We start from the raw sequence: 72,089 nt of genomic DNA, 5'->3' as shown, positions 1-72,089 counted from the left end.
TATGTACAAATTTGGAAGCGGAGGAGCCAATTTATTTAGATAGTTTCTTCCGGGATTCATGACTCTCTCTTTCTTCACCCTCATCTACCAATCCAGTGGTGTTATGACATAGGACTGGGGAAAATCTCCCAAGGCTGGAGGGTTGAGGTTAAAAAGCAACAATTGCATGATGACAGTGGTTCTTTCCTTGTCTTGTTCCTCCATGACTACATCTCAGGAGGTAAGTCTAGGCAGCAAAATGCCATTTGTATGATAAGACTGTTTTAGGATGGAGTGAGTGAAGAATGCCAGAGAAACTGGTTACATTCTCATGCAGTAGGCATGTTGCTTGAACTTGGGTGCCCTTACCCCTGAGAATATACAAAGATGTAGAACAAACATGGCATCTTCTTGAAGCACCAATTTTGTCTGGTAATTTTGAGGAAAAATGATTTTCTATTAAGCCAACCAGATGCTTCACTGAGTAGAATACAAAATTTGCAAAAATTTTAAAAATTGCAACATGTGATTTCAGAGAAATTTTATGCTTATGGCCAGCTGCTGTGAGTTACATTTCCTTCCTTGGGGTTGAGTGCATACCCTCTTCTGTAATTAAAGATATTTAAGTGGAAAAGTTTGAGAGCTCTAGTGAAGATCATTTTCAGGTAAGTGGTTTGGTTTCTATACTCAAATATTTTGTTGATTTGCTGTCTGTCTCTGGGCAATACACCTGTTCTCTCTTTACCTGTGCCTTCTCATCTACAAAGCTGAAATAAAGTTGTATTTGTTTAAAATCTCCAGGCTGAAACAAAATGATCTCTGTAACACTTCTGAGCTGCTGGCTCTTTAATTTTCACTGGACTTGAGAAAAGTAGGTAGCTCTTGTGACATCTATGTTGTGTCCATCTTCTATCCTATTCCATTGAGTATTCTAATTGCCCTGTATCTCTAGGTCATAGCCTCTGAGAACCATCTCTGGAATGCCCTAAAAGATGCAGGATTTCAACGTTGATGCAGAATGTTCCTCTATCCCTTTATCATTGGGAAGAGTGATTGCAGCCATCTAGCAGGTGACAAGCTCCTATCAGCCTAGTGGGGGTAGCTGTGGAAGCACACGCCTTATTAAACACAACCCATGACAGATTGAAGTGATGGGAACACTTGCTATATGGTTTGGCAAAGACAGAGATCTTTTGGCCAAGTAAAGTCTGGAAATTACACATCTCAAATCCATTACAGAATAGCTTTATACTGAGGCCATAGTGATTTGGATATTCTAAAAAGTATCATGCCATTGACAGATTCTTCCAACATTTGTACAGAAAATCCCAAGGCACGTTTGTTTTGAGCAAATCAAATTTGAGTGAAAATTTAGTAAAATGTAATGAAGACACATTTGCATTGTTTGGGATAATCTGGTTGTAAATGCAGCTGGTAGTTTCTTCCTGAATGGTAGAAATGCAGGAGACCCAAAGGGATCCAGTTTAAAGGCTCCTGTCTTCAGGGACAAATAAAGGTGGGATACTGACTTTTCATCTGGAGCTGTTCTATTGGAGTATTTTACCCTAGGATGGTGACTTAAAGGTTCCAGCCTTCCTGAAAAACTCAACACTCATCGCTTTTCTGTATCCTGGGACAAGTCATTATATAGCACTGGGTCCAATAACAAGCATTGTCATCAGTGACATAAAGAGACTGCTTTTGCCTTGATGCCTGTAAAGTTATTCATTTACTTACCCAATAAACATTTTTGAATACTTACTATATGTTAGACATAATAGGATTTGATAACTGAATTATTTCCATTTATTTCTAAAAGAAAATTTAACCAAACCTATTGGCATCTATTGGTTTGAGTGCCAGGAAGTGTTCACTTCTTGTTTCTGTTTTCCCACCCAACAGTCTTGAACAATGAATCTCCTTATAGTCTAACAACTGGGCCAGACCAGCTATCTCAGTGTTCCAGTTATTTGTGGCAACACAAAATGGCAGCCTGAGGCTGGAACCTTTTGCTTCTCCTGACTGTAGTCTACTATATCCCAAGTTTAGTTGCACCAGAACCCTTAAGTAAACTCTGGAATTTTGTACAGCCAGAAGACTAGTAAGTGTTTCCCAGTAGACTACAAGCTTCAGGAGGGCAATTATGATACTCTGTCCTTCCTCTGCAATGACACTTATCATACATTACTGTAGCTTCTTATTGAGCTACCTCTTACCCCTTTTTGACTGGAAACTCAGAGGACAGTGGTGGTGTTTCCCTTCATTGCTGCTGTATTGCCAAAGTTTATAGACATATCGAGGTACCTAGAAAGTACCCAACAAATGTTTATTGGTTGAAAAATAAATACTTTATTGCCTTTGACCTTCTGCTAAATTCTAGCAAAGGGAAGGCGAATTCTCCCACAACACTCATCCCATCTTCCTTGATTTCCCAATATTTTATGGACTCATTGTAAAAGTCAGAGGGCAGGATATCAAGTTAGATCCATTGACAATGTATATTTGGCTACTACACAGTATGAGATGTAATTTCAGCGAACTAATTTTACTTCAAATGACAGTGAGACATAAAACAAATACAATTTAGAAATGTGTTGTTTATAAGCTCAGTAAATAATCCAAAGCCTTTAATGTTTTAGTGAAATAACACCATTTCCAAGAAAGTTAGAATCATTAATCAAATTCTAGAGTAAAGGTCAAATTTCTTTTGCTGTTTCTTTTTCATTTTCACACCTTTCATTCAGATGATAGTAGATTTGGTAGGCTGAAAAGAAATAACAAACATACAAAACAACAATTTTGTTCTAAGAAATTCTTACTTAGGCTTGTGGTCTGTTCTAGAATAAAATCGTATCATCATCTTCCTGTGAAAAAATGGAAATGTCTGGTCAAAACAACCAACTTTGCCTTTAGCAAATTCTTGTAGTCTCATGAAAACATAAACAATGCCATTTAGACAGTTTTATCTATAAATACTGACTCGTTAGAAGCCAAATAAATAGCACATACGTTTTAATGGGTGATTCTGTGACAATTGTGATTGTTTGAAAAGCATAGCTGAATTTGGGAAAATCATGAAAATTGTGGAACTTGAGGAGGTGTTTGTGAACCATTCCACACTTGTCTAATGATTATTGAAACCCTTCCTCCCTTCCTCTATACACAAGGCCTCATGGATGTAACATTGAATAGATAACCATGCCTTTCAGGACATTGTCTCAGTGGGACATACACATTTATGTCTGGAATTACAGTGTCTTGTGCTCTGAGAGTTCTGAGCAGAGCACTGAGAAAGCAGAGAGAAGAGAACTGGACTTATATAATAGTTGACGTCTGAGCTAAATCTTCAAACTGATTGGGAAGTCTCCTGCTACAGAGGACAGGCTTTTTTAAGCAAGAGGAAAAATAATGCAGATATGAAGTCATCAAAGAGCTTGGTGTGTGGAGAAATGTTCAGGAGAGTATTGTGGTTGGAGAGGATGGGTGAGCTCAGGAAAATATGAACAATGCAGTTTACACAGGAGATGGTGGATGAGGAGAGAAGGGTGGTTTGCTCTGCTGTGGGAGGAGCCTGAGTGGCAAGGTGGGAAGTGTGATGGTGAACAGAGCGATGGGGGCCATCATGTGTGTAAGGCTAAGGAACTACAGCAATTCCAATTCAGAAAATAATACTTTTATAATGTCGAGATAGTTTATGCTAAGGGCAGGGGAAAGCTATCCCAACTTAGAGGTCAGGAAATGCTTTCTGGAGGGATTGATATCTGAAGGGTAAGTAGGAGAAATCAGGGAAAGTGGAGAGGGAAAAAATCATTCTGAGGATAAGGACCGTCTTGTAGAAACATGAATGAGAGAGGGGAGCGGATGGAAAGGAATGGTGGATGGAAAGGAAAGAGCGGATGGAAAGGAATAGAAGGGAAGTGGGGAACAGAAAGGAGGGGAGGCAAATGGCAGGGAAGACACATTCTAAGAACTGTAAGTATTTGAGTATGACGGGAGGATTGGAACAGAAGTTAATAAATGAGTGTTGAAGAGATGAGACTTGAGATGAAAGCAATGGTTAGATCAGGCAGGTCCTTGTAAGCAATCAGGATGGGGGAACCTCTGAAGTGTTTAAAGTGGGGAGGTGATGTGGTCAGCTTTGCAGTTAAAAAAGATCACTCTAGAGACTTGAGTGGATAATCCATGGGAAGCCAGGAAATCAATTGATAAGCTGCCTCATTCGTCTAGAAAGAGGTGATGGTAGCCCAAATTTGCCAATATGTATTGGCAAGAAAGTTGAGGACATTAGTAAGAAAGGGACTGAGTGAGGACCACAGAGTTTAAACTCATTGGAGAAGAAAGTGCAGACAGGAGTGCATTTTCAAAGACCAAGAGGTGGTTCTGTGGAAGGTTCTGTGTGCAGAAGGTTGACTGTGGGAGATGTGGGAGGGATCATGCTAAGAGAGTGTACTCAGAAGGCAATGTCTGAATTTGTTGTGGTTGGTGTTTCAGAAATAGAGTGGTTGTTGGTGAAAACAAGTTCTCCCATGATGCAAACAGAGGAAAGAGAAACAGAAAAGAATTTGCTTAGGTGAGGAGGACTGGGCCGAGTGAGTGCAATGTTGGAAGTCTGGGCTCCAGGGCTCTGGGTCAAGAAGAGAGTTGTGGGACAGCTGCCGCAGGCTTTTTTGATGGAGATGTGCTATGGGACTGGAAACATGATGATGAGGAGGGGCGGGAAAATGGCCCATAAGCAGAATGACACAAACTTGGAAGAAACAGGGTAACTTTTACAGGAAAACCGTGGGAAATCTTCTAGAAATAACATTGAGCAGCTATCAGAGGATGTGTAAGAATGATCTGTCTCAAGATGTAAGGGAAGCACAGGGGCTTCCCCAGGAGAAAGCCACATTTGAGGTAAGGCAAGAAGGTGAGAGGAACTTTTGTTGAAAAGACCTAGACCATGTGGGACCTAGTTTGGGTTCTGGAGGACACAGATTTAGGAAGAAAAGAGAGAGATGCAGGCTGGATGATAAAGTGAACCTGGATATGAGGCACGTGAGTTTTGATGGCCGTAGATTTCCAAAATGCTGGAGGGAGATGGCTGCTCAAGCTTTTAGAGAGGATTAGTGATGCACGCTTTTATTAAACGTGAAAATAATAAGCTACCGTTTCCCCTAAGTGGACTTTGTGTATTTACAACTGGAGCTGTAGCTTTGTGGTACTGCCAGTTGGCCTATTTCTGATCACAGTAGAAGGATGCAAACCCATAGGGCATCTCTGGAGATCTCTGTCCTGGACACAAGCCATTGGCTGCATTACTGACCCCTCAAATTGGTAATGATGAGATATCTGGATATGCTGTTGCAGTAGCCAAGAAAAAATAGTTCACTAAAAGATTTTTATCTCCAGCTCATTTTCAGAGACTTCCTCAGGAAAGACATGCTTTCTCTTTTTGTGTATTTAAAGAAATAAGCTCTAACCTTGAGGGAAGACAGAATCAAAGATCTGGCAACCACATTTGTCATAAATAATGAATGAGAAAACATTTTAAAATTAATTGGGAAAAATTAAGTATCAGTGTAGTACTTGTGCAAATTGGCTCATGGGAGTTGTGGTAGGTTCACCTCACTGATGAGCTGCCTATATGAAATCTTCTTCTGTGGCATTCTTAAAGCATTGCCTAGGTTCTTCTCCCCTCTCACCATTAGCTCCTTCCATTCTTCATAAGTGGGTGTTCCTCAAACCTCCACTCTCAAGCTTCTGTTCTCCAATTGTCTATTCTTTGGATTCCACTGATATGTGATCAGTCCCTAATTCCATTTTCTTTCTCCACATCTATCCTGTTCACAAAGTCCATCTTCTCAAAGCAGTGATTTATTTTTCTTTACTCCGTTTAAAAAATATCTATAGATCATTCTCTCCATGGCTCTCTGTTACCTCAGTCCTACATTCCAAGACCCAGCCCCAGTGCGCCTTCTCCAAGGAACACGTTTTTCATCAAAACCTTCATCTTTCCTTGTTGACATCTGCTTCCAAAGAGCTCAACCTATGAAAATTGGTACTGGACATGGTCTAAGAAAAGCAGGTGATTAAATAGGGCTTTATATGTCTAGATATCAGATTGACAATAAGTGATTAGCCTGTGTACCAATCACCGGTATGTAGACAGCGCTTGGCCAAAGATAACATTCCTCTTGCCAAAACTTTCACTAGTGATGAAATTAGATGGTGAACTGGGGGAAGGAAATGTTCTAGCATGCAGGATATATCAGGTTTTTGAGATAAATGTATGAAATGAGTAAATAGTATCTATAAGTGTGGTAGGATTGGATGGCTATTATAAATTCCACTGATGCTTTACAGTGAGATAATGAAGAGTTGAAGGTGAGTAAATGCAATAGAAAACCAGAGGGCATCATTGGTTTCATACAAAGAAGCTCTCATCTCAAAATCAAGAACCAAGCTAAGACTTAATAGTGATAGTGGCTGATGTTTAAAGTGATAGTGGTTAAATGCCCAACCACAGTAGGTTTGTTTTGTTGGAGTTCAACCAGAACTAAGAATATTGCCCAGAGGGGTGGTTAAGTCCCTAGGAAGAAGGACCATGGCAACATCATGGCATACACGTGCAGTAACATTTCCCAAGTCCTTCTACAAAGACACTTAAGGTCATTTACATGAGTAACTGCACCGAGGAAAGGGGATCACCAAGGCATTCCAAAGACTATTGAGCATAGATTTGAGTGATATTGATACCTGAAGACCCAAACTATATGATGCTACTGTTGAAGGGCAGGCATATGAAGTCCTGTACGAAGTCAGGTGGTCATTTTCCCAGTCTTTAATATACATTTGGGCTTGACATACTTTGCAGTTGGTGCAAGCACCATATTGGGGCATTAGTCTGTGTGGTCAGACCTACTATAGAGGAAAGAAGGAAGACTAGGATCTTCCCCTTCCCCATCATATCCCTGTAGTCAAGATAGTGAATCAAAACCAAAATCACATCATAGAGGGGATGATTGAGATTAGTGTCATACTTAAAGGATCTAAACGATGCAGAAGTAGTGGTCTCCATCATAACTCCATTTATTTCATAAATCTGGTCCTTTCAAAAACTGGATGGAACTTGGAGGATGATGGTAAATTCCCATCATATTTCCATTTATTTCATAAATCTGGTCCTGGCAAAGCTGGATGGAACTTGGAGGATGATGGTAGATTACTGCAAGCTCAACTATGTAGTAGTCCCAATAATAGTTGCCTTGTCAAATGTGTTATGTTTTCTAGAGCAGATTAATACAGCCTATGGTAAGGTATATGGTAAGCAGTCATTGATTGGCGATTGGATCTTTTCTATTGCAATCACAAAAATGGTTTAGAAACAGTTTACATTCACATCATATGGAATAGATAAACTCATGCATTTACATTTTTATTCCAGGTCTATGCTGTCTTGCCCTGTATCACAATATAGTATGGGGAGTTCCAGATCAGTGCTGTCCAATAGAAATAAAATATGAGCCACATATATAATTTAAATTTTCTAGTAATCAAATTAAAAAAGAAAGCGAATAGAAAATATTAATTTAAAAATATACTTTATTTAACACAATGCTTCCAAAATAACATTACTTCAACATGAAACCAACATAAAAATATTAGTGAGTTTTTTTTTTTGGTACAATGTCTTCCATGTTTCTGATGTGTTTTACACTTAAAGCATATCTCAGTTCTGATGCTAAATGTTCATGGACTATACATGATCTCATAACATTTATCTTTGAAAAAGTAGATTCACATGCCCAATTGTTTCAAAAATACTTTAAAAATACCTGATAATCGAATCAATTACCAAAAAGAATAATTTTTTCTTTAATACTTGCATCCACATTGACACAATGAATGTATCTTATGTATCTTTTTTAAAGAGTTGATTTGACTTTGAAGCAAATGTGTATCTGTTTCAAATTTAAGGCTGCTAAAATTAATGAAATTCATTAGCTCTTTTGTCAACTCAGTATTATTAAAATGGAATGCAAAGGGTTAGTGCACAAATTGAAAAGCAGCCCTAAATTTATCAATATCAAAAAGTGTTCACCAAGTTTTTCTCATAGTTTTTGTAATCAGTTTATTTAATACTATTGATTACACTTAAAATCTTCTCCATATTGGTTCATGTTGGAAAAATACATGAAAATTCTTACTGATTTGTATTATGAAAACTTTTAATTTTAGCATAAATTTGCATATATGTGTACCTAAGTCACAAATACACTTTTGCTTTCCATAGAGCTTCAAAGTTAGCTTATTCCTATGCAGTGTAACATCAGTGAGAAAATGTAGATTGCATTGCCATTTGTTGCCTTTAATTATTGGAAATTTGGCAAGCATTCTTTTTGTTTTGAGAAGTTTGCAGTTTATTGGATTTGGAGATTGTAGTTCAGGAATTTTCTGTACAATTCTTCCATTACTCATCTGAAATAAGATTATTAATTTTATTGTTTTTTAGTTATTTCAAACGTTCTATAACCTGGTGACAATTCATAGCTTTTGCACATATACACTGCATAGTGTATATGTTCAAACTATATCACTATATCAACTATATCAATGATGAATTTCCTAGAGTTTGCTTCAGAAAATTAAACATGAATATTTCAAGTATGTATCAGATAGTGGGACAAATCAATAAGGGAAACATCAGTGTCTTGTTTTAAAATTCCGGTAACTTAACAGTACTGTTAACTCAAACTTGGATTAGTGATGGAAATGAATTTTTCATATTTAGGTGAAAATATTTTTTGAGAGTTACAAAACATTTTAAAAGTCTATGTGATGAGTCTGAATTTTTAGGTTGCAAATTGACATTTGTTTATACATTTGGAAATCAAAATGAGACAAAATACACCAATGTATTAATTGGGCTGTGTCTCTTAATATTGTGTGATTTATCTAAAGCTAAATAAAAGTACTCGTAATTTTTCAAATTTGAATCAATTTATTTTTGATAGTGTTAGAAAGGTCTAGTATTCTAATGATACTTGTTTTATTGCTTAATTGATGATCTTTTACTATTTATAAAACATTTTTTTGTATTTTTCTCATAATTTTAAAATTCTTTATTTAATGACAAATTTTTATTTTGGAGATGGAGTCTTACTCTGTTGCCCAGACTGGACTCAAACTCCTGGGCTGAAGTGATTCTCCAGCATCAGCCTCCAGAGTAGCTGGGACTGCAGGTGAGCAGCACCATGCCTGGCTTCTCATAATTTTTAAATAAACTTTCTGTAACTGGAATAGTAATTCCTGTACCATCTCTAAATTCAGAAATCATTTTCTATTTTGTGTAAGAATCCAAGATATTTTATAGCTGACCAAAGTTACAAGCTCAGATCCCATTAAGACTCTTCCAAAATTGTTGTTGGATATTTAATACTAATTCAGATAACTAGATTTATTGATTGCCTTTTTTACACTTGGGAGAAACCTCATCAAATTCATTATATATTGGCTGAAAATGTCTCCATATTTTTTACTTTGTTATCTTGAAAAACTTGTTACACAACAAACCACATTATTATTATTATTATTTTTGGTTTGCTTGACTGCAACAAATTGCAATCACCATTGCAATCACCATGAAACATGTGACATACTTTCTTCCAGTCTCATTTTTTTCTTTACCTTTCCAATTATAGTACTAGCTTTTGCATTTTCATTCAATTCTGCATCAATAATATGCCTTCATTTTGATGTTAAAAATTATCCTATTCATTTCTTTAAACTAGAAAAATGGTTTAGTTACATTATAATAAAAACAAGAATAAATATTTTAATTTAATTACCAATTACATTTTATATCGGTATTATTGGGATATTTACCAATTGCAAAAAATATTTTTAAAAACGCAATATTACACTTATACCTGGAAAAAAAAATGTAGCGAATTGTTGACATCTGCTCAATTGGTGGTGCATTTATATGTAATACTAGAAATAATGCATGCCCCTCATATGCGCTTTATATATAGTAATATTATTCCATGAAATGGTTAACATGCTGTGTAATCATACAAAAAAGGTGAAGTTATGTGTAACAAAAAAAATTTACACTGTTTCAGTCTTTAAATTTAAATTCATTAAAATTAGTTTAAATTAAATATTCAGTTTCTCAGTTGCACTAGTCACATTTTATATGCTCAACAGCTACCATGATTTTAGTGGCTACCATAATGGATGACACAGATCTAAGACTTCTGGACGTCTTGCAGAACATCACATTTATCCATTACATCAATGATATCATGTTGACTGGGCTAGAAGAAGAAGAGGTAGGTGGCATACTGAAAGCTATGGCAAGACTCATGGGGAGCAGAAGAGGAATTCTGTAAATATTCGGAAACCTATTATATTCATAAAATTATTAGGAATCCAGTGGTCAGAAGCATGATACGACATCCCTCTGAAAGGAAAAGAGAAATTATTGCATCCTGCACCTTCTGTCTTGAAGAAGGGAGCACAACAGTGCTGGTAGGACTTTTCGGTTCCATTGGTAGTATATTCTACACATAGAGATATTGCTCTGGCCCACACACAAGTATCACAAAATCCTGCCAGCTTTGAGAAGGCCCAGAACAGGTGAAGTTTCTGCAGTCCTACCACTTCACCCATATGGTCCAGTAGACTCTGTGGTGTTGGAGGCATCGGTGGTGGCAAGAGATGCCACCTAGGGGTTGTGACAAGCTCCAGTGATGGAATCCCAAAGCAGGCCCATGAGGTTCTGGAGAAAAGCCATGCTAATTGCGATGGAGAATTGTGGTTCTTTGTTTGTGTGTTTTTTGTTTTTTGTTTAAAAAAGAGCAAAAATCAGCTCCTAGTGTACTACTGAGCCCTGATAGTGACAGAATGCCTGACAGTGGGGCAACGGGTGACCATGTGGCTGGAACTCTCCATCATCATTTGAGTCCTGTCAGGCCTTCCAAGTCATAGGTTGGGTAGACCCACAACAGTCCATTGCAAGGTGGAAGTGGTGCATCCTGGGTTGGGCATGAAGAGGACCAGAGGAAACAAGCAAGTACGTGAGAGGTAGCCCAGATCCCAGTGGCACCCACTACTATTGCATTAGTGATTATCCCTTGGGTCATGCCTAGGAATGTGTGGGGGATCTCATGCAAGCAGTTGAGGAAAGAGGAAAAAGGCCGATGGTCAACTTGTTATGTGGGTAAAAACCAAAAATGGACAGCCACCTCACTACAGCCTGGGGGTATTCTTGAAAAACAGCAGTGGGAGAAAATTATCTTAATTGTAAGAGCTTTGGATAATGTACTTGGCCATCTATTTTGTATGAGAAAAGAAAAGGTTCAGTACATATGGCCTCATGGGCAGTAGCAAATAGAAACAGATTGGAAGATCAGTAACAAAGAAGTCTGGGTTGATAATACGTGCATGGACAAATGCGAATTGTCATGAGGAGTGAAGATTTTTATAGTACATGTTGTATATCACCAAAAGAAGAGGCACTAAACAACCAAATAGGCAAAATGACTCAGCTGGATGATGGCAGCCATCCTCTGTCATCAGTCACTTCAGTGCTGGCTGGAGGGATACACGAACAGAGTGGCCATTATGGCAGAGATGATTGCTACACATGGGTTCAGCAACATGGATTCTGAGTGACCAAGGCTAATCTATTTACTCCCACCACCACCGTCCAGCCTGCCAGCAACAGAGGCCAGTGCTAAACACCCAAATGGCACCATTCCTTGAAAATATAAAGTGGCCACTGGTGGCAAGATAATAACACTGGACCCCTTTCATCCTGGGAGGTGAGCAGTTTGCTTTCACAGGAATAAACACATAGAACTTGTGTAGGTATAAGATTTTCCTGCTTACAGGGCCCAGCCAGCACCACTATTAAAGAGTTTATGTAGTGTTACATTCAACAACATTGGATACAACTGGAAAGGGAAAGAGGGAGGGTGGGATGGAGCCGGGGGTAGGGGAGAGAGACAGCAAGAGAGCTGCATTCCCAGAATGAAAGGGGTTCAGATGCCTAGAAAGGTATCAGTAAAGGGGAGTGGGAGACAGAAAGTTGGAAGGTTTTTCAAGGGATGGATCATGGAAAGGCCTTGTAAGCCATGCTAACAAGTTTGAGCCATATGGATAGAGGTAATCAATGAAGGATTTTTTTTTTTTTTTTTTTTTTGAGACAGAGTGTCACTCTGTGGCCCAGGCTGGAGTGCAGTGGTGCAATCTTGGCTCAGTGAAACCCCTGCCACCTGGATTCAAGAGATTCTCATGCCTTAGCCACCCACGTAGCTGGGATTGCAGGCGTGCCCCACCATGCCTGGCTAATTTTTGTATTTTTAGTAGAGATGGGTTTTGCCATGTTGGCCTAGCTGGTCCTTGAACTTCTGGCCTCCAGAGATCCTCCTACTTTGGCCTCCCAAAGTGCTAGAATTATAGGCGTGAGCCACCGTGCCAGATCCCACTGAAGGATTTTAGAAAGGTGGGTGGCGTGATTAGATTCACCATGAACTCCTTATTATCTTGGACTTTAGTTCTTACTTTATTTGTTGAGAAGAAGAGAGATGTGAAATTTGGAACTAAATTTATAATCCATGTGAGCCAGGCCTCTGTCCTATTTATCTCAGAAGAATGCCCTCTCATTTTTATAATGAGACAATCACCAAGATTATACTTTTTTAAAGTAGCGAAAACATACAAAAAGAGTAAAGGGGATCTTTGCCTGCTCATATTTGTGAAAACCAAGAACAGAATATAGAAATGCCCAAAGAGCATGTTTGAATACATCTCTTTGTAAAACATGACAGAAAGGAGTGATTATTTAAATTGGACAGGACTTTGCATTCCTGGCTCCTTGGTGGCAGTGCCTTTTGTCTGAACTCTCTTACTAGAAAAATGTCACAAAGGATGAAAAATGGGTCCAATAAGTTTTATTCAATTTCAGAGTCTATTATATATTCTGTTTTACACAAAGCATATAATTTTAAATTTCATAGATAGGCACACTGAACATACACTTGGTAGATATACAGCTATTTGTATGAGTGAAATTGAAACCCTCCAGGGAGGGTACATTAATAATTCCTTACTTGTAAGACAGAACAGCCATCTCATATTCCAAACAAAGCCCGGCCAGCACAGAAGTGATTCATGGTCATTTATGAAAACTGATTACCAATCACCAGATCTTAAAGCCATGGCAACATTTATTTTTCAATCTCATAAACAATAAAGCTCCTTTTTGTTAAACACATGAGGGACCTCTTTCCCACGGAGGAGTTAATAAATGCAAAAGCTAATTTTCCACATCTGACAGCATGCATGAAAGCTGATGAATACATGTATGATAAACACATATTTCAGAAGAAAGAAAAATTAATGTGTATATACCTACATAACGTTTTCTTTCACTGGGGTGTTGATCTAAGAGTAGCAGTCGGGGGAACCCGAATCTTTTTTTTAGTGCCTCAAAGGCAAACATTTTCCTAATTGAACAGTTTAAAATATTCAGTTCATTAATCCTAGATAAAAGCCATATTCATATTTAGCTTAAATGGTTCTTTTCAACAAGATATATTAAAATTGTAGTTTCTGTATTTAATAATGAGAAACAAGAGATCACAATAATGCCTGATTTATAGCTTATTCTCAATATTTGGTAAAGACATTAGACAAACCATATATGAATTTTCTATGAACGAAGTGTCCTAAGATACCACCAGGAAGAACCAGCATGGTTTTGTGACCCACAGATCCTGCTGGGGCTGCTTTTTCCTATTCCGATGGTTGAATGCCAGGCCAAGTGGACATAACAAGTAGCAAGGTCATTCTCTGCTTGGCCTTCACTTGTTGTGTCAGTGTCTTTTATGTGTCCCAGGAAGACGGTAACTTCTCCAATGTCAGCTTGAAAGCCTGGAAGTCTTCTCCCCAATCCTGTAACCAAAAGTGGTGGTGAAGGGATATGAAATCCAACACTGAGTAAAGGGGTAGGCAGAGGGTGGGGGGATGGAGGAACACAGGCAAATCAATTTCGCATGATGTGCATAATAGGTCTTACATTTGGAAGTGCTTAAAACATGTTCATTCGAGTGGGCTGAAGAAGTTTAAGAAATAAGCAGTCCTAAATCAGATGATAGGTTGGGCCATTTTCAAGGATAATGTGGCTGGAGCTGAGCAAGTTGAAATTTTCCTGGCAGAAGTCCATTGGTATCTTTGGACCCCTGTATGAAGAATAGGTAAATGTAGAAGCAATGTGGCTTCTCCTGATCTAACTCTTGAGTTTGACTTCGAAGCACTGGACCTGGATGTAGTCTTTCCAGAGTCTTAGGACCCCCATGTCTAGGTATTCATTAGAAGAGGCGAATCCATGTCCAGTCTTTGGCCCCTGCCTTGTTACATCTCTTCCTTGTCCTTTGGCCAAGCTCTGCTCCAGGCTTGAGCCTTTTTTATTTCTAGAACACAATTTGATTCACTCTTGTTGAAAATCTTGACTGGTGGCATCATTAATAATACATTCATTACCTCAGTCAAATATGGCCAGCTTCCTGCCTTCTTATCTACTTCCTTGAGCATGTTATTGCCAAACCATGAAAAGAAGTGGAGTTGTGGGGGCAAAAGTAGTTCAAAAATTCCAGTCCAGTTCCGGCCACAGGAACAATCTTTAATTCTTGTTTTGCACCAAATATACAATCCCTCCTGGGTCTGTTCTAAGCTGTGTAAGCAGATAATTTCCCGTTTTTCAATGGCATTTTTAATAGTTACCTTCTGGAATTCAACTTTCAAGGGATTTCCTGATAAGAGCTATGTAATCAGGATGGAATCTCTTATTAAAAGGATTTTCCTTTTCCAAATCTTGAAAAAAGTCTGTTTCTGTCTTCTCAAATTATCAGGCTATCTATCAATAATTGAAGGTGAGATTGAAACTATGACCTTGGCAGGTAGTGCAGAAGATTTGCTGAAGTTGTTCAATAGTGTGAGCTATTTTTTAGATTACGGAGTGTTTTTAAACTATATTAAAAGTAAACTTCTTTTCACACTCTTCAGGGGCCTGGGAACAGGTTCATTTGTTCAACAAACATTTCACTTATTCAGCAATCAGTACTATGAAAGTAGAGGAAAAGAGTGAATTGAGGAAGTTTCCAGTTGCCCTTCACACTGACTCTCCTTGGCACTTTGCTGCTGATGGGTCCATCATTGGCCTACTTACCATGGTGTCCCACAGTTATCAAGATAATTCTAAGTCTGTCTCTGGATAAATGATGCACTGGGCCCTAGTGCATACAGACCTTCACCTGAATCATGGGGGGATATGTTAAAATGGCTGCAAGCCACATATACAGTCAGTATCTAAATGGAAGGACTGGGAATCTGTGTTTCCACAAGTGAATCCCCAGGTGATTCTCAGGCAAACTAAAGTCTGAGAATTAAAGCATCAGAAATTGTGCCTAGAAACCTGCCTTCATAAGTTAATAGAATGATCTTGGACAATCTATTTAACCCCTCAGTGCCTCAGTTTCCTTATCTGTAAAATGGCAGATAATAACAGTGTCTACCTCGTGGGAGTAGTTTTAAGGATTATGTAGTTAATACATGTAATTAAAACACGTTCAATGCTTAGACCAGTGCTTAGAAGTGCTATGTAACTGTTTTCAGTTGTTATCGCCATTAGTTCTAGGATTGCTAATAGCAGGAGACTCAGCCTGTACGGTTTTCCCTATGGACCTTCAGCTGTGCCCAGTTTCAGGGCTCAGCAGGGTGTCTGGAGGCAAGGTCTCTTGTCTTGTGCTTAATTGGGAGGGGATGAGCAGGGGGCATAATGTGAAACTAGGGGGCTGAGAGAGCTCTGGGCAGTAGATGGTGGTGGAGGTAGTTTAAGTCTCAATACTGCCCCCTAGTGGCAATATAAACTGAGGCCGGAACCTATTTCCTTTACCTGTTAAACGGAAGTGAATAAATTAATGGCTACTCCCTTTCATCTCTTCAGTTTTACCTTTTTAAACGAATGGTTAAAATAGGGACATTTCCTGTTAACTTGACTTTGGTGTTGTGTTCTCTAACCCAAAACTGGGAAACCATGCTAAAGAGTGATTGACAATGAGCTGGTCAATCTTGGCTATCACCTTCCTCCAAGTTATATTGTGGGAGGCTAAGGAAAGAATTAGGAAAGAATGGAGAGGCAGAGAGTTCGTTGGAGATAAGAGTGTTAGTGTGCAGAACGTTCCCTCCTGTCCTGTCTTCTGCCCCCTCCTCCTCTCAAAGCCGAGTGGGAAGGGGCTTCAGACAAAGATCAGGAAAGCTTGACGTATGGCTAATGAACTTTAGGAGGGAGAGGTGCTGGGATGTGGCTCAACCTGAGAAAGTCTCAACCTGAGCAGCTGGCTGGAGTTCCTTGTGGTGGCAGAACAGAGACAGGACTACCGTAGAGTGAGCTGCCCTCCCGCCACTGTGGGGCAAAGGTGCTTGTTTTCTGTGGGCCAGATGTAGAGTCTGGTGGACAGAGGAGGCCTTGCACCATCTTGCAAAAGAGCCTTGGCCACGAGGCATCCTGCTTGGGGGTGAGGTGGGCTCTGCAGAAGGTTTGCACTATTAGCTGTAGAAGCCATGGAGCATCCTTGGAGGGGGTTAGCTAGAGATTGTGCTAAGGAACTGCAGTCAGAGAATGGGGAATGGGAGGAGAATTTCTAAATACCCACAAAAGCAACCTGAGAGAGAAAGGATCAAGTCCTACATATGGACAATTACTACACTCAAGGTACCAACACTGGATTACAACTCTGCCTGACAAGAGAGGCCTTTTCTTTCCTTCCTTATCTCTTCTCCCTTCCTTTCACCTGACTATGGAGAAGCCAGAAGTGGTCATGGGGGAGGAGGAGGTGAAGCAAACCAAATCTGAAATTGTTCGTGCCCCTCCAACTCTGCCGATGTAGGATGTAGGTTTCTGAGCTTGGGACAAACCAAAGCTTGGCAACAGGATAGATTTTATATTGAATGAGGGTTTGAAAGTTTAATATTAAACTTGACTGGGGTTTTCCAAATCATGAAGTAACTGAAAATGCTGTAGGAACTGTCCAGGATTTTATGTGACAGGGAAGACTGGTTCTGTGAAGCAGGTGTAAAGGGACAGCAGTGAGATAGAAGAAAGTTACCTTTGGCTTGCACGCTGCCAAGTCCAGCTGGTTCACTAAACTAGGTAGCCTTGTAATGTTGTAAGATTCAAAGGAGCTAATGTGTGGGAAAGTATTGTGAATATTATAAGGTGATGTACATATTTTGAAATTATTTTTATATATAAGTGTAGTTGAAAAAAATAAGACAGAAAAGACCTATTAAGCAAAGTTGACCTTAATTTCAGTGTTTAGAGGATGCAGGAACAAAATATGACATTGTTCCTGCCCGCGGGGAGCTTATTGTCTCTAAAGAGGGACAGTTGCAAACCCCACCATTTCCTTATCCTCTTTTCTGCCAGGTCAAATGAAGTCAGACAGCAAAGCTGATTGAATTTGCAATCTTGAAAATACATCATGGAACCTGATTTTCCAAAGAAGTGATTCAAACTAAAAAGCAAGGTAGCTTACCTTATTGCTGCCTGTCTCAGACCTCAAGCTCACACTTCTCTTATCTTCAAATACTCGCCTGTTTCTAAGAATCTGCCCACTGCTCTGGGTCCCGATGCCACGATGCTCCATCTTGCTGCCCCAGTACTCTCTTTATTCTCAGGGAGAAGAATCCCCTCCTTGTGCCACTAGAATGTGGAACAGAGAAGAAGGAAGAACTGGCATAATACAGACCAAACATTTTAAAAACAAGCAAACAAACAAACAAACAAAACCACATCCAGTTCCATCAGCCACACCTGGCAGTAAAGCACTCAGTGGCCAACTCAGCAGTACCACTTTGGTTCTTCTTAGATGGCAGCATCTTCTTAGATAATGCTGTGCCTGATGCACAGTAGAAGCTTAATAAATACTATGACAAATTAATGCCTTTACTGATTATATATAGTTTTCTGGGTGAGAGCAATTAAGATAATCCTATGTCTTCCTTAATCCAGGCAACAGACAGCTTTCTGTTTAAAATCTGTGTTCTGGATAATCAGGGTATACAGAATGCTGATGTATTACCATAGTATCAAACTACAATATGGCAGTTAATCTAGAAGTATATATAATGAGAATATTGGCTACAACAGAAAAACAGGGGCCTGTCTGGTCTGTATCTCTCAAGTGTGAGGAAACAGTTTAGTCAAACAAGTTGAAAAATAAAACAAAATTTAAAAAGGATTAAAAAAAAAAAAACCCTGGTTCTTTGTTTTCCGGTGGAGACCATCTCTATGCTGAACTAAATTTAACTTCCCCATTGTGTATGATCGCCCTCCAGTGTGGGGCTACTCTGCCCTAGAGGGACGACTTCCCCTTGATGAGGATTAATCCCACTCTTGACCCACACAGATGGTTTTAGTGACTGTATCTTTTGTGCAGCTCCATTTCTTCTCAAAATATGCAGATGAGATGTTTCTTCCAGCCTCTGGAGATTGAGGTGTCTGGGATACCTGAGCGAGAGAAGAAAGGAGCACCAAGAAGTGGCAGCTGAAGCCAGATTGCACAAGCGAGACAGGAAGACCATCAAAGGCAGACAGAAAAACTCAGAAGAGAGCAGCCGTCTGGGGCTATTTATCATGTAAACAAAGTCAGAAGCCTTTCAGTCTTCCTCCTATATTACATCAGCGTTCATTTTAAAAAGATACGCAACTTCGTGATCACAAGTTATTAAAAAAAAAGTAGAAGAGATGGAAGTGTGGGTGTCATGCATTGTGAAAAATTGTCCATTTAAAATGGATAGAAAACGGAGGCATAATTTTATCTTATGACAGTAAACTTATCTAGAATGCTGCATTCCCAGAGCCTATCAGCTGAGAATTAGTTGATTGAACACCTTCTGCTTGTCTTTGTCAGGCCCACAGATACGTGAAGACTGGTCTCTGTCCTCAATTTGCTTACAGTTTGCAGGTGCTACACCAGTGAGAATTATGTATATCTCACATAGGGCGAGTATTGATGGTTGCTCCGCCAAGCCTTTTAGTGACTCTTACCTTGCTCTTCATGCAAAGAATATATCATGTACTCTGTGCCACCCAGGGCCATTCTATCACAAATTAGAGCTCCATGATCCTGATCCTCAGAGTTGTAGAATGAATTCCATCCTAGGATCCAGAAAGGAATTTTGCAGGGGTGGGGTTTGGAAAGGGTGTGAGAATAACCCGCAACCTAGGGAAGCAGGCTGCATCACAAAGCCTGAATAACCAGGCCCCACAGTGGTTCCTGGAGCTCTAAGCAGAATCTGCCTGCCCAGAGGCAGCATGTGGTTGGAGGGGAAAGAGCCTACCTGGTAGGAGATGACCTAGCTATCAGTCATCCTTTTAAAGCTACAGGCTTTGGGGGCAACATTTTTCTTTTGGAACCTCAGTTTTATCATCTGAAAACCAAGAGGTCTGACCTCACACCCTCTGTAAAATTCTTCCTGAGCTGACTTTCTGATTAGGCCATTTCCTCTTGCTGTGCTATTGTCGTTCACAGCTGGATCTGTTTCACTGACATTTGGATTAAGCCCAGTGAGGCAGTAAATAAACAGCACAAAGTTCTTTATATGATAATAGGGTGGACCCTGGCTGGCTGAAGGCCCTGTGCACCCAGGCACAATGGCCCCAGAATTCTGCATCTGACTCGGTGGTTCCCACATTATGTGCAATAGACTTTGGTGAGGACCAAAGAGAGGCATTGAGGAACCATGTCCACCCTCACATCCTTGATCTTGAATGTAACCTTCACATTGCTGGTTTGTTCATTGGCGCGTTTTGGAAGACTTCTTAGCCAAGGTCCAGTTGCCAGAATGGCCAACTCTTCATATCTGAACTAGCCTTTGTGTTTTCCCATAGGTCACATGCTACCTGATTTGAGAAATTAGGACACATTAAAGATTGTATTAATTCCCAGTCATTCCTTCAAAACAACAACAACAAAAAATGACTGAACAAATAGTCATAAGTTTATTTAATTTCTATTTCCTCAGGCTAGACATCGTAAGATACCCTTAAGCCTCCTCTTACCTTGGGACTAATATGTAATCGGTAATGGAGCCTTTTGTTGTTTCTCCATGCTGCTGTTCCTCTCTGTGTCTATGTCTACCACCCTAATTTAGGATCATCTCACAGTTTATCTTGACTACTACAGTATTTTCCAGAATGGCCACCATGCCTCATCTTTCAACATTTCCAAATCCCATTTGTCATATGTGTATATCTACATTAGTTTGATACATCTTAAACCTTGGCCATGGTCTTCTCTTAGACAGAAACATCAGTGTTTTCTATTGGTCCAGAAACAAGTCCAAATTTCTCAGCTTCATATTTAGTGCCCTCCACCCTCCCTCTCCATCCTCTTGTTTATCCTCATCCTGACATAGTCCAACACAAAACCTAAGTCTCGTCATCACGAAATTTTTAGCAAATCTCCAGATAACTTCCATTTCCTTCCATTACACATCATGTACGTACCTTAAGCCCTCCACCATGCTGTAAGCACTTTAGGGGTAATATTAAAGCTGACTTCCTCTATCTCCCATAATAGCTAGCCAGGAGTGTGACACAGACTTCATTTTAGTTCTTATAGAACAAATCAGTGATTGTCCCCCACAAAGCCAATGCCATTTCTACCTTCAAGTCTTTCTCAAACAATGCCCTCTTCTTGGAATGCTCTCTTCTGCTCACCTTACATTTTTTGATAACTTCGGTGAGTTAAAGTTAATTTTCATCTAAAGTTTCCCTTTTCTTGGCATAAAGCTCCTGATAATCTGTTCTTATCATATTAGTTTTGGTGGCATTGGTAATTAAATTCCCCTTTTTGTTCCTAATATTGTTTATTCATGTGTTCTGTACCTTTTATCTTGATCAATCTTGCAAGACGTTTGTTAATTTTATTACTTTTCACAAGGAGCCAACTTCTAGCTTTTGTTTTACCCTCTCTATTGTATATTGCTTTTCTATTTTATTAATCTGCTTTTATCTTTATTGTATGTTTCTACTTGCTTTGGGTTTAATTTGCTGTTCTTTTTATAACTTTCTAAGACAGCTGCTTAGTTCAATACTTCTCAACTTTTTTTCTTTTTCCAACATAAGCATTTGAGATTCTGGTCTTGCTATCACGATTGTTTTAATTGCATTTCATAATGCAGGAAATTGCTACATAGCATTACTATTTAGCTCTAGATATTTTTGAATTTGTTATACGATTTTGTCTTTGATGTGTGTATGGTTTAGGAGGGGGTGCTTATATTTCCAAACGTGAAGTTTTCCTAGTTATCTTTTAGCTACTATTTCTTACCTAATTGCTTTGTGAATTTAGCACGAAACCAAATCCTTTCTAATGTGTTGAGATTTTCTTTATGGTCCAATATATTGTTGATTTTGGTTGAAAAGATTTCATCATCTTAATTGTTGGGTGGAATGTTCTAGAAATGTCCATTGTGCACGGCAGCTAATAGTATGGTTTCAGTTGATATTCTTAATGGTTTTATCCTCTGCCTACGCTAATAGCTACCAAGATAGTTGTTTAACAAAATCTTTAACGTGGTAGTTTGTGTATTTTTCTGTATAGGTATAGAACTATTTGCTTTAAATATTTTCAGGATATATATTAAGTACATATGTACCATGAATGATTATAACTTTCTGATAAACTGAAACTGTTAACATTATGTAGTGACCTTTTTTCTCTTTCTATTTTCCCTGAGTCAATTTTGTCTGATATTGATACAGTATTCTTTAATATTTATCTGGTATATATATATCTTTTCATTATTTTACTTTCAATCTTGTGGTATCCTATGTCTTAGATATGTAGGACATATCTAACACAAAACTGAATTTAAATAACACAAAACTGAATTTATTTTTATCATCTTCACTCTTTGTTTTTTAACTATAATATTTTATGCATCAATATTTTTCATAATTACTGATATTCATACACAATATATTGATTTCTATGTATATATTCATACTTAACATATTTATTTGTGTTTTCTATTTATAGCATCTTTTTTTTTTGAGACAGGGTCTTGCTGCCAAGGTAAGCTGTGACACAGTCCTAAATTAGGGTGGTAGAGATAGACACAGACAGGAACAGTAGCATGGAGAAGCATCAAAAGGTTTCATTATTGATTACATATTAGACCCAAGGTAAGGGGAGGCTTAAGGGTGTCCTAAGCAAATATTCACCTCAACTAGAGTGCAGTGGTGGGATCAGAGGTTACTGTAGCCTGGAACTCCCAGGCTCAAGCGATCCTCTCCCTTCAGCCTCCTAGGTAGCTGAGGCTACAGGTGCATGTCATCACACCTGGCTAATTTTTTAAAAATACATTTTTCTAGAGAAGAGGTGTCGCTATATTGCCCAGGGTGGTCTGGAACCCCTGGGCTCAAGGGATCCTCCTGCCTTGGACACCCAGAATGTTGAGATTACAGGCATGAGCCACTGCACTTGGCTGTATAGCATCTACTTTTTTTCTATTTCTTTTGTCTGTTCTATATTTTCCCCTTTCTTGTCTTACTCTTGAGTGATTTTATGTTTTATTATTACATTTCTCATCTTAGAAGCTATACACTCTATTTTTCTTCTTTTAGTGAGTGTCCTAGAAATTTTAACAAGCAAACATAACTTGAATTCTAGAGTTAATAAATATTTTGAACATTAGCCTCAACAATGACTCTATAAACCACTGTCTTTATCCCTCTTGCACCTCTCCTATTTGTTCACAGCTTTGAGATATAATTTGCATGCAATTTGCTCGTGTAGAATGAACAATTCAATGATTTGTAGTGTATTCAGAGTTGTGCAACCATTGCCACTATCTAATTTCATAACATTTTCATTACCTGCAAAAGATGCCCATACCCAGTATCAGTTACTCCCCATTTCCCCCCCTCTAGCTCCTGTCAACCACGAATTTATTTCCTGTGACTATGGATTTCCCTATTCTGGAAAATTCATATAAATTGATTATACAGTATGTAATCTTTTATGATTGGCTTTTTTCACTTACCATAATGTTTTCAAGATTCATCTATGTTGTGACATATATCATTACTCCATTTTTTGTGGTAAAATAATATTCCATTGTATTGATAGGTGTTCTAAATATTTTTAAAACTAAAGTTGGCTTCAATGATTATTTTAAATCTGAAGGCCCCTTCTTTATTTATTCCCTGATTTGGAATTATTTACTTTGTTGACTCTTCCTGCTGAGTCAAGACATTAAATTTAGCTTTTTTAGTTCTTTGTAGCAGGTAGTTGAGTCAGGGAGCTCCACTGGGGGACAAAGTAACCATCCAAAGGCCTTCTTTTCTGTCATTTGACTCTCCTGCCCATCATTCTCCACAGATCAAACCGTCTTCACTAGGGAGCCAGCATATTGAGGTCTCCCTCTCCTCATATTCCTTTGGCACAATTTTAAGCCCTAAGTATGTCCCTCTTGACAGAGATGGCCTTGTATTCAGTTACCACTGACTGTGGTGAGAAGCCCTGGGTAGACATGAATGATCCCTGCTGTTTCTCTCCATCTTTAGAAAGGCAGTCGACTTAGGTATCTTTTGAAAGGCCCTCAGGGAGAGGGTAGGTACTCAAGAAACAACTATTGAACAAATAAATGATCAGAGTCTTTGACTTCTATTTTGTTCCATGATGATTGACTTCTCTGAGCTAAATTTCATGTATCTGATTCCTGATGCCTGGATAAAGTGAGCTGAGATCAAGGTGCTAATAATGCACCACTCTGGGCACCTTCCCTGAGCCTGGCTTCTTGATCTCAGTGGCATGGAAGGGGTCCAAAGAGCAAGCTCTTATTATTTACAGCATCCATAGGGGTTGCAGTGGATACAGAACAAATCATCTTCCTCAGCCTGGCTCCATTGATGCCTCAGACTTCTGAGGACTGGAAGGAATTTGTTACAATTTTGATTTCCCTAGTTCAGAGGGGGCTTAGATATATGTCTATCTTAAGCTCCTTATTGTCTTTCTGCATATTGTGTGGCAAAAGCAAGGTCTCAATGGAGCATATTCAAAAGGGAGATCCAGAGAGGAATTTGGATCAGATCTGATTAAACCATAATCCCCTTATTATTACCACCTTGGAAAGCAAGCACTGCCTAGCACCAGTGTTGGGGCATATTTTAGAGTTGCTTATATGGCTTGTTCTGATAGGCAGGACACAGTGACCCAGGAGGCCTTGTACTGACCTCATAGGTGGGGAAGTTGTCTTTGAATTTGCATTTTTAAGCCAAGCTGGGAATGGAGAGCAGTGAGGTTGAACAGATGGGGCTGTGGCGACTTCACTTTGGGGTAATGAGAAATCAGCATTCCCAGATAGCGAAGGGCTCAGGAGAGACACGATCTAGCAGCTTAGGACAGTTTAGAGAAGGATTAGGGAGGCAGTGAAGAATCATAACTGCAGAGCTTTCTGCAGCTTCATGAAACCAACACCTTGCCCTTATTCTTTCTTTCTGAAATAGAAGTTGGTTCATCAGGGATGTCTGATCTTAATACAGTTGAGAGAATGTATATCTCTTTTTTAAAAGAGCGAATAAGTGGAACAAAAATGAAAATACGGTGTTGCAGCCTAGCAATAACGGGGGAAGATTTCACATAAACCAAATCTAATTTATAGTTGGCGCTTGCGAAGGGTTGTGGAGCCTTACACATAATAGAGGCTTAATGGGTATTTGTTGAATTTAATGATTTGAATCATTTGTGGCAAAACAAATTCCACTTTGTCTGAATTGCTCAGATCGGTTTCCTCCTCGCTCCATTTAGCGCAGCAGGCAGGTGAGAGTTTCCATGTGCAGCAGAACCACAGGATGATGGGACCCTTGCCCATCCACACACCATCCCCTCAGCCACAGAAGCATGTGACAGTTGTGCTGAAACAAAAAGACTTTGGCCTAAGTCCTGGCTTTCTAATTTACCTGTTAGTAAAAATACAGTACTTGTCAATGAGAAATAACATTTATAATGAAACAACACAATGTCTGGCACAGGCTGGCCCTCAATAAACTTTTGTTACAAAAATAAATTGTGATTTCCCCCACAAGGTAGTGTTTATAAAAGTTGATGACTCCAGCCTGTAATCCCAGCACTTTGGGAGGCCGAGGTGGGTGGATCACCTGAGGTCAGGAGTTCAAGACCAGCCTGGCCAACATGGAGAAACCCCGTCTCTACTAAAAATACAAAAATTAGCCTGGCATGGTGGTACGTGCCTGTAATCCCAGCTACTCGGGAGGCTGAGGCAGGAGAATCACTTGAACCCAGGAGGCGGAGATTGCAATGAGCCGAGATCAAGCCACTGCACTCTAGCCTGGGTGACAGTAAGACTCTGTCTCAAAAAATAAATAAAAAAATAAATAAATAAAAATAAAAAGTTGGTGACTCAGTCTCAGGACTTCCCACTAAAATATTCATGCATTCTGAGAAAAGCATGGAAAAGCCTAATAGCCAAAAAGTGTGAATTAACTTGTGATGATGTCTGAGATGCCTTTGGATTAATTGTGATAAGATCTGTAGTTGATTGGAAATCCTGAGCATGGGCTGGGGCTGATGCCTTTATTTTTGGAAAGACAAGCAGCACACCCACCCTGAAGCAAAATTAGGAGAAGGCTACACTAAATGGAGAACTCATAGAAAAATCTACTTTCAAATGAAATAGAGAATGTTTTAGTCCACCCAATTACTACTTACTTTTCTTTATTGCTCAGAGAATATAAACCCCATTTAATATATGGGTTCGGGGCAGAATCAGATCACTTGAGGGGCTGTTTTTAGTAGTAAAATTAGAGGAAGGTGTTGTGGCAAAAAGAAAGCACTCCAGGAGTGCGAGTTTTCATCTGCAGTTAAATGAAAATGTCTGGAAGTGGGCCCTCAAGGCTCAGGAGTCAGTTCAAGCTCTCCAGATGATTCTCATATGTAGCTAGGGTTGCAGTCCTCTAGAGAGATAATAATCAAAAGAGGTGTTTCTCAAATTATGTGTTAAAATACAGATAAGCGACCCTCCCCAAGACATGCCAAATCAGAATTTGGGAAGGAAGGGCTGGGTCTTGGGGTTCTGCCTTTTTTAACAAACTCTTCAGCTGAGTTTTATACTTACTTAAGTCTGAAAACTGATGACAGTGGATTGCAAACTTAGCTACACATTAGAATTGTTTGGGGAGCTTTTTTAAAAAAGAAAAACCTGATGCAGAGGCCCCAGGGATCAACCAGTTTAAAAGCTCCCCAGCGAGTTCAGTGTACTGCAAGGATTAAGAAGCACTGAACTAGAGGCTGTGTATGTTAATAAACCAGTAAGCTTAAAATATGAGAGAAAAATTCCTATGGCAACAATATGGACAGAGAATCCATTCCTTTTGCTTATTGGTTACACAGATTTCCAGTTCTGAGATTATTAAGCTAATGAGACAAATATGGAGCAATGGGAAGAGCTGCAATCTGTGGCCAACCAGCCTTTACTAGCAGAGTTAAGGATTAAATACTAGATGCACTCCTTTTAAAACAGGAACATGATAAGCATGTTCATGATCATTAAAATTTGTTCTGGAAGTTTTCACTAATGAAATAAGACAGGACAGAAAAATGCAAGTGGAACTTGCATTTTGATCCCCCTCATCCCTCTCCTATTTTTCATAGCTTTGAGATATAATTTGCATGCAATTTGCTCATGTAAAGTGAACAATTCAATGATTTGTAGTATATGCAGAATACTGAAAATGTGTTAAACAGGTTAGCAAAATAATATTTATTGTTGATGTTAGGGTCTCTTGCCTAGGACACCTGATGTATAACTAATAAGGATGCTTAGCAAGTTGATAAGATATGAAAGCAAACATTTAAAAAGCACTCACTTTCCCATAATTTAACATTAACCAATTAAAAAAAAATAGATGATGATGTCATTCACATGAGCAAGGAAAATAAATCTGATGTCTTTTTTTCTTTTCTTTCCTTTTTTTGAGACAGGGTTTCACTCTGTCACCCACACTGGAGTGCAGTGGTGAGATCATGGCTTATGGCAGCCTCCACCCACCTGGGCTCAGGTGATCCTCTCACCTCAGCCTCCCAAGTACTTGGGACTACAGGTGGGTGCTACCACACGTGGCTAATTTTTGTATTTTTTAAAAGTGGAGATGGGTTTTTGCCATGTTGTTCAGGCTGGTCTTGAACTCCTGGGCTCAAGCTATCCACCAGCCTCAGCCTCCCAAAGTGCTGGGATTAGAGGCATGAGCACCATGCCCAGCCCTAAGAGAAATCTTAATTAAAAAGGATAAGACATATAAGGAAACCACTTAACACTAAGGAGCAACATAAAAGATGTCTTATATAAATGGAGAGATTCACCTTATGCATAGATAGGAAAGACTGATCTGTAACCATGTCAACTTTCTGCAAATGAATTTATAGTTTTAACAGAATTTCAAATAAAGTCACAGTGTTTCCTTATTTAAAAATTGATACGATTATTCTAAAGTTTACCTAGGAGAATGAGTGAAGATTGTTTAAGAAAATTGTGTAAAAGACATACATGTCACTTGCCCTACTGTTTATGACAATGTACAAAACTGAAAAATCCAGTGATGCCTTTCAAGAGGAAAAAGTATTGTAAAAGATGGAATAGAAAAATAAATGAAATTAAAAAAACTTGTTAAAACATCCCTAAAATACATATACATTCATGTGATTTGACAGTGTTTCAGATCCTTGGAAAAATTAATTATTCAACAATTAGAACCAGAACAATTGATTTACCTTTGAAAAAAATACTGAAGTTAGATTTCTACGTCATGTAACAAAATTAATTCCAATTCAGTTAAATGCCCTTTTATAAATCAACATAAAAGTGACTACCTTAGTAGAAAATATACAAAGTTTATAAACCATTTTTAAACGAAGAAATGTAAGTGACCAACAAGAATGTGAATTTAAAAGAATATATTTTTCATTTATTTACTTTGCAAAGAGAAAAGCTGTGAAGAGGTTGTGGTAAATTGGCTTCTCCTACTCTACTATTGAGGGTGTAATTTCGCATAATCATTTTTGGAGGGTAATTTGGAAGCATGTATTAAGTCTTACGAATATGTATTCTTGGCTGGGCGCGGTGGCTCAAGCCTGTAATCCCAGCACTTTGGGAGGCCGAGACGGGTGGATCACGAGGTCAGGAGATCGAGACCATCCTGGCTAACACAGTGAAACTGGGTCTCTACTAAAAAATACAAAAAAACTAGCCGGGCGAGGTGGCGGGTGCCTGTAGTCCCAACTACTCGGGAGGCTGAGGCAGGAGAATGGCGTAAACCCGGGAGGCGGAGCTTGCAGTGAGCTGAGATCTGGCCACTGCACTCCAGCCTGGGCGACAGAGCTAGACTCCATCTCAAAAAAAAAAGAATATGTATTCTTAAAACGTCCAGAGCTTTCAGTAACTAATTCCACTTCTAGGAATTTTTCTTTAGGATATAATCAGAGATTTGTGTAATGACTATTGCATAAGTATTCCTAGCACTACATTATTTTTATAGTGAAAATTAGGAAAAAAACATAAATGTTCGTAGCAGGGAATTGCTTAAATTTTGGTTTAGTTCTGTAATGTAGTTCTGTAAAACCTTAACAAACTATGTTTTCAGAGAAAAATGACAAGGGAAAAGTGTGTGCTGTTAATAATAAAAAAAAAAAAGCAGGAAAAAAACCACAAAAATTAATTTATATATTAGCTTTTGTGAAGAGGGAGTTTAAACCACCCCAGACTCTCTGGCAGAATCAAATTTGGCATATTTTATTGAGTAATATATTAGGAAGTAAAATAACTCTGTAATTATAAGGTCTTGCTCAGATAGGGGTGACTCTTCTCTTGCTTTTATCTTGCCAGAATTAAAATGAAACTTTGTATCTTTGACTAATTCTTCTTCTTCTCCTCCTAAAAGTGGGTATATGAGAAAGCGGCATGGACAAGAGGGCAGAAGCTGTTGCCACTGGGGCAAGTATTCTCTCCTGCGATCTTTTTGTCCTTCTCTCTGGTGCCAGGAGCCTGTCATGGACTCTTCTTCCTTATATTAAAGTGGTAGGAGGCAAGATCCCAGTCCAGGCTTAGGTGAAGCAGAGAAGGTAGGGCCTTTGGTTTCCCCAGCACAAGGAAAAACAATCCTTCCTCTTGCTCATTAGAGCCATATGTTAGGGCTTGGGACCAAACACCAGGTAAAATCATTATGATCTAGCTGTCTCTTATCCTCTGGATATATTTATTTCACTTGGAGATCTTTCACATTGTAGTGTTCTAGGACAGGACTGGGTGGTTTAAGCCTTGATCTAATACTATCTTAATCTCATCAGAATTTCTCTTTGTCTCGTCTCTCTCTTGAGAAACTGATTTTACAAATAGAGAATGGCCAGACCATATATAAAAATAGAACTCTGACTCGCAATCTGTAGCAGTCAGTCTAGAAGGACAAACCACAACCTCTGTAGCAATCAGCCCCAAACAGTCAGGACTTAATCAATAACTGCCAGCTGCACTATTTTTTGCCCCTGTTTCCAGTTTAGCACTAACCAGGGGAAGCCAAATACACTGTCCTTTCCAATTACACGGGATGCCCTGATTCTAGTTAGCCTACCTCCAGCTTCCCTTAGGCCAACAATCTCCAATTGTGACATATCTGAACCTTCCCTTTTTGTTCATTATAAAGCTTTTTTACTCTGCTGCCTGCCTGTAGTGTCTCTGAACTGGAAGTAATGGTGGCTGACTTCCTTGCTCTAGCAAGCTTTGAATGATCTTCGCTTGTTCTCATTTGAGTGGTCTTTGTTTCCATACTTTATCTGTGTATTTTCCTATAGGTATATGACTGTATAGAGAGAAATATATACCATAAAGGGAGAACTATCTAGTATCTGTAGAAATATATACAATAATCATAATAAATATATATTGCTGTATTGGTTTCATATTGGAAAACTAAATGCGCAGGGTGGTCACGTTGGTACTCAAGGAAGGCCTGGCTTCCAGCACACTTTCAAGAAGTTGTAAAACTCCAGAAAAGAAGAAAAACTATAGGCTGGAATCAAAGAAGTCTCTAGGAGTGAGAAACTGGAGCAGAAGCCAGGTGGAGACAGGAAGTCAGAGGTCAGTGTGATTTATCTGTAGTGCAATACGATTATGTAAAGGACTAGTCTGGAAGTACTCTTGTGAGTAGAAAGGGAGAGAGACTGAAGGCAGGGATGCTAGCGAAGCCTCTCCAATAGGGTAGAAGAAATTCTGAGATCACTCAAGAAGAAGGGATAAAATACTACTTCTTTGAGCCATACTGTGATGGCTAATTTTATGGGTCAATGTGACTGGGCCACTGGATGTCCAGATGTTTGGTCAAACATTCTGAGTTTCTGTGAGGGTGTTAATAGATTAGATTAAGGTTAAAATCAATACTCTGAGTAAAGCAGATTTTCCTCCACAATGTGGTGGGCCTCATCCAATCAGTTGAAGGCTTGAATAGAACAAAAGACTGACCCTTTCTCAAATATGACAGGATTAGCCTGTTTGAATGCCTTCTGAGTGAAACATCAACTCTTCAGTTCTATCACAGCTACTGGCTGTTGGACTTAAACTATGGCATTGGCCCTGTAGATTTTAGACTTGGTCTTCATAATGACATGAACCAATTCCTTATAATAAATTTCTTTGCATATAGGATATTTTCTATATAAAATATAGAAAATTTATATATAGGATATATGTATATGTATGCACATGTGTGTGTGTCTAAAGGATATATATACATAGGCTACAGATAGGATATATATAGGTTCTGTTTCTCTGGAGAACCCTATGGTATACTATAGCATAGGAAATGTTTCCTGTTCTATAGGAACCATTTTTCAGGTTTGATTAGACTTAAAAGGCTAAGCTGGTATTTTGAATGAAGGAAATTGAAGCTTTTAAGCTAAAGAATGAAATCATTAGTAGAAATGGAAAAACAAAGAAGGCCAGAAATGATATGGGGCAGGGGAAGGAGGGGATTGGCTAGTTCTCTTTGGTCTATATTGAGTTTTAAATGACAGCAGGATATCCAAGAACAGCTGAGGAGCCAGCCTATAAAACATCCTCAGTAATGTTATTTGAAAGGAAAGAAAAGCAGTAAGATATAAAAGTCTAATGAATTATAGAGAGACTGATTTCTTGAAACAATTATCCCCAGCTCTGACACCACAGGTTATCACCAGTTTTCTTAAGGAATGTCACCAAATTTTAATCAAAATTAATTTTAGTTTATTTTGCTCACTAATCATGATCTGAAACAGCACACACCAGTGGGGATGAAGTGGAATGAAGTAGTCTCTCATATACCACTCATATTTTGCAACAACAAGCAAGTTGTAATTGTTATGCAAAACTATCTAGATTGCCAGTTTACACTGAGCTCAGCGGGTGACCCCTTCACTCTCCAATTCTCTTTGCGTGTGCATAACCAGACTCAATGGTGTACAGAGGGACTGCTCAAAAACGTTGACTGTCAAATGCGTAAACATGAACCAGGGTTAGAAAAACAGGATTAATGCAGCCTGTCTAATGAGTGTTCTCTGCAGAATGACTCTTCAGCAAGGAGGCAAATGTCCAATAGATTCAAGAATGTAACTAGAGCAGCAAGAACAGGTCCACCGGTGGCGTCACTCTCTGAGCTGTCTGATGCCCTGCTTTGCGCTTCAGTCCCTGCACACTGAATCGTTAACCTTTGGCACTGTGTAGGGTTCAGCATTTCAGAAGTGTCTTGATTATGAAAAATCTGCCAGCACTAATGGGGAACCTCTGACCCAGGTGCCAGCCCAGCCTTACAGCTCCACAGCTGCTGCAATTTTGATTGAAAAACAGGTCTCTGGTGTCAGGAACAAAGTAACTGGGAATTGGGCCACCTGTAATAGTTACACTTTTATGCAAACCATGAAGATTCATCTTCTTTTCTTTTTTTTTCTTTTCTTCTTTTGCTGTCAAAGGACGGATTTTCTGCATTGTCTGAACACAACACATACAAATCACCATCTTCAACTGCCTTCTACTCATCCGTTTCAGTTAGGGACCTACTGCGTGCCAGCTCACTGCTAGTTGCTGTTTTTTTTTTGTTGTTTGTTTGTTTTTATGAGAGAGCGTCATGGTTACACACACCCACACCCACATACACATGGATGCACACTGGTGCCAGGTGCTGTAAGTCACATTAATCCTGCCTGGTAGTCAGATAAGAGGGAAATCACTGTGGACTTGAGCAGCTGGGAAGGCTTCTTGGAAGAGGAGTAAGCGTCCTGGGCATGGAAGGATGAGTGGGATAGGCAGAGAAGAAGTGGAAAGGGCCTTTAAAGCTGAGAAACAGTCTGGATTGGGGCTTTAAACCACTAGAGTTCTGCTTGGAGGTCATGTTTACGTCACTAGTAATTAACGTGTGACAGACCACAGCGCTGATTAAATATCAGCTTACCTATTTGTTAAGCCTTATATATTCAGGGGATAGTAGACAGCATGCTCTGGATTTTTCAGAAATCCTCCAAAATGAAATGAGCCCCCAAAACCCCAAACAACCTCTGTAAGAGCCCCACTAACATGTTTCTGTAGCTGTGTTTTTCCCAACTTCCTTTCGTGAAAGGACGTGATCATTGCGTGGTAGAACCACAAAAGTTAGGTTCGAGTTCCCAATGTGCAGTATGCCAAATACTGACACATCGGGGCTTAGGAGTAGAGAAAGGTTTATTTGATTTGGCCAAAGTGTGAGGACGAGAGGCAAACTCTCAAATCCGACCTGCCTTTGAATATAACTGGGGGCTTTTACGAGTAAGGAAGGTATGCAGGAGGTGAGATCCCTCCGTGATGAAAGCTGCTTTTGTCCTTCTGTGATCAGACTTCTGGATGCCACCACGGAGGTCTGCATGACCTAAGGATCATTGTTCTTTAAAAGAAAAACAAGTTCATTCATCTTGCAGGCAGCCCCATGGGTAAGGATATGAAGTTAATCAATTATGAGTGACTACCCTCTACCAAAATGACTATGTGCACGCAGTCATGCCTGGAGGAAGAAAAGGACAGAGAAAGGAAAATAAGTAAATCAAACACCTGATTATTTTTACCATATAGGCTTAGTTGCAATTATACTTCTCTTCTGAGTGAACATGAGATTGTTCTAAAGACGTTAACAAAGGTCTTTCAGCCTGTTCACTCAGTCAACACAATTTCTGAGAGCCTCTTCTAAGCCAAGCGCCGTTCTAGGAACTGAGTATACCAGTGAAAGAAACAAAAATCCCTGTCCTTATATCACTTATTTTGTAGTGTCTGTAGTGGGGAAAGATGGTTTTTTAATAAAATTAATAAGTAATTTCTGTAATTGTTTAGAAGGTGATTAGTGATACAGAAAAGGTAAACCATACATGGGTTAAGGAAACAGGTGTACTAAGGTGTAGAAATGCAATTATTTTTCCTGATGCATTTCATGTTTTCATCATATGATTTTTATTGAGATATTCATGTGCCATAAAATTCATTCCTTTAAAGTATATAATTCATCACTATTGTCTAGAACATTTCATCATCTGCCAAGAAACCCTGTACCTGTGAGCAGTCACTGTTCATTTCCTGCTTCCCTCAGTTCTTGGAAACCAATAGTACACATTCTGTGTTTCTATGGATTGGCCTGTTCCGGGCATTTCAAAATAATTGAATCATAGAATATGTAGCCTGTTGTATCTGGCTTCTTTCACATATCTCAGGGGTGTTAATCTTTTGTCTTTCCTGGGCCGCACTGGAAGAAGAATTGTCTTGGGCTACACATAAAATACACTAACACTAATGATAGCTGATGAGCTAAAAAAATTTCAAAAAATCTTATAATGTTTTAAGAAAGTTTACGAATGTGTGTTGGACAGCATTCAAAGCTGTCCTGGGGTGAATGTAGCCTGAAGCCCGCAGGTTAGACAAGCTTGACTTATAATATTTTCATGGTTAATCCCTGTTGTAAGTTTTAATGGCTGTATAATAATCTACTCTACTGATGTGTCACATTTTGTTTATCCTTTCATTAACTGATGGACATTTGGATTGTTACTACCTTTAGGCTATGACGAATAAGGTTTCTAAAGATTTCATGTGCGAGTTTTTATATGGCCATGTGGTTTTAATTTTCTTGAGTATATACCAAGGAGTGAAATTGCTGGGTCAAATGATGACTCTGTTTTAACATTTTTGTGGAACTTTCAAACTGTTTTCCAAAACAACTGCATGGTTTTTCATTCTCGGCTGCAATGTATGAAGGTTCAAGTTCTCCATATTGTCATCAATACCTATTATTGATTATTGTTTATCTTTTTTATTATAGTCACCTGATGATATGGGACATATCTCATTGTGGTTATGATTTGCATTTCTCTTAAGGACTAATAATATTAAACATTTTTCATGTGCTATTGTAATTAAAATTATTTTTAAATTTCATTTTTGAGTCATGCATTGCTAGTGTATAAAAATAAAATTGAACTCTTTTTTTTAGCACTGAAAGATTTTTTGTGGATTACTTAGAATTTTCTATATACAAAATCATATCATCTGCAAATAGAAATAATTTCCCTTTTTCTTTTCCAGCCTGAATGCCTTTTATTTATTTTTCTTGCCTTATTTCCTTAGCTAGAACCTCCTATATGATGTTGAATAGCGATGGTGATATTGGACATTCTTACTTCTGCTCTCTGGAGGATAGCAAGGGAATCAAAATTTAAATTAAGTAGTCAATGTAGACTTCAATACAAAGTAGCATTTGAAGACAATTGGAGGAAATTGAGAAGCACATATGCAGCTATCTGGGGGACGGGGAATCTTCCAAGAGAAATGTGTACATTTAGGAGTTATTGATATAAAAGTTCTATTTAAAACCAGAAGTCCAATGAGTTCACCAAGGGAATGAATGTGAAGAGAAAGAGAAAAAGCAAAGAATGAGCCCTGGGACACAGGGGGTTAAGAAGCCAAGGGAAAGATAAAGGAACCAGCAAGGGAGACTAAGAGTGAGAAACCAGGTAAGTAGGAGACGAAAGTACATGGTGTGCTGAAAGAGAAGTAGAGGAGGGAGTGTCAATTCTGTTAATACTTTACATCTTTTGAAGAACTGGGTTGGCTTCTTCAGCTTCTGAGAGATAGATAACATCTTGGTGCCCTTTCCTGTCAAATGAGAGTCTCCTGACCTTGGGTTCTGGGACTTGGCTTTCCACAGCTATGGAATGATGATGGACAGGCTCTGGCAGGTGTGGGTGGGTGGAGGGGAAGAACTGACAGAGCTTTCATACAGCTCCTCTCCTTGTGGTTGTGTTTGCTTAGAGGTTTGCCCTTGTCTCCACAGTTGTTTTGAGCTGCTAATCAAGTGTGCCAGATTTTCAGCTTCTGGTTTGCAAACTCCAATTCTGTCAGTTTTATCCCATTGGAGCAAGAGTTAATTAAAGCAAGATTAAAATGTTAATAATTTTAGGGGCAATATGGCAAAAGCTTGGAATCTCTGGAGGTTGAGTAAGAAAGTTTTCATGGAAACTGAAAGCATAAGGCAGTGAAAGAAATCCATCTAAATTGTCAAGCGAGTCTAATTTCAGTATTGAATATTTGCTTTTGAGAACAATTATGATTTTTCTCATTTGAAAAGAAGTTTATGCTGTTCCATTGCTCAGTGAGTATGCAGGCTGTTAAAGTCACAAACATGGGACCAAATACGGTCCAGGGATTTGGGGGATAATGTAAATTGCATCTCTCAGAGTTGTTTTCACAGCTTATACTCTGGCTAGCTGCATTATCCATATCTCTAGTCCTGACAATAGGAACCATTCCTGGCCTATTGCAGAAACTCAAAGAGTATTTATGAAACAGGAAAATGAAAAGACCAGCCATCTTGAGTTCATGGTTCTTCTTTGACTTCCTGTTCAACATTGCTTTAATATTGGAGTGCCGAGATTTTCCTTTGCAGATGTGTAAGAAATGGAATCTGCTGCCTTTTCTAGAAGAGCTTCTCATCATGCTTCAGAGGCCAGCCTCAGCTGTCAATCTTGTCTTGCGGTCTTCTCCTGTGCGTGTCTCTGAAGGGGACTTGGGCTTCCATTCAGCCCTTGCTACACACAATCAAGATTTCATTTCTGGGGTCAACTTCTCAACAGGGCAGTGCCCTTGATGTCTACTCTCTATTGGTGTGTCCCACACAGGACCCAAGCTCACATGACATTGTTCACAATATGTCACTGCTGTCTGGGGCTTTGTGACCCAGAACATACTGTTTAAAGTAATGAGTGTGAAAGGAATGGTCTAGAACAGCCTATTTTGTGTTAAAGAAACCAAATACATGCTCCACAGTCGCAGCAGATGTGTGGAGGTTTTAAACCACTGCTCCTTTACGGAGCTGCCCATCTGCATTGGACTTGATGCTTTGAACTATGGTTGCTGCAGTCTAGTTTCCTGCAGGCATTCCTTGCTATGTGATGCTCACTTCTGATTTGTAGCTGCAGTTCTTTTTCCTGATAAATATGTGGTCCCATGCTTTGAGGGCTCTGAGCAACCTCAGGGAAGGAATCAGTCAGCTAGAGAGGAGGTGGCAACTCCACCAGCTGAGCTTAAAAAAATGGATTAAATGAGTGAATACATGTATAATACTTTAGCATAAGTCTCAAGTTATCACTATTAGGATTATCTGAGGATTTTTTACAAATGGTCCCTCCCTGATCTCCAGGCTGGATAGCTTCCATTTAACCCTCAAGTTGCATTTTTTGGCAGCCCTCCTCCACATCCATGCTGTGTGCTCCTGGAGGCCGGCTTGTATGAACTGACTCCATCCTACCGCCCTTCACCCCCTCATTCCCATTCCTTCTTTCTCTGGCTTTGGGTTGGGTTCAGCCAGTGAGGACCCTGGAAGGAATTCTGTAGAAAGAGGAAGGAGAGTGGATGCTATGGGCATTATTTCCTTTCTGCCTTGTAGGGTCACCTGAAGTTTGTTGGCCTTGGGCAGGAAGGTCACAGCTCCTGTTAGACAGCTTTTCCACACTGATTCTCTTTCTCCAGGTTCCTATACCTGTCCTCTCCCATGGACACTTCAGGCCTAGAGGTGGGAAGGCTCACTCTCAGCCTCAGGGTACCACAATGTCCCTGGCATCTTCCCTACATTCTGCCTGCTCTCTTGCAGAGAGTCCTTTTGTTAATCACTCCTTTAATTACTTTATTTGAGTGTTCCATCTGTTGCTGGGTAAGACTGAATAATCCATATTCCTATTGATTTTCACCATTACCAAAGCAAAGCAAGGAAGCTTACATCCCTTGCCTCTTCTGCTGTTTCTGGCTATACTTCATTGGCCTCTTTTTTCCTTCAAGACTTCATTATCCTGAAACCATTTGATGGGGCAATTAGTGTGCTCGTCTCTGTGTTGAATGTGTTACCCAGCCATTTTTTAAATGAAAGTTTGGTACAAAAGCAAAGACAGATCTCAGCAAGATTCATCAAGCAGTTTGCAGCCACCCTCTTGAGCTGTCACCACGAGGCCTCACTGAGCTCTGCTTCTGCCTGACAGTCACCTTTCTCTGAGCATGCCTTACATAGCAAGTCTTAATGCTGATAGAATCTGGCGCTGAACTTGGAGTTCAAGTGACTAATAGTTGATGCTGGAAAACACTTAGAGAACTAGATGAGAAGAATTTTAGAGTCCTAGCCAACTCTGAGGATCTCCAGAAATTTGAGAAGAGGACTTTATAGTTAGAAGACCTCTGTTTATATCCACAGCATAGACAAAGGAAGTTTGTATGTAATTGTTGTGTGTTTACTTCCCTTCACCCCACTTCTTCTCTAGACCTTCTAATACCTGACATAGTTCTAGATACACAGAATGGGCCTGGAGTCCATCAGCTTTCACCTTCTTTGTTAGCTAATGAATTTTTTTTTGCCATATAGTGAGACTTGAGCAGCCAAAATTGTCACTAGCTCACAATACATATTCCCAGGGAGTGTCTTGGGCCAGTCAGAGAACAGAGGCCATTAAAAAGATGTAATACTAAGTTATGGTGGAGTACTCATTGAAAAAGTTGAGAGGTCAAGTAAGGTAATCTAATGAGCCCTCTCAAGACCACACATGTCTTGAGAAGGCCTGAGAAGGTGCTCCAGAGATCTTAGAGTTGGTTCAGAATCATCACTCTACAATATGAAACAAGCCCTCTTGATTATATTCAATGGGAATTTGAATGCATATTGTTTTCCATATCTGAATAGGCCTAGTTCTCTGTCTGCCATGACAGACAATGTACTTCCTATGCAAATAATGGCCTGTGATGAAAAGTGTTTGTCAAAAAGAAAGTTAACACTCAGGAAAATTAAAAATAATCTTTCCAATACAGTTTTTTCTCTGAGAGAGAGTTGAGACCTACCTACCTTATTTGAGATTTGGTGAGAGGTCTAGTCTTCTCAGGGGGATAAAACCTAATCTTGTATGCTACGTAGGAATATACAAATGCAAATCATTTCATCAAAGATTTTAGCCACTATGTAATAAATGGATCTTTATTTAACACGTATTAATGCTGATAGGATATTGAAGCCATGGGAATGTGTTATGCCAGTGAGGGAAAGGGCTAGAAGAGCTTATGTATTCATATGTGGATTTCTCGGACTGACTGAAACTTTTAGGCTCCTTTCTCTGATATGATTAATTCTAGAATTTTTAGCTTTTTAATGTGGTAATGCAAACATCAACAGGATCTAGGTGTGAGTGCCTCAGACGGTTCAGATTGGGCAGGAGTCTATTTCCTGTTTTGATTCCAGGTCCTTTTCCTGTCTGTAAAGATAAAGGATTTAGGAAATGTTCTATGGAAACTCTATAATTCTTGTTTTAAGACATAGCTGATGTTTCAGAGTTCATCACTCTAAAAATTAAATAATTTCTCCAGTTGCATGATGTAATACTTTTCACACTGTATTTATATTTCCACTCTTTGTCTAATCCTGAAGCCTCCAAATGTTTTCTATTTTCTATCAATTTGGTTTTAAAAGCAACAGACTTATAGTCAATTGAGACATGAGGCTCTCACTGAGTTTCTTTTCATTACCATTCATAGGATGTTAAATGGGATTTGTACTTAGTACGATCTTTTGGCTATGTTACTCTTTGTACCTATGTGCAGAGAGAATTGCCCATCTATCCCTACTCCGTGTTTCAGTCTAAAACCAGTCCTTGATCCCTGACAAACAATTCTTTCAAATCCAAGGTTAATCCATTTTCAGTGGCCTTTGATGTGAACACTGCTAAGTGGCTTAAAAAGTGTATTTCCACTCATTCAGTCTTAGTCACCTCAGGTCAGGGTAATTTGCCTTGGAGTTCTGGTTTCCAATGAGGGTGCTGGGGACCCCAGAAGGACATGGAGCCTTTAGCAAGGCATGTAAATCCATATAATCTTCTGGCACATATTTTTTTCTGGTTTTGTAGCATACAAACATTGTTACTGATATGCTGATGTGCCTCAGCGATGTGAAGCAGCATCAGGCAGAAAAAAAAATATCTTGCACATTTATGTACTAATCTTGAAATGCATACATTTGTTGATAAATTCATGATTTATAAAATACAAATTATCTTAAAAGAATTGCAGAATTCATAGAATCTTTTTAAGTAGAATGTATAAATCAATAAATATTAATATTTAGAGAAAAATCATTTGTTGACATGTTAGAGGAGACTTACTCCCCACAGAAGTTGGTATCTCTGCTTTGGAAGAAGGTAACAGATACTGGGTCAGCTGGAGGACCCCATATTGATGATAGGAGGAAGACAACATTCCACTCTGCAGCTCCCCAGAATTTTCCTACAATAGGTGCAGGTCACAAGGATACTGCTGGTCGATTCAGCAATACCCTGAACCCAAGGATATTGATTTACTCCACCCTTTTATTATTTGCTTCTTTCCAAAATCTGGATGAGTAACTTCTGTGGGTCAAGTTAGGTATTGGCTGAGTTATCAGCATTTATTTAATAACCAGCCCATCTGTTAGTAGCTCTCCCTCGTTCATAGCCAGTCAAATTGCTCCTGACTACAAGCAATAAAATAAGATTAATGCTTTGGAAAATATACCTTGGTTACAGACTGTGACCACTTTATCATATCCACAAGTGTTAACTGTTCTCACTGTGGGGGTCCAAGTTGGCAATATATGTCACAGTACATGATGAGAAGTAAAGTGCTAACCAACTGCAATCCTTTTTATTGTTATGGAAGTATAACACTTGCTCCTTGATCTGAAAACATAACATCAGGCTGATGAGGTACGCAGAATATAGAACATAAAGATGTTAACGTCGGTGGCAACACAGAATAGGAGGTGGAGGCCATTATAGGCTGGGTTTGTTGGGAAAGGTTTTAGGTAAGAAATGGAACAATAGATAGGATTTAAAAAATGAGAAAGGAAGGTCATGGGAGTGCCTTCCTTGCTTGGCAGTGCACTCAGAATTTTACCTGTATTGTGGCACTTAATCTTCATATTAGCTCTATAAGGCAGGAAAATTGTTATCCCCCATTTTACTGATAAGAACACTGAGTGTTGAAAATTAAGTGACATTGATTCCAAGTTTACACAGATTAAAACAACTGCAGAGCGAGGGGTTGAATCCAGAACTATCTCCCAAGTGCATTAAGAAAATAGATTTTAAATATCCATCAGAAAGATAGAATTTAAATAGTTTTTTTATTTATCCAATTACACATTTTTATTTATAAGTTATATAAAAAGATAGCCAGCCAGTATGATGTATATGCAAATGTAACTCCATGCAGTCATCATGACATGGAATTCTGAAGAAAGCTTCTGTATCATTCGAGGTTCATCCAGAAAAGCAGAGCCAGCAGAACCAGGAGACCAATAGATTTATCATCTATCTTTCTATCTATTTATCTGTCATTCATCGATTATCAGTGTATGGATTTACTATAAAGAATTGGCTTTTTTAATTGTGGGGGCTGGTTAAATAGTCCTTGTTAGACTGTCTCCACTTCTCATGCTGGATCTTGAAGTCCAAGGCAGAAAATCAGGAAAGGAAGATCACAAGCAGGCTGGAATACCATGAGCACAGGTGAAACTCCACAAACATAAGCTAGATCCCCACAATGATGCACTGAAATCTGTGTCTGTTCTTGTTGCCTCTGCCTTTTGTAGGAAGGCATCTTGTACAAACTGAGGACCTTTGTAATAGACTTAAACAGATCTATCTGGGCCTGATGCTGCTTCACATCACTGAGGCACATCGGGCATATCAGTAACAATGTGTGTATGCTATAAAACGGCTGCTGTTTTCCTTCTACCTTCTGTCCAAAATTTCCTGAGAATCTCCCTTGTACAGCCTATTCTCTCCAGGCATGTGCAATAAAGGGGACTCTGGGAAGTGCAGTTCAGCGTACTCAAGTAGATACATCACAAAGCCATTTTGCCTTCTTTTTTTCTAAGCAGCAGAGTTCTTATTCTGATAACATTCACTGACTCTGCTGTAGGAGTAGATGTACTAGCACAAAAGTAAGCTCGTTTGTGAGAGATCATTCAGTCAAGGCATTGTATATAATTAATCTTAGTAGTTGAGGGCAGAAAGAGTCAGTCATGATTTGCACAAATGAAGACTTGGCAATCTATGGAGTGGCCATTTCAATTGCTATTCTAATCACAGTAAGAATAAAGCAGAAATTATGTGACTTGTGCCATTCGATTTGGCTAACAGGTTAGGTTCCCCAAATCAGGGCACATACCCACTTAATTTTTTCCATAGAAAAGTGGATGAACATTCTTGATGACTTGTATCCCTGCTTTTGAATTAAAACACAGATTTTAAGTATTTGTCTCAAATATTCTCTTTCCTCAGAAGTCATCGACCATGCCTTTTCCCAAAACCTAGTTATAAAGAACTAAAGAATTATCATAGGCAGAAACAAGGAAGAATTTAAATTAATGTGTAAAACTGGGTATCTTAACTTAGGTACTGCACTGCAGTATGTAAATATCAAGGTAGCAAATATATAACTGGATAGTGTTTGGTGTGAGACTGCAAAGCAAAATGATGTATGTGCCACTAGAATTCTTCAGAATGATGTGTAATCCAGTTTCAGATATAGGCTAAACAAATTCATGCATTTTGAATATTTCATAATACATTTTCTAACAAAAAATAAACCATTCATTTGATCCATCTGCAATTATTTTGGAGCACTATCTGCACAGGAGAAACTATTGCTGGAGCTGAAATAATGGGGATGAGAAAGATGTGTGGTATCTTTGGTAGGTAACTTAGTCTAATTGGGACAAATAAAACACAATCCAAGAAAAAAATAAGTTCCATGATTAGGAGTACCAGAAAAGTGCTTTTGGGTACTATGAGTGGGCAGATTCCTTTCAATTGAGAGAGGATCTATCCGAGTTGGACCTTGAAAGTTGGGTGGGCGAGGTTTTTTTTTTTTCAGATGGAGTTTTGGGGAGGCACTCTATGCATTGTTTAATTTGACTTTATCTGGTTTAAAAGGCCAGGTGAAGATAGAAGATATGAAATTTTAAAAGGATACTTAACTCTTGATTTTTCAATTTATCCTTTCATTACAATGATTGGGACTTAAAGTGTTTACAATTAAAGTTAATGAACGTTTTATTGCTCATGACCGTTCACAGCAAATTAAACTCTTGCTTTCTTCTCAAAATGGGAGAAGGCCCCAGGCAACCTCTCCCTGAAGCCAGAGCTGTGCAGCGCTAGGCTCTGCAGGACACTTTGTTGGGGGTGAGATTTCAAGCAGGGATACTGCAGGGAGGGATCTGCTACAAAATGCACAAAGATTACTTGGAAGCTGAATGCTGAAATCAACCTGGTGGAGCCAAGGGAACCAAAGAGGTGTCGCTTCTGCCCTGGCGCACCTGGCGGATTCTGTGGATGTTGGCTTCATCCTGTGATTTGGCACTGGAGGAGAGGTTGAACCCTAGAGTGCCTTCCCTGACCTGACACTCCCTCCTCCTGGCCTCTGTCCCATCTCTGAGGATAAACTCTGCCCTTTAAATTTTTTTTTTTTTTTTTTTTTTTGTGGTTGGTAAAGATATGCAATGTGTTTTTATTGACTTTTTAGGGGGACTTTCAACAATATTGTACATATCCTGGGGTGATGTAATACAGAGTAGGGTTGGGGCCCCTCCCTCTTTTTCTGGAGCAGAGTGCTAGTCCTAGTCTGGGGGCCTGTAGCCCTGTGTCACAGTCCCATTACGGCTGTGTTTTCTGGGCTCCCCAGTCTGGCTTCAGTAGCCCCTTTCGTAAGATAGGACAGCTGCACTAGAACAAACAGTACTTACTGCATGGAGGTGTCTCCTGGGTTCTGCAAACTCCCATCCCCAGCCCCCAATAGGAGCAGCTTAGCTGTTTATATTTCCATATTAATTTTCATTTTAAAAATGATTTCCATGACAAAAAATGTTTTAGAACACCCTATTGAATGCTCTAAAAGGGTGTTATGACTCTCAAATTCGATGCTTACATTAATCATAAATCAACTATAGTGACTCCTAAAGCCACATCCGCCCCATCAGACCATCTGCTGGACCTTCTCAACAGAATATTAACAGGACTATTTCTCTCCACACATGGCTCTTCTTGTCCTCCATAAATAGATGCTGGCATCTTTTCTGGCTGCGAGTCCTGTGTTTGTTCAGAATGAGGGCTGCATAGTAAGGAAGGGTTGGGAAAGGAGTTCCTGCCCATGAAGAATGCACTTGGGGGCATCAGCAGTGGTATTGAGGGAAGCGTATGTGGTGCTGGACTCAATGTAACCACGCCGAGCTAGTCGCTGTCTGTGCCCAGACCTACCTCTGGGTGCTCACTTCTGCTTCAGTCCCACATTCACAACTTCCTGATCCAGATGCCTACTGGCATATCTGTCCCACACTTGCCATTCTCTATAGCACATCTCGCTGCAAAAAAAAAAAAAAAAAGTATTATCTTACTTTAAAGCTGGTTCTTCTTCCTGACTTCCTGGCCAGGTTAAAGGTCTCGAACCAGCTGTAACATCTCCCTTTTTCACCTCATGTACCTGTTTGTCCAGTCCCTGGATCCCAACAAGTCTCTTTTTCATGGCTTCTTGTTCCCACCTCTCTTTTGCCTTTACCACCCATCTTGTTGAGGTTCTAATCATTGCCCCACTACCATGAACATAGAACAGATATTCCTAGCTCTATCATCCCTCCACTCCAATCCTTCAAGGAGAGGGCTTCAGACCAATGTTTCTGAAGAACCATGTAAAGTGTCAATATCTCCAGTCAAACTCCTGTGGTTCTGCATTCAATTCATAGTCTTTACATTCGGAATTTCCCTCCATCCTCCTCTGACCCCAATGAGGCTTCATCTGATTTTTATGAATAAGAATTATCTTACCATCACCTTACTGAAATACTTCCCCTCCCCCAAATCAGAGTTATTTCTGCCACTGTACTGTTCAAGTTCTTGTCTCTCTGAAACCTACCCCAGCTCATCAAAAAGGACCCATGCAAGCCTTGCTTTCTGTGTGAAACCTTCCTCAACAATCCCTAGTGAATTAGACTTCTCCCTACATCTCAGCCCCATCAGGCTCTTCCATTTGTCAGTGCACAGGATACTGTCAGGTTCTGCTTCCTAGTGTTTTGGGTTTTTGTGTGTGTGTGTGTGTGTGTGTGTGGTTATCTTAACACAGCATTCTCAATCACAATGTGAATGGAGGACAGGAACCTGGGAAGGGTTCTCTGGGACCCATTTCATGAGTTACCTGCCAAGTGCCCACTTTACCCCCAGAAATCTGAAAGTTAGAAAAATTAGAAAATTAAATTAGAATAATTTATTATTTTATTAATATACTAATATATAATAAAAGTTGTAGAAATGTTGAACGATGGCAGAACCCATGCAGCAGCTGTGCTATATTTAAACTTTTACATTAATTGACCATGATAAATAGCTCCAATTGTGTTGGTTTCTTCTTTACTTTAGTAAGTGCATTTTCTGAGAAAGTTGAGATCTGTAGCTGAATGACCCATTCTGGCATCATCCTAAAACTTATCATTTTGAGTTTCTTTTTAATTGGAGTAGGAAGTTATGGATGTAATATTTTTGTTTTTTTTTTAATAAAATTCACACTTTGCTACTGTAATTTATGTTTTCCTTGGTAACTGGTGAAAACGTTTTAAGGGTCAGCCTAGAAGTAGCAGAATCAGTGGAAATACTTTTTCTAAACCTTTCTTCCTTGTGTCATTAATCACAAGAAACACACCTAGTAACCCAGACTGTCAGATTCACTCACAAAAGTTGCAATTTATCTCCAAACCATTCTTGCCCCCTGAACCTTGTAGCTGATTGGGTAATGAGTAATTACACACCTTCAGTTATTACTCTGACTTAGGATTTTTCAGCTTCTATTTTCTGTCAGTAAATGGAGCTAAACTGCATGTGTTTTGGCTTGAGTACACAATGAATCAGAATTAATGAAATGTCATATCCATTAAAGCAAACTCGGAAAATTGCATGCAAATATGGATAAGAGGGCTCTTAGTTCTAACTTTGCAGCCACAAGCAAAACCAGAGTGGTCATTTCTCATTGATCTTTCTGCACAATCTTCCCTCTCTGTGGTCATCCCCTAGGACTTGGCCTGTTCTGAGGCAGTGGAAAAGTACCAAGGCCTCCATAAAAAATATCCTGAAGAGAATTTTGAACTACTAAGGACAGCTGTAGTCTTGACTATGGAGTCCTGATAAGTAAGCAACAATGAGGAAGGGGCCCAGGTGGGGGTGGGCCCCAGGTGGGGGAGAACAATGAACAGTTGTTATAAGAAACAGCTAATCACAAACAACCCACAGGCACAAGACCTAAGTCCACAAGTAGCCCCAGCTGCATGGCCTCGTTCGGTATGTTCTGGTCATACCCCCAGCAAACGTGACCCTATAAAACTTTCCTCCAGCACCTGCCTCTTTGGAGACTCTTCTCTGCTGTGCTGCCCATTGCAATCTTGTAACATTTTCATACTTTCTCTAATAAATCTGCCTTTCTTTACCTACAACTGTCTTGGTAAATTCCTTTACCGCCCATGACACCAACCCCAGCTGATCATACCCAAGACATTGACGTACATCCTTCTTTTACTCAACCTCTGGGGAGCTCTCCTCTCTGTGGGGTGCTGTGTTCTGACATTGGTTCTATTATTGCCTACCATCATGATGCTGAAGCTGAAGAAGGGATGACAAGCACAGGACCACAGGCTGGCAGCAGGATTTACTAGGTTGTGTTTGAAGGGTCTGTGTAATCTGTTTCCAATGCTTAACTCATTTGCCATGTTAACTTGTATGGTAAAATGTTTACTCTGCCATGTATTCTAGTGCGTTGGCCTAAACGTGAAACCAGTTTTCCATATAAACTGATGTTGGAGAGATGTCTCAGCAAAAGATAGAGAAGAGCAATGTGTTGTTCCTCTCAGCCTCTTCTGCTTTTCCAATGCCTTGTAGGTGATAATCAATGTGACAATGCCAATAGCTTGCTCAAACTACTCCTGCTGCCTGTAGTTGACTTCAAAGCCTTCAGTCTGTGTATCACAGCCCTGGGTACATTTATAAATGGGTGGCAGCCCTTCAGTTCTATGGAAACTGAAAAATTACCCAACTCAATACAGAGAATCATATGCCACCTCATCTTTGAGTAGCAGCCTCTGAATTCTTAATTTTGGCTGTACTCTGGAGGCTGGACCATCAGTGCTGTGTCATAGTGGCTAATAAATGCATGATCCTAGAAGTCTCTCAATAATACCACCAGTCAGGGACTCTTCTTTGGCTGATATGTATAATATATCTGTTGCTACTACTTTATGGCAAAAAGTAATGCATCTTCTTTTGTTTAAATGATGGATGGCTACTACTGTTGATCCTTTCTTCAGCAAATTTGTCAAGTGAGAAGTAGAGCTGCATGGTCCCAGAGAACATTAGGTCATATGCAGAGATAAGATTTCATTCCTGAACTGCTGTATGGAATATAGGAAGCCGGGAGTGGAAAACTTCATTCATAAGTTCTCAGCACATTGTAAAAAAAACTCAAACAACCTTCCCATGTAGAAAAGGCTTAGCAGTTAAGTGAAGGTCACCTAGAGGCCAGCCTCTCAGGACAGGTCTTGATGCTATTCATTTCATGTTAATATGAATTCGTGACTTTTGATGCTTTTCCAAAAGTATCCAAGCTCTCAACCAGCAGGGAGACATAGAATTTGGGGGAAATGGGGATTTCCGGATCTGAAATAATTCTGGATAGCTTCCCCTCTCTCCTCCAAAGCTTCTAAGTTACCCCATTGCTCTTTTGTGACCCAATCCTCACAGGAAAAAAGGGGGGATGCCTTTTAATGTCAGAACACCTTTTAATTCTGATTCTTACTGAGAAAGGACCATGCACAAATAGAAAAGGGCAAGGGTATAGGGAGAACCCAGGAGCCTACAGGGGGAAGTATTGAGAACCAGGGCTTAACTGTGGCCCTTGGCTCATGAGAGGGTGTCAAGACCATAGGTGTTTGGGTCCCATTTGCTGTTTGACGCATTTGTAAAGCAGAGACAGAGAGCAAGGTGAATGATGTGGAAATACTTTTTAGATCTTTCTGAGCAGCTTTGTCCTGAGAAATTAACCTGAGTGAACAACAGTTTATTGCTCTTTGTCACCTCAGAATCTTCCTCAACCCTCCTTATCCTGGGGGCAACTGAAGCATGAAGAAAACCTGCTGTGGAAAGTCTGAGCAGCGTTCTCGGGGTGGGGGTTCTCAGGAGGAGGTGTGAGGCAGGCATGGCTGGGGCTGGGTACTGGACCAGGACCCAGCTGGCCTGGTTTCCAGTTCTGACATCATCTGCACGTGTTACCTCGGATGATCATCACCTCCCACAAAACCTTTGTTTCACTATCTGAAAACGAAGGACAATGGATCAGGTGATCTTTAAGATTCTTCTTAGCCCCGGATCTGCTTCTATCCAGCTATTAAGCCTGTAAATTTTTCTATTGCCTGTGCTTGCCAGAAACATATGCCTCTCTCTTTTCTGCCTCTCAGCCCTTGGTGGCCTTCCTCCTGAGGCTTCCTGACTTCCCACAGCTGCCCTGCTTTGTTCCCCCACACACCAGGACACAGCAGCCGGCAGGAGCCAGAGACCAATCAGCATTTGATAAAGACAAATCTGTGCTCAGAACTGGAACAGATGTTTAGCCAATTAGGAAACGAAACCCTCTGTTGAAGTAGTTCCGCTTCCATCTGAGGACTTTGGATTTTGCTGTTAAAATTACTAATTTCTTCAAAAATGCTTTGCAGAATCTATCAAAGCAAGGTAAGAGGTTAAGTCATTTGCTCTAGGTAACTCAGTTACAATGTGACTTCAGCACAATTACCATTCACAGATGTATAACATCACAAAATCTGAATGTTCTAGAATGGAAGGGACCTTGAGGCTGTTCTTCACACCCAGTGCAAAAATTCCTCTGCAACCTGATTACTCAGAGTGTGGTACCTGGACAGCCTCAGCGTTATCTGGGAGCATTCTAGGAATGCAGAATACCAGGGCCCACCCTAGACCTGCTGATTCAGATCTCACATTTTAATAAGACGCAAAGGTGATTCACACATACATAAAAGTGTGAGAAACACCACTCTACGATATCCCTGATCAATGAACAGCCTGTCTTAGTTTAAACACATGTAGACAGCCATGTAGTTTGCTCACATTGCAGGGTGTTCTATTTGGGGATAGCTACAAACATCACAATGCACATTGTTATAATAATAAATCTAGTGAATATTTATTGACCTTGGTCCATGTGACCTCTTCTCAAACCTCAACAAGTATATGTTGCCTCATTTAATCCTCACAACAGCCACTTGAGGTAAATACTATTTGTTTTCACTCAATCCCCACAACAAGTACATGAGGGGCTACTCTCTTCTTTCTCATTTTATGAATGAGAAAGCTGAGGCCAGAGAAACTGAGTGACTTGCAACAGAGCTGGGGAGTGGACTGTAAACTCTCACCTAAATGGTTTGGCTCCAGAACCCAGATATAACCGCTGTATTATATGCCTCTTTATAGTGAGCAAAAGTGCTCCTTTCTATTGTTTCTGTTCATGTGTCGTCTAGAAATATGAGTAAAATTCTATTTTTTTCTATATGAAAACTTTAAATTATTTAAAACCAACTTTTATGATCACTCTCTTTAATATGTTCTTCATATGACTTAATTATATATCCTCACCACATTAGTCAAATCCTACTTTGTCACTAAAATGTGGCCTTCAGCATTGTATCCCAAACCTCAGCTATGTAATTTTGAGTAGGGCCAAGTTGTAAAATTATCTTCAACCTGTATTGAAACAGCATACTTTGAATAATGAGGCCCAAGTACTAATGAATACTTTCATCGTCACAGCATTGATTGATATTGAGCTCAATGTCTTTTTCACAAAGACTGCTATTAAGCCTAGTCTCTCTAAGTCTGCATTGTGGAGATGGTTTCTGAACTCAGGAGGGTTTGCTTAAAGCAAACCTCTCATTAGCATCTTGTGTTTGTGCCTACACCGAGCTCAAGTGATATCCCAGCACCATCTTCCAGTGTAGTGAGGGCTGTTAGCACCACCACTCTCCAGGCTAGGGCTGAGTAGGGTAAAAATTGCTATCTGTTCTTATTAAATTTCATCTTGTTAGCTGTGACTCATTATTCATACTGTCAAATCTTTTGAATTCTTGATTCTATCACTCAGCATTTTTACCAGCCGGCCCACCCTTGTGTCATCTGAAAATTCGATCAACACACATTCTGTCTTTATTAAGCAATTTGCAATTGAAAGTGCTGAATGGGCCAAAGTTGAAGGAAGTCCCTAGGATAGGACCTGCTCCCAGAGACCTCTCCTGAAGGCTGACTTCAGATTGTTAATCTGTTCTCTTGAACCAGACATTTAATCATCTTACCATTTTGTAGCTCTCTATACAGCTTCTATGTCTCCGTTTCCTAAAGAGGGAGAATGATGGCCAACACCTCATTTTAAACCACCAATACCCTCCAGTGAGGTGGCCCCAAATGATTATGATGGAGGCAGCATTTGTTTAATGGAAGGCACCTGGAATCAGTATTAGAGATAAGGTGGGCATGAGCTCCAACTTTGCAACTTAAATTGTGTACTCTGTAGTTAGGGTAGATCAGAGAAGAAACACTAAGAGTTCTATATAATAAGGGATTTATTGTAGGGATTTGGATGTATGCAATTGTGGGAGCTGGTTACAAAGCATATGAAACACTGTTAGTTCAGTGTATTTTGTTAGAGCCTAAAGCAGTAGGGCAATCAGTCAGGAAGAAAAGATGGATCTGAACTGGAGGAATACAAGGGCAAGCTAGGACTAGTGAGGATGTCCCGGAACCCACAGAATGGACTAGAATACACATCAATCTCTCATTACTTCCATGGCTCCAGTTTTGATGATGCAGGTGATCTGTAGGAAAAGCTGGCTCCTTTATCACATAGAGAAATATGCCCTTGGTCCTGAAGGGAGAGATGCAGTGGGAGCTGGAGATGCTATGGGCCTGGCCCCTGCCCCATACCAGCCAGGTGAGCCGGCAGGTCAGCAACGATGTGCATGACCTGCAACAGATGCCCTGCACTGACCTTCTGAGCACATGAATATGTCTGCTGTTTCATTCTGCCTTCCAAATCTTGTGCAGTCTGTCTCCTTTTGCTATAGTAACAGAAACTATGCAGGGAAGGGAATCTGGGAAACATAGTTTCAGTTTAGCTAAATTGATATATACCTCTTTTAAACATCCTTACCCTCCAAATGAAGATAATGGAAAAACTGTGCTTCAGCCTAATATATTGCAACCATCTCTTATACAACTAAAAACACATAATCTTTTTCCCAAAAAGTGGATACAGATTCCTTTTATTCATCTTTGGGTGATGTCTATTCTTCCTCTTGTTGAGTCACATTCCTTTTTGATATTTTATAACTTAGATTCTGAGATATAAAGTTAGCCATAGCTTATGTTACTTAGTAGGGGAATGAATAGTAGAGGAAAAAGGAAAACATTTGGTTGTTATGTACCAAATCATATTCATCTTAAAATAAGAAAAAAGTATTAATAACTATTATCATCCTTGTTTCTGCAACTGACTACATGGTTTTAGCTGCTATTTATTATTACCTTCTTCCCCTACTCATTCCATATTTCCTTTGCCTCTACAAACTACCTCAGCTGCTTGTGGTTCCCTATCAGATAGGCTGATTCAAAACTTCATTCCTAAAGGGGTTTGGGATATTAATAGTACTGCCTATATTGGATTGTTGAAAGTTTCCATTGACTTTAATTGTAGGTCCTGGAGTACTAGGAGATGCTCCAGGGATTCTCTTGAATTGCATGTAAATGCCTCCTTGCCTGTAATATGTAGTAGTAGAAACTCTATATCCTCTTAAAAGCATCAGTTATCCTAATTAGTACAGTGGCCTCCTTCTTCACTGTTGAATTATTGCCGGAGGAACCCAAAGTGCCAGTTATCTGTCAGCTTATAATTTAAGTAAACACTGTTGTACCTATTGCTGGAAGTAGTCCTCCCTTGGGAATGAAAAGGGCCGAAGTTGTGGGTAAATCAAAACTTTCTCTTGTGGAATACCAGTAATGACAATAGGAGAAATCACACCCACCTTCAAAACCCTTATCTCAGGATAAGGAATAAAATGGCTAAGGAAGAAACAGGACCCCATATACTGCTTGTTGATTTAAAGCACAATGCATTCCTGGAGAAATTTCCGAGATCGGTGCCACTACCAAAGACCTGAAGGAAGTAAGATGTGATTTCTACCACATCTTTATTCAACTTGTCTATTTGGCTGGTGTAGAAGACAGACGGATCTTGGAGAATGACAGTGAAGTATCACAAAAACAATCTGATAGTGACTCCAATTGCACCTGCTGTTCCAGATGTGATTTTGTTGCTAAAGCGAATCAGCACATTCCCTGGCACCTGGTGTGCAGCTATTGACCTGACCTTTTCTTTATGCATCTTAGTATAGACCTTTAGTAGTTGTTTGACTTTCATCCAGTAACACCAACAATATACCTTTACTGTACTACCTCAGGCAACATCAACTCTCTAGCCATTTGTTATAATCTAGTTCTCAGGCAGATCATGCTGGTTCATTACATTGCCGATATCATAGTGTTTGAACCTCATGAGTGGAAATTGCAATAATCTATGATGCATTGGTAAGAAACTTTTGTACCCAAAGGATGAGAAAAATATATCACTTGCAAGATGACTTCAGGTCATTAATCTACCCCAGGGCCAGGTGGTGAATCATCTAAATACCTGGATAACACTTGGATGCAGCCTATCTATCTCCATTTTCTCCAGGATGGTGACATCTGGTCACTCTATTTAAAACCACCACCCTTATACCAGTTACACAGTCTTGATCTATTACAGTGAGGGCCACAGTGGTGTGGTAGAAATACGTGTCGTCAACATAAGAATGAGCTAGGTTTGTACCATGGTTTTGCCACTTATGCCTAAATGTTTCCTTGGGCAGGTCAGTTTCTTCAACAAAAATCCAACTCATAGAGTCGGTATGAAGACCACGTGTGATACTATGTACGATGGAGAATGAAGTTACATCTATAGAGCCCTTTTATATTCAGACACTTTATGGATTGTGTGTGTTGAGTCTATGTGCATTTTTATTACCTGTTAGCAGATGAGGAACAGAGGTTCCGCCAAGTGGATTCACTTGCCCAGACTCGCACTCTGTGGAGGTGGTAGAACAAGGATGTGAACTCAAGCTGTTTTTTTTGCAAACCAGTGTATTCTCTTCATTTGGCCTGTTCCCACTTTGCCATGCAAGAACGCAAGCCCTAAAATACCAGCAGTGTATAAATACAGGTTCTGTGCTGTTCTTTGTGAATTCATGCTCAACTTCACTGATCCTTCCTTCTCTGATTGCCTAGAAATTCTCTGTCTAGCCATCTGGGGACTCTATCTTTAAAAAGATCAGAGGGTGTTTTTCTTTTATTTTTTAATTCTTATTAAAAAAACTTATGGTTTTATTGTATCATGAAACATTGAAATATCGGAAAAAAATCAATGTCTGGGTGATGAGGCAGCTGCTTTCTCCTTCACTTCCTTGTGTAATTAGAGCAACTTGTCAGTAGATTGTTTTTATTTTAAAAAAAGGACAAATCTTTGCATTACTTAAGTCTTTCTAAGGCATGCACTAGTACAACACAAATTTCTCCCATCCTATGCAAGTAGTCTAGCATCCAAACATTATGAACATGTCGATGGCAGCAGTGCACTGCACCCACTCCCACTGCAGCCCTGCTCATTTGTGTATGATATTTGGAGCAACTGGAGGAGTGTGAATAGTACTGACAAGAGGCAGGAGGAGGAAACCTCATGAGTGCCTGGCTGAGAGGAGGTCAACCCATGCTGTGCAAGGCAAGCCTGAACATGTCATTGGTGTAATCCCACACCTCCTTGATGTTCTTTAACAGGAACATCTGGTGGAACCCTGTGATGGAGTCTCCATCTGCCTTAAGCTGACCTACCACCATGCTGAGGATGCAGCTATCTGGTATGGGCCTGTTACTGGGAAGTGCAGGAATCCTTGTTTCTTAGTCTTACTTGGAAGAAAGAATTCTGCCAAGAGAAAATTTAGCACTCCCACCTCCAAAAGAAAGATAATTTATTGAAGGAAAATAGAGAGCAGAGAGTTTATTCAGAGAGACAGGACATTCCAAAAGATGAGGCAGAGTGGGCTGCTGAAAGAGAATGAGCCAGTAGCCTCTCAGAGTTCTGCACTCAGTTTTTATGATACCAGATTTTTTCTTGAAGTTCCCACCTCTGTCATAAGTCTCTGTGCTTTTACTTTATTTAGTTTTCCTGCTTCTGCCTTAAGTCCCCCCCTGTTTTCCCATCTAGTTCCCACCCCAGGCTTGTGGCCCTTTCCTTACTGAAGCAACCTCATCGTCTAGGGTAACACCTGATGTTCCAGGAGATGAAGGATGCAGACACACAAAGAATGAGGTTAAGAGCAGAAATTTAATAGGCAAAAGAAAGAGAATAGCTCTCTGCTGCAGACAGGGGTCCTGGGAAAATGAGTTGCTCATCCACAGTGAAATGTGGGGATTTTTATACATGAGCTAGTGGGGAGGCGGTGTCTGATCGACACAGGGTGCAAAAAACAAGTTAGGATCAGGTGTGCCATCTGCATAGGGCATGAATCTCTGGCACCCCCCATCCCAATCTTTTATTGTGCAGGTGGGTTCTCTGAGCATCTCCATGTTGCCCAGTTCTTTCTTACTGTACACATGCTAACAAAAAGGAAAGGCGGACCCTGATGGTGGACTTGCCTGGCCCCCAGGTAGCCCTTTTCTGTTGGTGTAGCTGCAGGCCTCCCCTTGTGCAAGCTTCCAGCTTCCTTATCTATGTTTGCAGCTTGATCTTTCAGACTGCTCTTTGTTAGAAAAGAAGTAATGTCTAGGGCTGCTTTTTTGTTAGAAGGGAAGTTCTGCTGAGGACCCTTGCCCTCACTATCTGCCTAAATAATTTCTTTCTATCTCCTTTATCATTACTATTCATTGGTGCACATGCATGGGCCCAGTGTTGGATAGGAATTCTACCGAATGGCTGCATTGCCCATTACTGCCACCCCAGGAAGGTTGTATAGCCTTCAAATCTATATGTATTGTGCCTGCATATCTCTTAGGAATTTCTCTGTTGCCTTCTTTCCGCCTATCAGCATGTAGCTAGCTACATTCTGACTAGCTAACTGCAGAGTGAGTGATTACTGGGCATCTTAAGGAGTGTTCCTTTCTGCATAGGTATTTCTCCTCCTCTCTGCTCATATCTAGCATGCATGTTTTGGATGGTCCCTGGGGTGTGAGATTTTCCAGACCTCCCTTTTCTCAGGGGCTCTCCCTTCCTGCTTATTTCTAGCTATCTGCCTACTCTAACAGGCTGATGATCTTGCACCATGATGCTGTGCTGGATTTTCTGGACCAGAAGGGAAGGCTAGCTTTCTCCTGGAACAGCTGTCTTTCCCATGTAGGGCGTGACATGTCAATGTAAATTGCACCTACTTGGTTTGTATTGTAATCAAATAACTGGTAGCAATGTTGAATGAAGCTGGGTACAGTCTGCTCCCAAATTGGCTTGCCTCATATTCTGGAGCATCATTGGCCTCACTGAGACCCAAGGGGCTGGCACAGTGGCAGCAGCAACACAGTGTGCTCTGCGACCACTGTCCCTTTTCCCTTGTCTTCCTTTGCCTGCTCCACTGCACTCTTGTTTTTGCTTGAAATTTTATTTTCCCATTTCGAAAATTGCCTTTCTATATATTTAGCAGAAACTATATTTAGTGTTCAAAGCACTTGAACGTATGTTCTCTCATTTGACAATCTGTGGAATGGAGGAAACTGTCTTTATTTTATACACGAGAAACTGTGGCTTGGGTAGGGTAAGAATGTATCAAAGTTTACGAAGCTGATAAGTGGAAGAGCCTCCTCCCTCCAGCTTCAGAGCTTTTTTTTGCACTCTCTCAGTGCTGCAAGAGCCTCTAAATACCTGTTATCTCTGGGAAGCCAGTTTTCTCTTTTGTCCTTTGTACCAGACATAGCTTCCTTTAGAAATATATGGGTATATTGTAACTCTCATAGAAGTTCTTTCATCATTGGGCTACAGAAGGTCCTGAAATTTCCTCAGGAGAACTTAATTCCAAAATTCTGTTAGAAGAAACACCCCACCAAAAGCCAGAACCATCAAAACTGAACAAACGTCTAGTTTATCAGGCATGTGGTCTTCTCTCAGCATATCTTATATTGACAGTAATAAAAATGTTCTCAATATTCACCAGCAGCTTACTTCATTTCAGATATTATTAAACTAGTCTTCTCTGAAACCTCCTATTAAAAAAACCCACAAAACTCTTGAAAGAAGAATGATAAATGCTTTAAAAGTCCACCATTGAGCCAATAAGAAAGTTACATTCGTCATGGCCCAAAAAGTATGAAAGCGGAAGTGAGAGGGTGGGAAAATTGCAGAATGTAGGTTTTTCACTGAGGCCACCTACTGCTTCCTGGGCTGAGCTTCAGATTTTAAGGCTGGGATAAGAAGTCAATACAAAGAGTTTGTCTTATGTGGTGGGTCTAATAAGAGCCCATTGTGTAAAAGCCTATCACCTAACAAGAGGTTCTAAAACACTACAGAAATCCTTACCAATTCTGTTTATATTTTTTGTTTCCCCAACATTAGGTTGGACCATGTCAGAATGTTGATTCTTGACAATTATTGACCTATAAGTGTGGCAGTTTCATGTGATTTAATGTAATAGAATGTCATTGAGAATTTTCCTCTTGGCTGTATCTCCAATGCCTAGAAGAGCATCAGGTACATAGTAGGTACTGAATAAACATTTGTTGATGGGATGAATTAATAAAATCAAATTGGAAACCAATAATCAAAAAACAAGTAGAATAACTGCATATGTGAGTTAAAGTCACATTTAAACAATCCATAACAAAAGAAGAATTTATAACAAAAATGAAAGTAAATCTAAGTTTAATACCTGCTAGAAACAGAAGGAAAAAATAAGAAGCAGGGGGTGGGCTCTTGGAGTTGCCTTTAGTGAGATTTGACCAGATAACTGGGTAAACACATTGACTTCCAGGCTCCCCACTGTACTCTCCTTAGCTGTTATTTGCCAGCTTGAAATTTCTGATTTTCATTACCATCTGAATAACACAGATATTAAAAAATAAAAAAAACCTCAAGTCTTTTCAATGTTTATAACCAAATGTAATTTCCTTGAGTAATGTACAAGTTCATATTCATAACAGAAATATGGAATCTCAATTAAAAACCCTATGATGTGGAGCTTTGAAGCCCTCCTTTCAAGAGTTATCCAAGATTATGTGACGTTTCCTCACCACCCCATCTCTCTTTCATATTTAATCAGATACTGAGATTAGAGATGCAATTTCCTTTTTGTGTCTAGGGAGGTTTATCAGAATGCTTCACACTATTGCTTCCACTCTGCTTCTCCTCATCCCCAGGTTATAGGAACAAAGTGTCTATCTTACATTTATTCACTGGAAATTATTTACTTTCTTGATTTAATGAACAAAAATACAGTGGTCACATTTTGTGTGGTGGTTAAGTTCAAAAGTCAACAAGTAAGGTGAAAATCATATATCATTAAAACTTCACATGAAAACCTTTCTACTACTCATAAATTAAAACATGCAAAGTTTTAAATGTACAATCTTATGTAGTATTCCTGTGTACCGGATGAGAACCACTGAATTAACTAAAGACATAAATAAGTGAGAAGCATATCAGTTGATGTACAGCTATTCAAATCCTCTGTCTTTAACAAGATTATGAAATTCATGGGGTGGGTGGAGACTCCTAAAGTACTTTTTGTTTTAATGGTATGCCTCTACCTATATTACACCTGCATGTATTTATTCATATTGAGGATGACATGTTGCATTTTATGTAGGAGTCAGGGCCTAACCCTAGGGCTGAGGATCATGCACCTGCATTTCTTTCTTTCCTTTTTTTTTATTTCCTAAGATGGAGTCTCCCTCTGATGCCCACGTTTGAGTGCAGTGGCATGATCTCAGCTCACCGCAACCTCCCCCTCCTGGTTGCAAGGGATTCTCTTGCTTTGGCCTCCCGAGTAGCTGGGACTACAAGCACATGACACCATGCCTAGCTAATTTTTGTATTTTTTGTAGAGATGGGGTTTTGCCATGTTGGCCAGGCTGGTCTCAAACTCCTGACCTCAAGTGATCTGCCCACCTCGGTCTCCCAAAGTGCTGGGATTACAGCCATGAGCCACCATGCCCTGCTATGCATTTCCATTATATAAGCAAAAGAGATCACAGGGTACAAAACAGAGATTCAAGTTTTGGGCTAAATTGTTTACATACTGAACCCACACAGCCAGATTGCCTCCTTCCTAGAAAAAGTGTGGTTGTGAGAGAAGTGAATGGGCCTATTAGGTCCTGGGAGAGAGTGAGAACTTCAGCCTGTGGATGTATACCAGATCTGCTGTGAGGATGGCAGCCTACTGTAACAAAGTTCTGTTCAGCCCAGACATGCATGAGTCAGATTTTCAGCTGACCCTGGGATTGGAGTCTAGGTGCTTTAGGTAATGCCAGATCTGTTAGAGATATTTTCTTCCAGAGTTCCTCCTTGTTCTCCACTGCTTCTGGGGCTGGAAGGCTAAGAAGAGACCCAGAGGTAATTTTACCATGAAGATAATGAAGCTTCAGTTTAGGGTTCTGCAATTGCATGAGTCCCTTTCAACATCTGGGGAGGAGTCTTAGCAATATGATCAAATGATCATTTTTTCAAAATTTGTGACATTAAGATATTTTATATACAGTCAGCTAAGGCCACTCTTTTTTTCTCCCCAACTTCTCCAGACAAATCCTATTAGTTCGTTTTTGGTGGAGTAGTTGTAGACATTTCTGGGATCCAGCTAAGGGGAGAGTTGCATTGGAATTACAGTGAGTTGGGGTTTTGTGATTCACACATAAGTCACTTCCTTGCAGAGATAAGTTGTAGCTGATTGTCCTGTTGCATGAATGGCTTCCAGGATGCTCTTGCCACCTGCTGAGATGACCTGCCTGGTGTTGGCAGGAGGATGTGAGGCCAGAGGCCATGCTGCCATGTGAATGTGTCTTACACATCCCGGTACTGGATGCCGACGGGCAGTGGATGAGAAACCTGAAGAGAAAAAGGCTAAGTTATGGTTCCTTCTCTGCCTTGAAAATGATGTCATAAAATTGTTGGCATGGACAGCTGAAAATGTAGGAAACACACCAAAAAAAAATATGTTAGGCAGTTAATTAATACAAATATCATGTCTTTATCTTCATTTTATGGTGTTTGTGGTATTTGTCAGTTTTCTAAAATTTGTTTGCTATGATATACTTTGTCTTTTCAAGTAAATATTCAGTTTTATACAAAATTTTGTTTTTGTAATTTTGCATTCATTTCTAAAAAGGGCTGTCAAAATTGTACATAAGCTTCAGGTCTCACTACAGCTGCATCTCTGCAGGCTGGACTCTTGGCCAAAATATGTTTCCACACCATACCAAGGCTTTTCTTGCTTGCTTAGGGCATTCATCCACTGCAGGGACATGTGTCTCATGAGCTTCAGAGGTCACCAATCTTTTGAAGGCTACCTGAAATTGAGGACAGGTTGCAGTGCCCAGAGCTAGGTAGCATATGAAGTCTGGCCTCTGATCTTTGACGGTAAACTCACTCTTTGTATAGGGAAGAACAAAGAATGGCCAGTATGCAGACCATGAACCAGAAAGAGGAGGCTGCTTTCCTTCTTATTTGGGAGAAAAAAGGCAAATGAATACTTTGCTTTCATTCCTAGTTGCCCCTGGCTTGTGTGTCCCAGAGGGTGGCAAAATCAGATAGAAGCTCTTCCCCTAAACAAAGGCGATCTTCAAAGCCTTTGTTAGAGAGAAGTACTGCTAGTCTAGGAGGCAGAAGACTCAAGTTCTTATTCATTAAGGTACTTCTGCCTCCCTGTGATTTACATTCCTGTTCTGTAAAATGGGAATTTTAGTCCCTTGCTTGATTGTGTTGAAGGACTTATTACACAATGCTGGCTACAGAGCCATGGAAACGTGAAATTCACTAAGTCCGTGTAAGAGATTTGATGAGTAGAAGAAAGTATTAAGGATAAAAATCAATACTGTTATTTAGCTAAACTTTCAGAAAATATTTTCCTGGACTAGCTGTGGGCTACGATAGTGGGGTCCTGATTAATTATGGTCAGGGAGGCTCAGAAGATCGAGAGTTCTATAATAATGCAGCCTAATTCATGGGGGCCAATTTGTTCAAGCCTAGCCATGTTTGTCAGTATAATTGAAAGGAGAATGATCAGATTCCAAGTGCCCCAGCCAGTAGCAGACCCAGGGGACTGTGCTCTCGTTCTGCCTGGGGACCTCACTAGGCTGCTTGTTCCCAGGCTGGCCGGAAGACAGAAGGGAGGAAACCGTCTTTCTGGATTTTGGGCTGCCTATTAATCAACATCACTTTCCTCATTAATATAAAGGCATCCTCAGCTGCACATTTTGAGGAGATTCCAACAATTCATTTTTCCTCTGGTTGCGGAAAAATCAGCCTTCATAATGAGGAGGAAAGCTGTGTTTTTTCACAGAGCTAAATATTAATTCTTTCAGTTTGTCATTTACATATCCCTCAAATTAGGTTTACTTTTTCGATTTACATGACTGAAGCCCCACAGCTAGAAGATATACAATTAACACTCTTTCTCTGGACAGGGTCAGAGTGCCTGCTTGGTGGGCTCAGGTTTCTCTGAAGACAGAAGCTGAATGTATATGAGAAATGGAAATTTAATTGGCATAACTAGGAGGATCTCCTTGAAGGCTGAGAAGATTCTCCTCTGCCAGTTGTTTCCACACAAACAACGTTGGCCAGAGAGTGATTCCGCTTTCATGTCTCTTCCCTTCACAGAGGGGAAGCGCCAGCCACTGCCTGTGTGCCTTTAGGGACAGGCTCTTCTCTGCCAGGATCGAGGAGTCCAGTGGCCACTTGGGAGGTATTGTCTCTTTGCCAGAGCTAGTGGTCTGCATGTGTCAACTAGATCTTCACCAAGGTTTATAGATGCTTTGCTCAAAAACTTGCCTTGGTGTTAAAACAGAGGGACTGGGCAGGGTGTGGTGGCTCACGCCTGTAATCCCAGCACTTTGGGAGGCCGAGGTGGGTGGATCACGAGGTCAGGAGATCGAGACCGTCCTGGCTGACACGGTGAAACCCCGTCTCTACTAAAAATACAAAAAATTTGCCAGGCGTGGCGGCGGGTGCCTGTAGTCCCAGCTACTTGGGAGGCTGAGGCAGGAAAATGGCATGAATCTGGGAGGCAGAGCTTGCAGTGAGCCACGATCGTGCCACTGCACTCCAGCCTGAGCGACAGAGTGAGACTCTGTCTCAAAAAAACAAACAAAAAAAACAGATGGACTGAGTACTTTCTTCTGCAAGAAGCCTGTATGGATGTCCCAATACCTCTTTTCTTCCTCCGCCTTTTCCTCGCTCCCACTATTCCCTCCTTCCCTCCATTACCTCCTCCCCTTCTTCCCCTCCCTTCCTATCTCCTTTCTTCTCTCCTTCCCTCCCTCTCTTCTTCCCTGACTCATTTCCTTCTTCCCTTCTTCTCCCTCATTACCTCCCCCTCCCTATCTTCTTTCTTCCTTCCATTTCCTTCTTCCCTTCCTCCCCCTCCTTTCCTCCCTCTCTCCCTCCCTGTTTTCTTTCCTCCCTCTCTTCCTCCATTCCTCCCTCCCTCTCCTTCCCTCTCTTTCCCCCCTTGCCTTTCATGTCTAGTGTCTATATGCTAGACACTGCCAGATTCTGGAAATACTGTGATGACAAAGACGCAGGCTGGTGTGGGAGACAGAAACAGGCATGCTTAGGGCAGTCTGATAACCACCTCCATAGAGGAGAGGACAGGGTTCTGTGGTGCAAAGAGGAGCCAGGCCAGTGGGATGGGTCTTACCTCTGAAATCTCTCAGCACCCACTGTTGACTGTCAATACCGCACACTGGATTTTCTGGTACCTCTTGCACTATTATTTATCTGAAAGGTGTCTGTGATTCCAGTCTTAGACAGGCCAAATTAAATATTCACGTGTTCATTTTTCTCACCTACAAAACAGAAATAGCAAAACCTGAGTTCAGTCATGCCATGTACTTAGAATTCCAAACACAGCAAATGCCTCCTGAGCCATGAATGGTATCAAATAGGGGTTAGACTGCTATTTGACCTTTCTCTGTAAGTGACAGTTCATGTCATAGAATTACCTCTGATTCTCAGGGACTTAGAAGACCTCCTTGGAAAGCCAAGGCAAAAAAAAGTTCATGGTGTTGGATTCTTCTTAAGACTGCTGAGTAGCTGGATTTCTTTTCTGAATGCCTTCTGAGGTCATTTGAGGTTAATAAGGTGGGCAGTGTCAGCTTTTCATTTTGATCAGGTGAGAAGAATCAAAGTCAAAATTTTGTATCTACACAGCTGGTAGTTCTATTATACATATTATAAAATATAATTTTGGCATTTGGCTTAGTGCTTAATCTATGTTTTCTCAATTAAAAAGAGAATGTCTTGGTGGCAAAGAGTGCTGAGTCTAAGGTCAGATAGAGCCTCATTCAAGTCCTGATATTAAAATGTACCATCTGAATAAACTTGAGCAAGTCACTTCATTTCTCTAAAGCTCAGTCTCCGTTTCCTCTCTCTCAAGTACAGACAATTGTACTACTACCTTAGAGAAATATTGTGATTTCTAAGTGCTCTTGTCAGGCCTTAAATATGCAATAATTATTTATTATTACAGAATACCAAATGTAGGCATGCTGTGCACATGTGAATCAAAGCATATGCCTGTGGTTTTCATGTACATTAGACAAAGCTTCCTGGCACACTTCACCTCACAGAGAACAACTTCGAGGTACGTTAATTGGTGTGGTGGCTGCTTGTAAAAGACACTCAAAGGGCTGTCTCTTCAGCCCTCTTCTCTAATAATTGTCTCTCCTCATCCTTAATGTGGCCATATGAAAGTCACTATGCCGATAGACTGATTCTGTTCCTTAGCCATAGCTTATTGGCTCAAGGTTCAGACTTGGGAGCCAGGGAGTTGGGTCAGATTCTTTCTTTGTCCTGTATCAGCAAAAACCATAGTTCAGGAGACGTTAGAGTAGCCGTTCTTCCTGCCATGTGGACCTGAGAAGCACAAGAGTTTGGTCTGGAGAGAGAGAGAGAAAGAGGAAGGAAGGAAGGAAGGAAGGAAGGAAGGAAGGAAGGAAGGAAGGAAGGAAGGAAGGAAGGAAGGAAGGGAGGGAGGGAGGGAGGGAGGGAGGGAGGGAGGGAGGGAGAGAGGAAGGGAGGGAGATGAAAAAGGGGGAAAGGGAGGGAAGGAGGGAGAAAGGGGAGAGAGAGGGAGGAAAGAAGAAAGAAAGAAAGGATGGAAGTGAGGAAGAGATGTGTAGTGGATGTGCAGAGAGGAGTGGGAATATGAGCTGGGAAATGAATCCCAAGTTATATCTTGTTCCATTTATTCCTGAGATCTAGTCATATTCCAGTTTCCATGCTTTTTAAGATTATCCAGCTGTGTTTTAATAATTCATCTGTACTTTTACTTAAGCTATGGAGAGTTGGATTTTCTAAGTAATACCTTCTTCCACATGTATTACACCAGGGAGAGTGCCTAGCACAGATGTCTAGCTGGTATTAACGGATAATAGACACTACACCCACCTGGTCTTTCTAAATAGTTGGTCATCATCATTATAATGACATTAGAGAGTTGCATACATGAGTTTAAACATTACTTTGTATTTTATTGTTCTTTGTCTGAGTTAGTTCCCTCTGAATGAAAAATAAAATAAAACAAAATGAAATAAAATGAAATAAAGAAAGGTAACATGTTCTTAGTCCAGAGGTAGTCAGAACTAGCCCTGTCATACGAATAAGAGAAAATCTGGAATGGGGTTGTAGCTGCAGAACTTGGCAGTTTCTAACCCTGGGTCCCAGGAGATTAACAGATCAGGAGCACAAAAGGAAACGTTCAGTAGAGCAGAGGTTCTAAGGGGCTTGCCTGCCCCTTCCAAGTATTGCTGGAGCCACAGTCCTGAGATGCTATAAGGGTCATTTGTCACAGGGAAGAAGATGATCCTGGAAAAAGATGTTCCAGGGTCCTGGGTTCCAAAGAACCCCCACTCTTTCCATATGCTATACCTGCAGAGCTAGAAAGCCGAGATCCATCTCTCCTCTGGGGTGGTGGGATAAGAAAGCCGGTAGGAACATGGACTCCAGAGACAGCTGGAAACTCCCTGAGTTCCAATCCTGGCTCTTATGTGTGATTTTGGGCAAGTTACCTGATCCCTTTGCCTTTCAGTTTCTTTATCTGTAAGATATGGATAAGATTATTTTCCTACTAAGGTCTAGGAGATGATTAAATGGGTTGATATATGAGTGTTTGGTACCTAGTAAGTACCATACGAATATTAGCATTATTGTTCCTGCTGCTGTTAGTATTACTAACAACAGCAGCCCTGGGAGGTCACAATCCACAAGGAGGCAGCACTGAGAGTCCTAAAAGCTAACCAATACAGGCAGTTCAGAAGGAAAGGCATTCACAATGAGGAATATGGAAATTGAGTAGAAGTACAGGGAAGACCTCGTCTTGAAATCTCTTGCTTGGAGGGAGCCTTAGTTTTCCTTTTGTCCAATAGCTAATGAGACTTATGAATCTCGTTTATAATATTCCTGTCACACAATTGTCCAACACATCTTTGCACACTTTTCAGTGAGGAACTTGTTTTTTCAGGTTAAAGATACCTTATTAAATGGTTTTGCCAGGTAACCAGTCAAAGAAGCTGGGGAACTAGAAGTCAATCTTTACTCTTCCTTCTGTCTTATAGCATTTCTTTGCCCCTCATCATTTACTAAGTCTTATTAGTTCTCCCCACCTACACCCTAAATGCAAGATAACTTGTACTTCCTGAAAGGACATGGTTCATAAAGACTATACATAGCTGAAAACTTGCACAAGTTAAGACTAAACCTCTAAAAGGTAGCCATGTTTATTTGCCAGCTAACATGTCACTGGCATCTGGTTAGAGTATGAACAAAGCTTCAATGCATTCGACCTAATAGTTTAGAAAAGAACTATGTCAATGCTTTTTGCATGCAGGGAGTCACATGATTTCAAATTGTCTGTACGAAACAAAACCTTGTTAATATTTGATCTCAATTTTTTCAAATCTATATAATTGAATGTACCTGAGATGGCTCCTGAATCTGTCCCTTCCTCTACATCACCACCTCTCCTTTACTTTACTCATCATCTCTTTGTGCATTGTTGAACCTACATTTTATGTAGTGATTACGATGTCTGTCTACATGTCTGTGTTCCCATCAGTCTATATATTGAAGAGTAGGGAACAATTTCTGTTGATATTTTTTCTCCATCTCTCTTCTTGCTTGGAAGTGAGTACTCACATTCACACACACACACACACACACACACACACACACACACACGAGTATCTGAAAGTATTTTTATTTTTATTTATTATTTTTATTTTTTGAGATGGAGTTTCACTCTTGTTGCCCCAGCTGGAGTGTAGTGGCATGATTTTGGCTCACTGCAAGCTCTGCCTCCCGGGTTCAAGTGATTCTTCCACCTCAGCCTCCCGAATAGCTGGGACTACAGGCACCCGCCACCATTCCCAGCTAATTTTTTGTATTTTTAGTAGAGAGGAGGTTCCATCATGTTGGCGAGGCTGGTCTCAAACTCCTGACTTCAGGTGATCTGCCTGCCTCGGCCTCCCACATTATCAGAAAATATTACTCTCTGTACACACATTCACACACAGTATCTGAAAATATTACTTCATTCAATCTTCCCAACAATTCTAGGAGGCAGGTGGATATTATCTTCATTTTTCGAATTAATAAATGAGGCTCAGGGAGGTTAATAAAATTGTGTAAGGTCACGACATTCACAAGTGATAGAGGCAGCATTTCAGCCCAAGCCTCTGCCTGCAAAGTCTATTTTCTACCTACCATGCCAGAACTCTGTTCTCTATATTTGCCTTGCTCATTCGAAGCTTCTCAAGGACAGAAACTATGCCTTTTCCATTTTTATTTTGGTAGCCTTTAGCATAGTAAGCCACAGCCACATACAGGCTGGCATTCACAAAAATTAATAACTGATGTGTTGGTTATTCCTGGAGAATAGTAGAACATGAACTGGAGAAATGAGGAGTGCTTAGAAGTGGAGCAATTTGGCCGTGCGCGGTGGCTCACGCCTGTAATCCCAGCACTTTGGAAGGCCAAGGAGGGTGGATCACGAGGTCAGGAGATTGAGACCACCCTGGCTAACACGGTGAAACCTCATCTCTACTAAAAATACAAAAAATTAGCCGGGTATGGTGGTGGGCGCCTGTAGTCCCAGCTACTCGGAGGCTGAGGCAGGAGAATGGCATGAATCCGGGAGGCGGAGCTTGCAAGGAGCCGAGACCGCGCCACTGTACTCCAGCCTGGGCCGCAGAGTGAGACTCTGTCTCAAAAAAAAAAAAAAAAAAAAAAAAAAGAAGTGGAGCAATTTGTTCAGAAGGGATGGTGATTAGGTATTCCTGTCTTTCGAAAATGTTACTGCCAGGGCACAGGGTTCTACCAAGCATTCTTATCATCGTTTCCCAAAATGATGTAAGCCAAAGTGAAAGTCCCTAAGACCTGGCTGTGATTTTGATGTTCACTCAGCTACTTGTTTAGTTGTTGACCTTGGTAACTGGTTTGGGGTAACTGATCAAATGGAAAGGAAGGAAACCAAACCTTGGAGGAAGGGGCCAAGCCTAGTGGATTCTTCCCCTTTTCTGTACCCCACCCACCGTGTTCAGCAAGCCTGGCACCTTTTTCCTTTTCAAAGTCACCAAGTCACTCCCACCTCAGAGCTTTTGTGCCAGCTGCTACTTATGCCTGGAAACTTCTTCCTCTTTTCTTCTCCTACCCAAATTCCTATTTGCCTTTTGGGTCTCGGCCTAAATGTCTCTTGTTTAGTGCGGTCCTTTCTGACTTGTCGGTGTAGGTTAAGAATTTTTGTTAAGCTCTTGCTGAAATAATCCTTAATACCCAGACATTAATTACATAATTGTTTGCACTAGCATTTCGTATCTCTTTATTAGACTATGAGCTACTTGAAGGAAGGGACTGTGTCTGTTTACCACTTGTCAGATCCAGAGCGCCATGTTTTGTACATGATAGGTCCTTAATAAATATGGATCCATGGTAAATGAACAGATGGGGGATAATAAGACCATCTCCCTATTTCTCCCACTAGAAGAAAATGAAGACAGAGAACAAAAGAGGTGATTTTCACTTTCACCTGGAGAACATAATGTTTCAATAAGAGAGAAGAGATTTCATTTTCTAGATTGTTGTTTTCAGAACGTTTGTCATTTAAATTCTCATTTTATTTGCCAGTACACTTATATTACTCCAATAATGAAATTGAATGAATAAATTTTCGAGTAACCCAAGGTGACCAGGAAGCCTAGGCTGCCTGAGCTTGCTAGAGGGTGAGCAGTCTGCAGGCATGAGGACAGGCAGAACACTCTGTCTGCCTTTGAACTGGCACTTTCTCCTTCACCATTATCTTTAAACGTCAGACGTAAGTCTGGGAATTGCCCTGGTCTTCAGTTCTGGAATGTGATGTGTTTTAAATTTTTAACAATGAAAACAACAAGGGCCTAAGTTAAAATGAAAACTCCCCTCTTTTTGTTCAACATGTTCACAAGTTTTTAGGACTTGTTCATTTTCCATCTTCTAAAACAAAAAGGGTGATTCATGCTCACAATAAAGACATTACTGGGCACCGAATATAAGGAACCAGACTAGTGTGGAGAATGACAGAGAGCCCCAAAGAGCTTTTAGACTCTCATTAGGGAGTCTGGAATGATACAGAATTTAACATGTAAATAGGCTGACCATGTTATGTATCTTCCCTGAGACACTTATGAGAGTCAAAGGAAGTGATAATTATTAATCTGGACTAGCCTGTGTAAACAAGTACTGTCTGGGTTAAACCTGAACATGTGTCCATCCTTTATTTAAAAGCACTTTGCAAGAACAATGAAATAGATAGCTCCGTGTAGTGCATGACTCATTCATTGCGAACTGAATTTTACAGTTGATAATACTCTAGAAGTTCGGAGAAGGAGGCGGGTGGTATCACTGCCTAATGCTGGGTGGTTAGTGAGGGCTGTAATAAGAAGTTGTATTCTGAACTGCATTTGAGAAGATGAGCAGATAGAGAGGTAGGTAAGGAGAGCAGATACCCTCATGGGCATGAGGGGATAGAGATAATTTTCAGGATTTCATCCAATGATCTTGATTATTTAGCCCGAAGTGAAATTTGTGAAAATTATCAATATTTCACACAGAAGAAAACACTCTCTCTTTCCAGCCCTGCTTGCAGTGGAATTCTCTAGCCCTACAGCAAACTCAGACCATCCAAAGATGAGCCTGGATGTGCCAGAGGCAGTGCCCAAGTGATACCTCTCTTTCTCATCCTTGACTCTTCTTCTGTCTTTCCCTTTCCCCCTTCACTCTCCTTTCCTCTTCCTCTCCTTCCCACCCTCTTTCTACTTTCCTTCTATGGGCAATTATGCCACATACACCCATGTATACTCCATCCTGTTTCTGCCCAGGTCATGAGGACCAGGGTGACAACAACAGCAACCAGGACACACTAGACTGTCAGATATGTCATTCTAAAATAAAGAAGCGGCAACTCTCTGGGTTGGGGTGACTGATCGGCTCCTGTCCAGGGAGCATGAGCTCTTCTAGGCTCCCAAAATTCCCTCAACACTATCTTGAGAAGAAAAACTCCCAATGGCTAAAGACCCAGCTGGGGCACTTCCAAAGAAAGGCACCTTCTTTGTCTCTTTCTTATCTTCGAGTCAAGGCTTAATACCCTTTTTAGAAGAGAGCCTGATCTATTTTTCAAGAGGATTTCTTTTAAGACAAACAAATTGCTGAGCATCATTGTTCTGGTTCTGCCTGGAGAGCTCACTCACTCGCTTGCAGCTGTGAACTGTAAGCTCTGCTCCATCAAGGCAGCTTGGAGGGAGCTGTATTGCCAGAGGGACGTGAATCCCCGGAGCCTCCAGGACCCTGCCCAGTTAATACAGGTAGAAAGGCAGGATATTTAAGTATATTAGCAGTAGGCTTTTAGTTTTTATCTTTGTGAAAAATGCTTATTTTATAAGTTAAAAGTAAAAGTAAAAGAAGTAAATGTTTAAAGTAAAAGAATGTTTCACAATTTATAAGAGGTTTTGAGTACCTTTCACAGTCACATTTGCACACTCTTTTCTTCCTCTGGGAAGTCATAGGCAACACTGTCTCTACCACCCACTTCCCTGCCTTTGGTTCTATGGATGCTGGCTTCCCAGAAGGAAGGAGGCCTGCAGAGAGCATGTGCATCACTGCAAGCTGCAGGGAAGCATAGCAAGCTAGAAGGAAGGGCAGTCTGTTATGAGAGAAAGAGAAAATATTGATTTTTAAACCAGAACTGTGGATGGCTGCATATTCTTTCCTGGGGAGTAGAATAGGAGGCTAGAGTTCTTCTGGAAAATTCCACCCATGGGATATTGGGTGGAATATCCCACTTATATCTGGTTAACAAGACACTTCCACTTCCGTTTCCACTGGTATCTGGTTCACAAGAAGCTCTGGGAGAGTTCAGAATCAGCTGGCCATGATCAGGCTGGGTTCCAACCTCAAGTCTCTCTTCCCCTTTGCTCATTTCACTGGAGCCACATACTTTCTTCTTGCAGTGAGGGATGTTCTTTTGGGAAGGAGGCTTAGTTACAGATGTGGTCCGCTTTCAGGGTTCATTATTTTACAGTGCCTGGCTGTTTTTGATCATGGGCTCATTTGCTGGCCTTTTATGTTTGTTTGTTTGTTTGTTGTTTACCTTTTAAATCAAATTTTACAATGTCACATTGCTTTATGAACCAAAGTAGTTATAAAAGGCATGATAGTAACTGATTAATAAGTTAAAACAAGTTCTCATTTAATGACTATTCTCAAGGCATTGTGTCAGCCACTGTAGAGAGACAGTGGTGGCTGTATTAGTTCATTTTCATGCTGCTGATAAAGACATACCCTAAACTGGGAACAAAAAGAGATTTACTTGGACTTACAGTTCCACATGCTGGGGAGGCCTCAGAATCATGGTGGGAGGCAAAAGGCACTTCTTATATGGTGGCAGTAAGAGAAAAATGAAGAAGAAGCAAAAGCGGAAACCCCTGATAAACCAGTCAGGTCTCGTGATACTTATTCATTATCATGAGAATAGCACGGGAAGGACTGGCCCCCATGATTCAATTACTTCTCCCTGGGTCCCTCCTACAACATGTGGGAATTCTGGGAGATACAATTCAAGTTGGAATTTTGTGGGGACACAGCCAAACCATATCATTCCATCGCTGGTCCCTCCAAATCTTATGTCTTTACGTTTCAAAACCAATCATGCCTTCCCAACAGTCCCCCAAAGTCTTAACTCATTTCAGCATTAACCTAAAGTCCACAGTCCAAAGTCTCATCTGAGACAAGGCAAGTCCCTTCAGCCTATGAGCCCGTAAAATCAAAAGCAAGCTAGTTACTTCCTAGATACAATGGGGGTACAGTAATGGGTAAATACAGCTGTTCCAAATGGGAGAAACTGGCCATTATAACAGGGTTACAGGGCCCAAGCAAGTCCAAAATCCAGCAGGGAAGTCAAGCTCCAAAATTTATCTCCTTTGACTCCAGGTCTCACATTCAGGTCACACTGATGCAAGAGGTGGGTTCCCACGGTTTTGGGCAGCTCTGCCAATGTGGCTTTGCAGGGTACAGCCTCCCTCCCACTGCTTTCATGGGCTGGTGTTGAGTGTCTGTGGCTTTTCCAGGCAAATGGTGCAAGCTGTCGGTGGATCTACCAATCTGGGTCTGGAGAACGGTGACCCTCTTCTCACAACTTCACTGGGCAATGCCCCCGTAGGGACTCTGTATGGGGGCTCTGACCCCACGTTTCCCTCCTGCACTGCCCTAGCAGAGGTTCTCCATGAGGGCCCTGCCTCTGCAGCAAACTTTTGCCTGTGCATCCAGGCGTTTCCATACCTCTTCTGAAATCTAGGTGGAGGTTTCCAAACCTCAATTCTTCAATTATGTGTACCGGCAGGCTCAACACCATGTGGAAGCTGCCAAGGCTTGGGGTTTCCACTCTCTAAAGCCACAGCCTGAGCTCCACGTTGGCCCCTTTCAGACACAATTGGAGCAGCTGGGACACAGGCCACCAAGTCCCTAAGCTGCATACAGCATGGGGACCCTGGGCGCAGCCCACAAAACCACAGACCTCTAGGCCTGTGATGAGAGGGGCTGCTGTGAAGGTCTCTGATGTGGCCTGGAGACATTCTCCCCATGGTCTTGGGGAATAACATTAGGATCCTTGCTACATATGAAAATTTCTGCAGCTGGCTTGAATTTCACCTCAAAAAAATGGGTTTTTCTTTTCTACTGCATCATCAGGCTAGAAATTTTCTTTTAGGCTCTGTTTCCCTTTTAAAATTGAATGTTTTTAACAGCACTCATGTCACCATTTGAATGCTTTGTTGCTTCGAAATTTCTTCCTTCAGATACCCTAAATCATCTCTCTCAAATTCAAAGTTCCACAAATCTTTAAGGCAGTGGCAAAATGTCACCAATCTATTTGCTGTAAGATAACCAAGAGTCACCTTTGCTCCAGTTCCCAACAAGTTCCTCATTTCCGTCTGAGACCACCTCAGCCTGGACCTTATTGTTCATATCACTATCAGCATTTTTGTCAAAGCCATTCAACAAGTCTCTAGGGAGTTCCAAACTTTCCCATATTTTCCTGTCTTCTAAGCCCTCCAAGTCTCTAGGAGGCTCCAAACTTTCCCATGTTTTCTTGTCTTCTTCTGAGCCCTCCAAACTGTTCCAAACTCTGCCTGTTACCTGGTTCCAAAGTCAGTTCCACATTTTCAGGTATCTTTTCAACAATGTCCCACTCTACTGGCACCAATTTACTATATTAGTTCATTTTCATGCTGCTGATAAAGACATACACGAAACTGGGAACGAACTGAGGTTTAACTGGACTTACAGTTCCACGTGACTGGGGAGGCCTCAGAATCATGGTGGGAGGTGAAAAGCACTTCCTATATGGTGGTGGCAAGAGAAAAATGAGGAAGAAGCAAAAGCAGAAACCTCTGATAAACCCATTAGATCTTGTGAGACTTATTCACTAGCATGAGAATAACATGGGAAAGCCTGGCCTCCATGATTCAATTACTGCCACCTGGGGCCCTCCCACAACACATGGGCATTCTGGGAGATGCAATTTAAGTTGAGATTTTGGTGGG

General features: G+C 40.4%; 1 pseudogene; it reads right to left on the bottom strand.

The window, feature by feature from the left end:
• Positions 1-53,537: 53,537 nt before the first annotated feature.
• On the bottom strand, positions 53,538-55,277 carry LOC114671839 (nuclear transport factor 2 pseudogene; annotated as a pseudogene).
• Positions 55,278-72,089: the final 16,812 nt, after the last annotated feature.

Source organism: Macaca mulatta, chromosome 13 (genome assembly GCF_049350105.2).
Source record: "Macaca mulatta isolate MMU2019108-1 chromosome 13, T2T-MMU8v2.0, whole genome shotgun sequence".
NCBI classification, from domain to species: Eukaryota; Metazoa; Chordata; class Mammalia; order Primates; family Cercopithecidae; genus Macaca; species Macaca mulatta.
Note: the sequence above shows the minus strand (reverse complement) of the source record. Positions and strands in the feature narration are given on the sequence as shown.